The 60,948-nt window shown below is 37.8% G+C and overlaps 3 protein-coding genes across 9 annotated transcripts; 1 reads left to right on the top strand and 2 right to left on the bottom strand.

Annotated features, from left to right (window-relative positions):
- The first annotated feature begins 13,348 nt into the window (after positions 1-13,348).
- LOC121804560 (serine/threonine-protein kinase EDR1-like) lies at positions 13,349-30,457 on the top strand. 7 transcript variants are annotated; one of them, XM_042204161.1, is made up of 18 exons: positions 13,349-13,547; positions 13,656-13,720; positions 15,499-15,884; positions 16,332-16,535; positions 17,038-17,229; positions 17,372-17,631; positions 17,827-17,943; positions 18,064-18,153; positions 18,517-18,612; positions 18,997-19,083; positions 19,585-19,678; positions 20,933-21,224; positions 27,844-27,967; positions 28,050-28,069; positions 28,685-28,841; positions 29,472-29,760; positions 29,839-29,911; positions 29,993-30,457. In XM_042204161.1, exons 3-18 carry the CDS (start codon positions 15,630-15,632, stop codon positions 30,073-30,075), a joined length of 2,433 nt encoding a protein of 810 aa, XP_042060095.1. In that variant the 5' UTR covers positions 13,349-13,547; positions 13,656-13,720; positions 15,499-15,629; the 3' UTR covers positions 30,076-30,457. The 7 variants fall into 7 exon arrangements, with proteins under 7 accessions (XP_042060095.1, XP_042060092.1, XP_042060094.1 ...); XM_042204158.1 differs by having other exon boundaries at positions 13,656-13,997; XM_042204160.1 differs by having other exon boundaries at positions 13,653-13,720.
- A 4,177-nt stretch (positions 30,458-34,634) lies between these two features.
- LOC121805980 (protein LIGHT-DEPENDENT SHORT HYPOCOTYLS 10-like) lies at positions 34,635-41,017 on the bottom strand. Its single transcript, XM_042206041.1, has 3 exons — positions 40,878-41,017; positions 40,246-40,787; positions 34,635-34,885 (listed from the first exon to the last, which is right to left on the bottom strand). Exons 1-2 carry the CDS (start codon positions 40,898-40,900, stop codon positions 40,262-40,264), a joined length of 549 nt encoding a protein of 182 aa, XP_042061975.1. The 5' UTR covers positions 40,901-41,017; the 3' UTR covers positions 34,635-34,885; positions 40,246-40,261.
- Positions 41,018-51,093: 10,076 nt separating this feature from the next.
- Positions 51,094-51,939, bottom strand: LOC121804577 (the record flags this gene model as incomplete). Its single annotated transcript, XM_042204182.1, has 1 exon — positions 51,094-51,939. A coding segment is annotated over exon 1 (846 nt), but the record flags the coding sequence as incomplete, so codon positions are not given.
- Positions 51,940-60,948: the final 9,009 nt, after the last annotated feature.

The raw sequence follows: 60,948 nt of genomic DNA, 5'->3' as shown, positions 1-60,948 counted from the left end.
AGGGGAGAGTGCCGCTGCTATGTCTTGTAATTTAGGGGTTGGTAGATTTTGGGGAAATTGAAGAAGGGGAAAAGAGGGGAGACGCCGGCGAGGGCGAATTCGCCGGAAGAGAGGGAGGAGACTCACCGAGAGAGAAGAAAGGGGAAGAAGCCGCTGCCTCCTTCCTTCTAAATTAGGATTGTGAATTTTTGATTTGGGGAAGTCACGTACTGGAGAAGGAAAGGAAAGAAAAGAAAGAAAAAAAAAGGAAAAAGAAGAATAGGAAATGGGCTTCCATTTTTTTTTGGCCACTAATATTTTTGTTTTGAGCCTCTTGATTTAAATAGACAAAATGGGCCATCTTAAATGGAGGCTGGGCCGAAAATTAATTAGGAAGAATGGGTTGTCCTCAATTAAAAAGGTTTTGAGCCATGAGATTTTATTGGAATGGACTACTTAATTAATTTAGTGGACTTGGGAAAAGTTTATATTGTGGAGTGGAATTAATTTAAGAAATTGAGCTTGAAGCTTATTAATCCCCGAATAAATTATTGAGTTCCCGATGATGGGAAAATATTAAGGCGGAGAAGCGAGGGCCGACCGGCGTCGCCCTGCGACGCCATGGGCGGCCTTAAGAGGTCTTAAGAAGCCTTAAGAAAATTTCGAAAAAAAAGGGAATTTAAGGAGGGATTTTAAGAATCCATATTTTATTGAGGAAATAGAATTTCTCCAACGGAAGTAAAGAAAATAATTAAGTGCTGCAGAGCAGTAAAGCCAAGTTAGGATTTAAAGAGAAATCCTATAAGCCGAGACTAAGGGATAGATGCTATCCTATAGGATGCATGCATTTTTTTTTAGAGAAATGGTTCAAGTGCTAATTCGCGTGTTACGCTATTATTTTTCAAAGGAGAAAAATATTCAGGGGCAAGTGAGGCCCAGCGAGGAATTTAAGTGAAGATAAGCATAAGAGGTGGGCTTTCTCTTAATATTCAGCACTATAGTGTGGATATAAAGCAAATGTTTTGAAGTTATGAAATATCTTTTCTGAAAAATGAAGATGTGATCATCTCTTTTAAAGTTGTTGTCATGCCATAAAATATTTGTTTTGATGCCTGTCTGTGAGGGCTATATGCCGGGAGTTTGGCGATGCCAACAAAATTGATAACGAATTCGGGTCTGAGAGTGGGTAAAATCCCAACACAGACTTATACGCGCGAGCGCTGTGAGCCATCCTAGAGAGAGGTTGGCCGGCGAGGGTGTTCGTTGAAGGTGGCCACCTTCACGGCACTGGTTTCTCAGACAGGGAGGGAATACCAAGAACTTAGACTGATCAGTCGGACTTTTAATATCACAAAAGAATTTAGTATGCTCGGGCCTTTTAAGAAAACCCCCGTGTGATACTGTGGATGGATGACAACTTATGTATGTATGTTTTGTTTTTGGCACGTGTCCACTGAGTACTCCTGTACTCAGCCCTGCATGTATTTATAAATGTGCAGGTTGAACGTCAAGTTGAAGGAGGAATTGATCGGAGTCGATGCTATTAAATAAGCTTGTGGATTTCTCGGCGATTCGTGTCTTCATACACGAAGTCGTTTAGTAGGGACCTCTTTCCGCTGCATTTATTTCGTTAAGTGAGAAGCTTATTGTCTCACCTTCGAACTCTGATCTGGTTGTTGTGGTGAATGATTCTATTTGAGAACATGTAACCAAATATTCGGTTCCTTGTTTGCAGTGTTTATTTGACTAGTATTCCTTCCAGTTTCCCTTGATTTTCACCCCCCTTCTACCCCGCTTCTTTAATCCCCCATTAGTCGCGAATTACTCAATCTTGTTATCCTTAACGAGAATTGGGTTGTGACACCTATACTTCGGGTGCGTCCGCGTCTCCTGCCCAACGTTGAGGTACTTGAATGGCTTGTAGTTCATGGATTGGTAGGTGCTCATCGCGGCAGTGATGATGTCGACCTCGCTCCGGCCGCTCCCCGCCGACCGCTCTTCCTGGAGGAAATAGCCATTGAACTTGCCAATTTCTTCGTTGGCTCGGTAGATGGCGTTGCGCACCATACTCTCGTTGCGCTCGATTGTTCCCGGCGGCCAGTTTTCATTGTACCGGCGAGCGATGCGCCACCAAAAGTGATCGCCGGATTGGTTCGTGCCAACCACCGGATCTTCGGAGATTTCCAAGTACGCCGCGAACAATTTATCCATCTCCGTCGGAGTGTACGGTGTGCAGACACCGCGAGTAGGAGGAGTCGGAGTTTAAATCCTCTGGCAAGAGCACGGTTGTGGATGCTCTTACCATATCTTACCAAATTTAAATCCTATTCCTATTTGATTTGAGGATTTAAGTATTTTTTTTCCTTGATCTCTCCCATTCCACACGCCTACTTTCATTTTTAATTGTGGGATTTTATTTTATTCCCCCACAATTTAATTATTTTATTTAAGTGTGGGATTAAAGCTAGAGAATAAATAAGCCAAACCCTAACCCTAGCCCCATTATTCACGCCGCTCTCTTCCTCTCCTCTCTCCAACACGATTTTTTCTTCCCCTCTCATTCTCCACCAATTCTTCACCAATCCTTTGTTCTTGCATCAATTTGGAGTTGGAAATTCAAGATTCATCGAAGAATCGCATCAATTATCTTTCCTACCGATTATTTTTGAACAAGAAAGGTATATTTGAATTCTCTTTCTCATCCTTTTCATTGAACCCATGCTTCTTGATCCCCTCATGCACATAGTGAGTGTGGAAATCATAGATCTAAAAATTAATCGGTTGGGATTGATGTTTTGCATGAGAAAGTATGTGGATATGCGTTTATGTATGTGTATGTGTGAGGTTGTGGATGATTCGTTGGTGAATGATATGTGAATATATGAGAACTTGGTTGTGAGATCTTTTTGAAGCATGATTATGTGTTGGAAGCATGCATATATGTGTTTGGATTTATGATAGATAAACCCTAATTCGAATTTGTGAAGCATGAAAACTGTAGTGTTTGGACAGTAGATTCCGACGTGTGTTTGACTAACCAAGCGGTCTTATTTTGGAACGAATTTTTAACTGAGTAAAATTTGAGATGTCTTCGGTGTTGCATATAAATTTCAGCCTTTTTTGATGAAAGATGAATTTTTAAAGTTAATTGCGCAGTTCTGTCAGAATTTGTATTCTCGTCCAGTGAGTTTCATTTTTGATTTGACCGACCTAAAGATGTGATTTTGATGTGAAATTTTAACTAGATGATACTTGATATGTATGCTGTGTTGTGATAAAATTTCAGCCTCAACGGAGGTCGGATGGATTTTTAATTATTTTTACAAAATGACTGTGCAGTTCTGCCAGATTTCTGTCATGTTAAAATAATACTTGTTGTCAAGTTTTGAGTGAATAAATGATACATGTGCGAATAAGAAACGTATCCTATGATGTGGCTATGTGTTACACGTTGATGTATGCTTGAGTGTTCGTTTCGTTTTTGTTGATGAACGTTTGGGGATGGGCAATCTAAGAAAACGATGAAAGAGACGATAGGACATACATGATAAATTGTATTGATGGAAGGCTGATTGTGTCGTGGTGTTGACAAGGGTTGTTGTGCGTACGTGAGCACAAGGAACGAGGGTTGCTTTTGAGTTGTGTATTGTGTTGTCTAAGCAAGCGAGGTGGACTTTCTTTACTAAAACTCTTTTACGTTTCAAAATTATGATATTGGAGATATAAGGGTGGTTTAAAGTGTTATGTCATGCCATGTTTGTTTTGATGTTGAGATTGTTGCCTGATGCCTAGTTCGTTCGAGCTTGCTCCGTTAGGCTGTAGGGCTATGTTGAGATTGTGTTTGATGCCTAGTTTGTGAGTTCGCTCCATTACGCTATAGGGCTATGATAAACGAATTCGGGTCTGAGTAGGGCCGCAAACCCTATCAGACTGTGTACACAGAGGGGATCGTGAGTCGTCCTTGCTAGTCGGCCGGTCTCGTGGGCGAATAGTGTGGCCACACTTTCGTCGCACTATGGTAAGAGGATGTGAATGATTGATTGTTGAGAAAGTGGGGAGATTGTTTTGTCTGGCCAGGCTATGAAAATGTTTTGTGATACTCGATGATATTTCTTTTCTAAAATGTTAAAACTCGAGTTCACTATGGTATGGATGACATAATTTTTATCAAATATTTTGGCGCGTGTCCACTGAGTATATCAAGTACTCAGCCCTGCATATGTTTTCTTTATGTGCAGGTTGAGCGGGGTGTTGCGATGGATGTTGAGTCGGCTTAGGAAATTTGGATGCGTTGTGTCTTCATACATAGGCGTCATCCTATGACTCTCTTTGATAACTTATTTCCGCTGCTACTTTTTAAAACTGATGTCACAAGAGTTTACTTTGCTTCATATGACTTTATTGTGTCAAATACTTTGAGACTTTATTCCGCTGCTTACTTTTGATAAACTAAAATATTTTTGTAGACTAAAGTATTTTCCCTTTTGGAAGTTAATCAATTTTTTGCATTAAGTGTCAACTTTTATTGTGTCTCCCATTTCTTCCCCGCTCCTTAGTCCCTCCCCTCGTCACGTTTTCCCCGTCTTCACTATCCTTAGTAAGGGCGACCGTGACACCTAGGCTCGGGTGTCCACCCGTATTGCCCTTCGGGGGCATCTTGGTCGTCGATTGGGTATAGCCGGTAGCCACCCGGAACGCCCGAACTTTGGGTTTGAGGAGGGGCCGAATATTCCGTTTCCGGACTAGAAAACAGTTGTGAATAGAACCATTCAGGGTTCCAACCGTGGGAGCCCGGGGGGTTATTGCCTTGGCCGGACATTGTTATGTTGTAGGAGTGGAAGAAAGATTGAGAATGGATATGTGAGAATGAAGATGAGAATGGATATGTGAGAATGAAGATGAGAATTGTGTAGTGTGGTGTGAATTTTTTGGTGTGAAAGTGGGGGTATTTATAGATGAAAATGTGTATTTTTGGAGGAAAAAAATAAAAAAAATTAAAAAGTGGTAAAAAATGGTAAAAAACGGATATATTTTTTTTGGGAAGTGGAAAATATTTTTTTTCTTATTTTAATCATTTTTTTTTATTAAAAAAAATATTTCTAATTAAAAAAAAATCAAAGGCAACGGCTATGTCGTTGCCCAATCGCTGCGCGCCACGTCAGCTGCTCGCTGGCACGGACGTGCTCGATGCATCGAGCACATCCGAGGCAGCGACTCGAGCTCGTCCTTGCCAGCGGCACGGACGGACGGACGCCGTCCGTCCACCGTTGCAGATGCTCCAATAATTAGTATCCACATAAATGTAATTTACAATTAAACACTCTATACCTCATGCATTTTGTCTATTTAATTCTAGTTGCATGTTCAGCCCATCTTTAATTAGGGTTTAGTTTAATCAGATATCTAACACTGGTTTCAGTAGTTGCATCAAATAAAAAAAAAAAAAATTCAGCTATAAAATTCTTAGCCGCCCCTAACACTATTATTTGGTGCAAATAGTAGAAATGAAAACACTATGTCATTTTCTATTAAGTTAGGATTGAGAAATTTTGATTTGGAGGTGTGGTAGAATAATTACATATAATAACACAATAAATTCACATTTTGACAAGATGAGTGGTGCACAACCCCGTGCAGAGTTGCGTCACCCGTCGTGTCAAAGCATTTGGCAATGCATTGGGTTGCGCCGCAACGTGAGTCAATTTTTTCCCTCATTTTTGTATAAATATTTTATAATTATAAAATACTATAGTACTATAAACAAATTGGGGTAGATATGTACCCATATTATTAGTACATGGTTTATAAGCCACATTATTTTCAAGCAAACTATTCGCCCTATACAATATAATTCTGATTGTGAGATATGTTTTACACTAAGATAATGCATTTCTTTTCAAAAAATCTTATTTACTTTTCATGTGTTTTCTAATTCAAAAATTTCTATTTGTATTATTTGCAATCACGCAATTATTAGTTAAAATACCATATTAGCTGTCTTGGCATGACTAGTAGGAAAAAAATTAGTTTTGTTAGTAAAAAATAGACTAAATTTGCATAAGAATTTGAAAGTACGAGATAATATGATATATTGTAGTATGAGGTGGTCGGTATACAATTATTTCGGATAATGTAGCCCATTATTAAACACCTATTTTGAAATAAAAGAGGCTATTCTAACTTCTAAGACCATCCACAACGCGTCTCGCGCCGGGCTCGCGTCTCGTCTCGGAGAGACGAGACCCCCGCGAGACGCATTGCAGCGGCCGTCTCGTCTCCAGCTCGCGACCGGCTCGTCGCGTAGCTCGTCTCGGAGAGACACGAGACGAGCTGTCTCGCCACGCGCCCGAGACACGTGGCACGTCCCCATGCGTGCGTGACGCCCACTCGCTGGCCCGCGAGTGGGCGTCGTCACTGATGACGCAATAATCATTTTTTTTTTAAAAAAAATCGATTTTAATAAAAAAATTTTTTTTTTTTTTTTTTCAAACGGTAATATTACCGTTAAATATTTATTTTCATTTTTTAAATTTTTAATTTTTTACTCTATAAATAATTCTATTCCATACTCATTTCAAACACAAACACACATCTATTCCTCTCAAATCCTCTCTATCACTCCAATTTCCATCTTCAATCAACTCAAACAAATGGATCATTTTGAGCAAATGCGTCAATTAATGGAACAATCACTCGAAGAAGATCGACGACGAGAGGCGGAGGAAGCCGCACCACCCCCACGACGCTCCCGGAAGTACATCAATCGGAACCGGGAGGAAGCCGCCGCACGGTTAGTACGCGACTACTTCTGCGATAACCCGATTTGGGGAGATACCTATTTCCGTCGCCGTTTCCGCATGCGGAAACCGCTATTTCTCCACATAGCGAATACTTTGGCGGCCAGGGAGGAGTTCTTCCGAGAAGGGTTCGACGCGGTCGGTCGTCCCAGCCACACGACGCTGCAGAAATGTACTGCAGCCATCCGGCAGCTTGCGACTGGACAAACGGCCGACATATTCGACGAATACCTGCACATCGGAGACAGTACTGGGCGTGCATAATCTTGCACAACATGATTGTCCGAGACGAAGGACCCGATGCCGGAAATTGGTTCGACCCCGAATCCCCCGGAAGCTCAACTGCAAGTAGTCCGCCGCGAAGTGGAGCGCATCCATCTATACAAGAACGGTTGGCTATTCGGGCAAGGACACGCGACTCTAGCGCCCACACCCAACTCCAAGAGGATCTAATTGAGCACATTTGGGAAAACTTTGGCGGAGAATATTAAATTATGTCATTTTTATTTTTTTAGAATTTTAATTATGTCTTCGCTTTTTTAATGTTAAGTTGTAATATTGTTTTAATTTTAATAAAGTGTGTTTGTTTAAATTGAATTGGGTTTTAAAAAAATTATAAATTAAATTGAATGAATAGTAATTAAGAGACGGTATAGAGACGGTTAAGAGACGGAGCGTTGCAGCCTCCGTCTCTTAGTTAAGAGATGGAGGAAAAAAGGACAGTGGGGCCCTCAAATAGTGCTCAAATAGTAGTTAAGAGACGGTTTAAGAGACGGTATAGAGACAGCGTTGTGGATGGCCTAAGGTTTTACCAGTTAAACAGGCTTAAAACGTGGCATTTAGCATTATAATATTATCCCAAACTTGGGCTGCTTGCCCAAATTTGATTGGTGGGCTTACAGGCTGACATAACATTCTTTTTCTAATGTAAATGCCAAAATTTGAACCCCTTTTTATTATCAAGGGTTGACAAATTGTATTATACAAGTACAGACTACTAGTGTGACTCAAATCTGTAGTTGAATATTCTTAACGTACGTTTGGTAGGCTTGATAACTCATCTATAGATGGAATTCTATGAATAAAAATGTCATTTTTGTTCATAGAATTTCATTCCTGAATGAGTTATCAACCGTACCAAACATGTAGTTATTGTCTTAGTTCAAATTGAGTAGATGAAAATTTTAATTAGTCATCCTCTTCTGTTATAGCATAATCTTTAGAGTTAGATAATTGGATTAATAGCCATTTAAATCATGAAATTTGGTCAAATTTTTATATGTGTCATAGAAGTTTTAAAATGGAATATTAAATCATGAAATTTGCAAATTTTTTCAATTATCTCATTTATAAACCAAATGTAAATATTTAAAATGACGTGTTTCATGAAAAAAAAGTATATTTCTTTCCTTTTCTTTTTTTATTTCAATGAAAATATTTATTTGAACATCACCATAAGATGACATGTTGTATCTAGAGAGAAAAATTGAAAGTTCGTGATTTAATAATTTATTTTTAAACTTCATGGGACATACCAGAATTTAATCAAATTTTATAATTTAAACTGCTATTAACCCTAGAAAATTAACCAAACTTAATATTAAGATGTATTGAATGATTCCTTAGATTCATCTAGACATGCCCAAGGTTTTCGGTTCCGGCGATTAACCGCGGAACCGTAACCGCCGGTTCCGGTTCCGAACCGGAACCGTGACATTTTTTATGAACCGGAACCGCCATATTTTGAACCGCGGACCGGTTCCGATTCAAGATTTTACGAACCGAAACCATCACCGAACCGCCGGTTAACCGGCGATTTCACGGTTCCGGCGAGGTATTCGAGGCGTCAGCCGTTGGCAGCCAAGGAGCAGTTTTTTCAGACGGTTTTTTGACCGGAACCGGCGGTTAATCGCGAAAATCGACGGTTAACCGTGAAACCGGCAGTTTCCTGGTTCCGGTGCGGAACACAAGGCTGACACGTTGCAGCGCCGATTGGATGTTTCATACAGGTAAGCAAGGTAAGAGAACTACGTGGGCTTTGATTCCTCTATAAAATTGTGGATACGTAGGCAACTCAACTTAAATTTGAAAATTTTAACTTTGAAAGTTTAAGTTGAGCTCAAGCCCTTTTCAATTTTTTTCCTTTTTTCCCCCCATTTCATGTTTTTTTATTTATGTTCCGACGACACTTGTAAATTATATCACATTGTTGTATATGTATTGTAAATTGTAATGTATCGTTGTCCGTTACAACTCAAATTCAATAAAATTGATATGATTTTTCACTTTATTCGTCTTATTTCAATTTATATTATCCATTGTCTTGTTCCAATTTATTGTATAAGTCCAAAATTCCAAATTACATAGCAAAAAAAAACCGCCAAAACCACCAAACCGAACCGAAACCGCGAGGAACCGTCCGAAAACCGACGGTTCGGAATCGGAACTGGAACCGCCGGTTTTCGAACCGTGGGCATGTCTAGATTCATCAGGCTTAGTATGGTGCTATTCGTGTGTAAAAATCTAGGGGAAAAACTATCTTCAAATTTGAATATATCTGATATTCGTGGCAGCTGCTACTAACCATCTTGTCCAGTGTAATACCATGGCAATTCCACCTGGTTGAGTGAAAGGTGCTGGATGGATGGAGAAATTCCGCACGGTCCGTGCATCTTGGTGGTTGGCGCTAGCTGCCATATGCCACTGGAGAAGCTAGGAATTTGGATTTAAGGGTGCGATAAATAATTAGTGACTTGGAGTTGCAAATTTGACTGATCTTTTATCTTCTACTACATGTAAAACGTTTTCTCAATCATAATCTACATCTTGTTTTTAATTAAAATATTTTATTATTATATAAAAATGAGCTACTTATATATATTAACACTTGGATAGCTTTCACTATTAAAAATGAGTCTTCTTAGATTTATTTATTATAAATAATTTATTTCCAATTTTGCAAGTTTTTATTGTTTTAAAAATAACAAAGTAAAAAAATTGTAAATGTATTAAGAACCGAAAAGATAAAAAAAAAAAGAAATGTGTTAGAACAAAAACTTGAAAAATGATTTACAAGAAAAATAAAATTTATTGGAAATTAAAAAGCTAAAGAGATTAAATGTTAATAATTATAATGATTTAGAATCTATTAAAAGTATATGATTTAAATCTGGAAAAATGAAGAAAGTTTAATGTTTACTAATAAGACATACTACTCCAAAAGTTATTCAAATATGCGTCCTTACATTTACTAGAAGGCATTCAACCGTTGCGCCATTGTCTTGGATATGTTCTTATGACCATATTTATCACTGAGGGAGGTCGACCACTCGACATTTCTTTAAAAAAAAAAGGAAAATTCAAATGGAGGTCTCTCTCTCACCTCAACCTAGGTTCCTTTAAAGGCAACCGATGAGGTTGACAAGGTTATGCCAAATCGCACAATCTCACTAGTTGATAATATTTTATTTTATATTTAAATATATTTTATATATTATATTATATTATATATTTTTAATAATTATACTAAAATTCATAATTTTCATCCTCTATAAATAGAGACCCCATTTGCTATAGTTTTACTAAAAAAAATTCATCCTTTTCTCTTCGTATAATCTTTCAATTATATTTATAATTTTTAGTTTGTCAATTATTGTATTTTTTAATATATTTTACTGTCTAATAATAAAATATTTCAAGTAAAATAAATGTATAATGGTATGATTGAGTGGTCATTGATAAACCATAAAAAAAAGTATGGTTGGGTTTGATGAATATTGATGATGTGGAAGAGATAAAAACTAATTAAATATTAATAAAGTGGTTGGTTGGGTTGGATTGAGTGGTTGTTGATAAACATGGTCTAAGGGATCGTACTGTCTTGTGTATAAATCGGCTAACTCACTGAATGAGCGCATGGTTCATGCACTTTGTACGAGACCTTACATACTCATCTTTCTGCAACAGATTTTGCCATGACTATCGCTATTTCCACCACAGTTCGCGGCATAAGAGAATGAAAATAGCGCATTTGTAACTGTAAGGCCATCCGCAATGGCGCCTAGCCGAGCGTCGGCGCTAGGCAGTCCATTGCAACCGCCCAGCGGATTTCGGAATTCAAAACCGCCGAGCGCTCGGCGGTTTCGCGGCGCTAGGCGGTGCGCTGGGCGATCCGCTTGGTGCTATTGCAGCGCCCGGATCGCCTAGCGCACCGCCGAGAGGAATTTTTTTTTGAAACACTATATATACGCGGTTTGCACGTCATTTTCATTCGCACCACTTGTTTTAACGAGTACTCTCTCTATCTTAATTTCTGTACAAGATCAACACCGAGAAATGAGTAACGCCGGTGGTAGTAGTGGTGGTAGTGGTGGGGATGCTGAGGAGTACGATCGTATAATGAACGAAGCGCTAGAGGCCTATACGAACCATGAGATTGATCGATGGATGCAGCCGGCGGTACCTCGACCTCGCCCAGTGGTCCACCGCCGAGAAGTGATTGATCGTGATCACGTAGCTGCACATCAGCGCTTATGCGAAGACTACTTCGCACAGGAGCCGCGGTTCAACGCCAACCATTTCAGGCGCCGTTTTAGGATGAACATGGCCCTGTTTATGCGTATTGTTAATGCTTTGGAGCATCGATATCTGTATTTCCGCTTCAGGCACGATGCGGCTGGCAGACCCGGCCACACACCTATTCAAAAGTGCATTGCGGCAATCCGGCATTTGGCCTACGGCGGCGCGACAGACATGTGGGACGAGTACCTCCACATCGGTGAGTCGACTGCCCTTGAATGTATGAAGTATTTTTGTCTGGGCGTGATTGAAATATTCAGTGATCAGTACCTTCGAAGCCCTACCCCCGAAGACTGCCAGGATCTTTTGCGGATGCACGGGGAACAACATGGGTTCCCGGGGATGTTAGGCAGCATAGATTGTATGCATTGGGAGTGGAAGAACTGTCCCGCTTCCTGGAAGGGGTTCTACACGACCGGCTACAAGGGAAAGAATCCCACGATGATCTTCGAGGCCGTAGCTGATTACCGGCTGCGGATTTGGTATGCGTATTTTGGAATAGCCGGTTCGAACAACGACCTCAACGTCCTCAACTCGTCGCCACTTTTCAACGAGCAGTGCCAGGGTGTCGGTCCGACCATCAGTTTTGTCTCCAACGGCAACCGGCATGATATGGGCTACTACTTGGCGGATGAGATATACTCTAGGTGGCCCGTCTTTGTGAAGACGATCCGATGCGCATCAGATGAGAGGAAGGCCTACTTTGCGGCACGGTAGGAGTCAGCGCGCAAGGACGTGGAGCGCGCATTTGGTGTGCTCCAGTCTCGATGGGCGGCAGTTAGGGGTCCAACGCGTTTGTGGCATGTCGACTGCATTGCTCATATAATGTACGCCTGTATTATCATGCACAACATGATTGTCGAAGATGAAGGTGTCCAACTGACTAGTTGGACCAACGACGATAATGAAGCCGGTCCAAGCCACGGCGTGGCCGCCCCCAACGTACGGAGTGGGGTACCTCACGATGAAGCCGGCCGCCTCCAAGCACATGCCGACATGCGCCAAACGGAGGCTCATATTCGACTCCAAAAGGATTTAATTGAAGAGTTATGGGCGCGGAGGACTGCACGGCGTTAGTATTTTTTTAATTATGTAATTTTTTTAATAAATATACTTTTTTTTAATTATGTATTTTTTTTAATTAATGTACTTTTTAAATTTGTAATAATATTATTTAATTTTCTCGTATCTGTGTCATAAATTTAATTCCGTATTTTGTATGATTGTTAATAATTTGTTTTATATAATTTTGAGTGATGTGACTAGGCTATGGCTAGGCTATGACTGGGCTATTTGGTTGTTTTGATGATGTGGCAGGAGGATTTTTAATGTTGATGATGTGACAGGAGGAGTTTGTGGCTAGGCTATGGCTGGGCTATTGCTGGGCTATTCCTATTGTGGATTGCCTAAAATACACATTAAAAACATGTGAAACTTAAGAAGAAAATCAAAGTATTTGAGTCACCTCAAAGCAGCAGCGAGGCCCACTTCGAAGATGAAATAGGGTAGCGAAATTGATAACCCTCCCCATTTTGGCTACTCCATATCCTTTGTCAGTTGCCTACTATGGTGCTAAATGCTTCAAGTTTCCATTAATATAGTTGGTCTCATTTCATATCACCAATAAAAAAATACTACATAAATATACAATAAAAACATAAGTATGTTTTGCCGTAAATCATTATGAAAACAACTACTAACCTCGACTGACTGCTAATTTTATTTTCAAATTTCAATAATTTTGTTATTCAAACTTCACCGACTACCGATAGCATTGTTTTTAGTTCTAATTTATAATTTTATACCGTAATGACATCATCAAAGATATAAGTTATAACTCTAACCATAAGTTTTCAGTGTGATTAGCATGTCACACCTATATTCAACTTGGGGTCAAACAAACATCTATGCCAAATTAAAAGAGAAAACAGCCTGTGAAAAGGACTGCATAGAAGATTGTGCTTCCCGCATCACCGGTTGTACATTTATGAACACAGGCCCAAAAAGGGCAAAAAAGGAGCGGCCACCATCACTTTCCCATGACTTCGTAATACAGGCAATTAATTTCTCCGAAGAAAATCCGAATACCAAACCGACCCGAATAGAAAGTTACCGATTTTATTCGGTACAATAAAACCCCCGCCTCCCACCATATAATAACTTCATAGCACTGCTGCTATTAATTTACTCCATGTAATTGTTTTTGCAGCTCATTAATTCCGATTCAAAATTTGATTGCTGGTTCATTTTCGAATTTATTTATTTATTTTTTTTGTCCCATTCCTTAATTTTTGGAAGTAGGCACGCGTGGAAGAGTTGGTGGATTCAAATGTGAGCTGAGCTCCTGTTGCTAAGATCTGCTGGCGGTGAGCTGTTCGATCACGTGCTCCGCGTGTGGTTGGCGTGTTTTCTGTTTGGATTTGAATGTTTTTTGTCTGCTTGTTATTTGAATTTCTGGAGTTGTTGTCGGTGGATTTGTGTGTGGTTTGAACTGAAGTGGACTGATCGAAGCATTTTTTGAATGCTGTGGGAGGAAGTAAGGATGTGTTAGCGATTGTGTTTCTATTTGGCTTTGGGGACGCGGTGAGCGTGTTATTGGGGATCTAGAAGCTCGACTAGGAACAATTTGCGTTGTCATTTGCGGTGAGTTTTGAAATGGTGCTTGGTCATACAATATGATGATGCCTAGAAGTTTTGCAATGCGTGGTTGTTGCATTTGGTCATTTTGTTTGTCTGCGCTTTTAAATTTGATTGATAGGAGATGAATTGGAAGGTGAGCAACAGCAATGGGCTGATGCATTGGCTTTGTTATGTCCTGAATGTGATTGACATCAGATATTATGCTGCTGTTTATACGGGAAATGCGTGTAGGTTGGATAATGAGTTTGGTAGATGCATCATGGTCCATGGACGCTAATGTGATTGACAGCAGATATTATGCTGCTGTTTAAACGTGAAATGCGTGTAGGTTGGATAATGAGTTTGGTAGATGCATCATGGTCCATGGACGCTAATGCCAGTAGCCTTGGGAGTTTGGGAGTATATTTGGAGAACAATAAAGAAACTGTGTTTGTGATGGATTCAGTAAAGTATTATATCCATCTCTCTCAATTAGTTAAAAAATCGTTACAAATTCTGCTAGACTTTTATCTCTTGGAAATATGTTCTTGCTAAACTTGAACGCTCTCACCTTCCCTAAGGTGAATTAGGCCACACTAAGATATTCATGAATTACTTACGAATAATTTCAGGTGCTATGATAGAAATCAAGAATTGAGTGTATTGCACGAGCTGTTGATGTTCTTATAATTCATTCAGGAGTCGTTTTTTAGATACACAAAAGTTTGAAGTTGAAGTTCTATTGGTGTTTTTTGTGATTTTTGTTCAAGCACACCATTTGAAATAGATACCCTACAAATGATGATAATAATTCATATATCTCTTGTTTATTCTTAAATGAATCAGTTGCAAAGGTGCGTAAATCATAGGTGTAATATCAATATGTTTCTATGAACATGTGCTATATGCAATTTTGCCTAGTCAGTAGTCACTTTCTTTTGGATGATTACTTTACCTAGTTGGTAGCCGTATTGAATGCCTGATGACATTAGAGATATTATGGAGCTTCCTGTACTCTGGATCACTATTCAGTCTCACCACAAGATCTTTTGCCAAAAAATAATCACAAGTCTTAGTTCGTTTTGAGACTATCAGACTAACTCCAGTCACACTAAAGCATTGTATAATATTTCTCAATATTGCCCGTGTTATTTTAGGCTTAGCCTTCTATGCAGATACAGTCATTTGTCAGAGACAGTCTTTTACGTACTAGGTTTCTTTAAATTACTTTGCTTAACAGATGTGGTATTTGACTAGATTTTATTAAGTGAATCTGATCTATTTGTTTATTTTGTGTTCCGATATCATTTCAAGTTTAACTCTAGGATATATTTAATGGCTCAGCTATAACTCTGGGGTGTTCATTTTTCTTGTTAGGTTATTTCTTACATTCTTCCCTACTTTGTTTTGTGTAATTTAAAGATGTTTTCATCATTGAGTGATTTCTTCCTAAAGTCTTTTTAATCCCTTATATGTTTTTTCCCAGGGGATTCATACTAATTCAGTTGCTCTTGTCATTTTTCAGGTTGTATGGCCTAAAAATGTAGGACTTGCAATGGACGTTGATAAATGTTGCAGTCTTTACTGTAACTGTGCATAGTAGTTGTGTTTCTATGGGGTAAAAGTGGTACCAAGATGGTATAGCAGTTAAAAATTATGGACATGGAGGATATGCGAGATGATAATCAACCTTCAGAGCAGAATTCTCCTATTGGTTCATGGTGGCCTTCAGATTTTGCTGAGAGTTTTGGATCTATATCCTTAGAATCTAGAAATGAGAATCTAAGGAGAAAGGAATACAATAACAAAGAGAAGTATGCCAGATTGTCAGATAAAAGAGCATCACAAATCCTATGGAGCACAGGAATGCTTTCTGAACCAATTCCAAATGGTTTCTACTCTGCTGTACCAGTGAGTTTTGGATCTCAACTGTTTTTATCATTTTACTTTTGTCTACTGACTAAAATGAGGTTTTGAACTGTTTTTAAGTATGCTGTCAATAGGTCTTAATTATCCTTTTGAGTATGCAATTGGGATAAAGGTCTTATTTTAGTACTCCCTCCGTCCTCAAAAAATAGACAAGCTTGTAAATGACATGGGTTTTAATGTGCAATTGGTAAAGGAAGAGAGAGATAGAAAAAAGTAAGAGAGAGGGAAAAGGTAGTGGAAGTAGTTTTAGTGGATTGTGGGGTCCATATTATTAGTGGTGTGTAGTTGGTTAAAAACTTTCCATATTTAGACTTGGTCTAATTTTGGGGGACGGCTGAAAATGGTAAAACTAGTCTATTTTTTGAGGACGGAGGGAGTAGTATTTATTATTGTTGAAGTGATAAGTTGAAACGATGTTTTCACTGCCAGGATAAAAAGCTCAAGGAACTATATGAAGATATACCTACGTTGGAGGAGCTTAATGCTTTGGAGCATGAGGGTTTGAGGGCGGATGTTATCCTTGTAGATTCTGAGAAGGATAAGAAGCTTTCTATGCTAAAACAGTTGATTGTAGCTCTGGTTAAGGGTCTAAACTCGAATGCTGCAGCTGTAATAAAGAAAATTGCTGGACTGGTGGGTGCATTTTGGTCAAATTAAAATTTTGATCTTCAGTTGTACAACTTTGAAAAGTTTTTTACTTTACACTCTTCTTTCGCCTCAGTGTTATGGTTACAATAATTTTTTCCAATTATACGAACTTCTATTAAAGGATTAGCCTTCATCCCAGTCAGCACCATATTCTTTCCTGATGTGTCTGTGCATCATACATTTTCTTTCTCCTTTTGAAGATTGTCGACGTCCTGTTTCTGACTTAAGATTTGCAGTCTGTTTCTTAAGAAGACAATACAGGATTTTGTATGTATATTATGTGTTGCTGCAATGCACATAGTTCACTTGTGTAGACCTTGACTTGAAGTGTGTTATCTAATTATCTAGAAAACAGGCTGGATAGCATTTTGCATGCTTTATCTAGTTCATGTTCAGCTCATTCCTAATTTCCACTTCATTTTTAATGTTCATCTGTCTCTCTGGACAGTCTTGGTTTGTGATACTTACTTTCAGACTTCCTTTACAGGTATCTGATTTCTACAAGCGGTCAAATTCAGAGATAAGCCCCAAGAAAGCTGTCCAGGAAGATTCCTCACATCCATCTGAAAGTCGAGGTGTGCAACTACTGGGTCAAATCCGACACGCTACGTGCAGACCTCGAGCAATATTATTCAAAGTTCTTGCCGATGCTGTAGGACTGGAGAGTAGGCTGGTGGTGGTAAGCTTCATTTTTTTCCTGGACATTTTACTTGTCTCATTTTTCTAAAGCATTCTTGTTGCATTACGTTTGACTGGGACTTAATGGATTCAAAGTTCTTTTAAGTATTCTGATGTCATGCCATGTGGGTTTGTCCTGTTAGGGTTTACCCACTGAAGGAACTTCTGAGTGTGTGGACTCCCACAAACATATGTCTGTGTCAGTCGTTTTGAATTCTGTAGAATTGGTGGTTGATTTGATGCGGTTTCCTGGCCAACTGATACCTCGGTCAACCAAAGCTATCTTTATGTCTCACATATCTGCTGCCGGGGAGAGCGATTCTGCAGAAAATGATTCTTGTGATTCACCAATGGAACCGAACAGCCCCTTGTATGGGGTTTCAGAGCGACTTGATCCTGAAAGGTTAGCGTCTAATACCTTTTTACTTGCTAACCTAACTATTCTATGTGTAATGTAACTTTTTAGAATTTCATATTTCTTTGATGAGGGTGATTAATGTTCAGCTGCTTGTAAAAGAATGATTCGTCTTATAAATTCAAACATAGTTAAGTTTTATCTTCAAGGAAATATAAACTTAGTGAATGTAATTCTGTGCAGTGCTGAGAAAGATGATGGCCTGCTATATCAACGAAGGCTGGAAGCTTATTCAAATGCAGCAGGGCATTCATTAAGAAATATGATGCTGCGGTCAAATTCAGTTGATAGAAAACTGAGGTGCTGATTATGACATACCCTTTTTTGTCACATGATGTGTGAAACATACTTTGGTTTCATATTACTTCTCCTTAATGGATCAGGATAACTGCTATTATTGGATTCATGTTATTGTTTCAGCTTGTCGCGCAGTGAACCTAACATAGCCGCTACATTTTGGCGAAGGAGTAGGAGAAAGGTCATTGCTGAACAAAGAACTGCAAGTTCAAGGTTTACTCCAAAACCAGGCCTTCTGTTTGATCAATTGTGTTGAGCACCACATTATCCTCCTTAAACTTATAGGTGGTTTATAACTAGATATGATCCAGTACAGTGCAGATCTCATTGTAGCTTTTCCATGTGGAATTGGTAGTATTGCCATCACATGGGCTGTCACATTTAGAATCCGTGTATATATAACTGGAGCATTGTCTGTATCTGCTAGCATTTTCCAGTTTTTCTGTGGATAAAACCATAGTCAGGATTGGTTAACTGCTTCCAAGCCAATTCAAGAAGGATTCATACAAAAAAATTCTTTCTTTCGCTTGTTCCTTGAGACTGTTCTTGCACTTCTTAACGTCCAATGTTTTCCAGCCCAGAGCATCCTTCACTTCGTGCACGTGGTCGTTCCATGCTTAGTGGCGATAACAAGTCTTTCAGAGTGTACTCTGTTGATGATGGTACATCCAGGTACACTTGTGTTCTTTTTTGTTTTTTCTTTGCTCAGGTTTCAATAATTATCAGTGTGTTTGTTTTCAAAATCCAGTGTGAGTTAGCTAAAGACAACTTTGGGCTTTATATGGAAATCAAATCATTTTGTTACCAAAATATAGCTAATTTTAATGTGAATATCCTGAGGATAGTTAGATTTCTTCTCTGTGAACAACGATAAAGAATAATTTATGCTGAGAGTAAATAAATAAATGACATTGTTGTGCATTGAACCTTTCTGCTCAAATGTTATTTGAGATTGAACAGAATCTGGTAGAACCTTTTTCCCTTATCCGAACACGCTTAAGTGCAATTATTTTTTGTCTGCTCTTCTTGGGTTCGCTAAATCAAAGGTTGCTGCAGGTCAGAGGGGGCGTCATCATCAGACACACGTCGGCTTAGGAGAAGAAGCATTAGCATGACCCCTGAGATTGGTGACGACATTGTAAGGTTAATATCTTCTTGCAACTAAGATATGGCATAATTTTAGCACACTTGTTCATTATTATTTTTGACGTGCCCTCTAGTGGATGGTATTTTCTTAGTGGAATTTGATGAAAGTTTGCTTTTCTTAGAGTTATGATCTAAATATTTGAATGAAAAGAATAAGCATTCAGTTGTTAAATAAGCTCCCCCCATGTTTTTCTGGTATTGAACTGCAAAATTATGTAGCCAATTTTTGGTATTCCTTCATCAATATTCTAATGGACTTGCTCCATCATCGAAGCTACTGCCTCCCTTTTTGGGATACAATTTATTTTCTATCAAAAGCGTATAGCTAGTGTAATTGCCTTTGAGAAACTTCAGTCCAACATTGCATATTGATATCAACTTATAGCTGTTTTTTGTATGATCTTATAAAGCATGTTCAAATATGGTGTCACATAATTACTGTTCCTGGAATTGCATACTTGCTATGGCTAAGCTGCTTAACTCTTGTTCGTATGTAAGGGCTGTGAGAGCAATGAATGAATCACTAAAGCAAAATCGTCTTTTAAGAGAACAAGGTGGAATTGGCTCATCTAATTCAGGTCAACCAGAAGAGGTGTGTTTCCTTTAACCTTTGATAGCATCATTGCTATCTATTTCTCTCTCTCTGCACTAGCTTGCTACTAGTTATCTTTACCTGCTGACGTGCGACCTTATCTTATTGCTGACAGCATGATCTCTATACATTTCTGCAGATTGTTTAAATTAGTTTAGTCGATCATCAAGAAGATCGGAGTTATTAGCTACTCTTTCTTTTTAATACCTTGAGCCACCTCTTTATCAATGGTGAATCGTTGATCTGCCTCATTGAGAAACTCAGTATCATACAAGAATGGCTCCTTATGAATAATAGTTACTTGCCCTTTATATTTTAGGGGTATTGGTCCCTGAAATCACAAATTTCGCCCAAATTTAATATTTCCTATGAACTTTAAATTTGGTTGCAAAACTATGAATTTAGGTTTTGTAGTGAATTTTCCACGAAATCTGTTTTTTTCCCAACTCATGGTTCACTACAAGGGATAAGATAAGTTCATGATTTTTTAGACCAAATTTTAAGTTCATGGTAAATACCTAAGTAGGCTTATTTATGTTTTATTCTTGATCATTTTTCATACAAAATTTCTTAGTACTATTTTAAACTGTATTCATTTCATATTTAATTTTCTTGTTACGTCAAACGTGTGTTATCAAATATTTTATGAGTTTTACTATAATATTTTAGATTCAAGTGATCATATTTATTCATCTAATTATTATTACTTGCTAAGTAATATTTAGTATGTGAAGCAAATAATTTAAATAGGAGACATAGTAAAGTTAATTGGTCTTTAAATCACAAACTTTGGCATAATTTGGTATTTCCCATTAACTTAAAATTTGGTCATAAAAATCATGAACATATTCTTTGTAGTGATTTTCCAATAAGTTGAGAAAAAAACTGATTTTGTGAAAAATTCGCTACAAATCCTAAGTTGATTTTTGCGACCAACTTTAAAGTTTGTGGGAAATACTAAATTTCGGCCAAAGTTTGTGATTTTAGTGACCAATACCCTATGTATTATTGTCCAAGGATAATTTTATAGTACATGGTTTGGTCAATAACTTTGTTGGACAAATAGTTCGAAATTTTGTCTTTGTTATATGAACAGAATTTCTGTCTTGTTCCAGTCAAACTTTGACAAGTTTATTTAGTCTCTGTGGTAGGTAACCTGCAATCTGCATTTATTGGCAATACTTATATGGTGGTTTTCACAATTTCACTTCATTTTCCAATTATTACTATTAGTAATACTTGTACTGTATTCAGGTTAATGATCCTCAACTTGATGATTGTTCCAAATTGTCTGATAATAACTCAACTATATATGCCACTCAGGGGCAGCACAGTTCCCAGAAAGCAATGTCATTACCTTCATCTCCACATGAGTTCAGAAGTCAGACCCCAGAACGCAGTGGGATTCCCAGGGTAAATGAGGAAATGGTTTCAACATGGAACAGAGTTCTGGACTCACCAATGTTCCAGAATAAACCTCTGCTGCCATATGATGAGTGGAATATTGATTTCTCGGAGTTAACTGTAGGCACTCGAGTTGGAATTGGTTAGCTCTTGTACTTTAAATATTATTATTATTATTATTATTATTATTATTATTATTATTATTATTATTATTATTATTATTATTATTATTATATTGATAACGTGTTACGGACGTTCTCCGTAACGGCTCCGAGATCTTCCTTCTCGATGGGTGGCGAGCAGTTCCCACGACAACCTCGCGGAATTGCTCGAGAATTTGGCTGGATTTGTGGACGTCTTCCACGCGGCAGCCAAGAGAACGAAATAAATTACTTGCGGCACAAGATTTGTGTAGGGAAAATATTTCATTCATAAAATAATGTGTTGATGAAATACCCTATTTTATACTAGAAACCCTAGGGCGGTTCGACGTAACCTAATTCATCCGGGAAAGAACCGCAAAGAAAACCCGAACTGGGCTTATAAATCAGGCCCGACTCAACAGTAAGTAAATTAAAGTTTCCAAAAATAGTAAAACATAAAAGGAAGGAAATAATCAAAAAAGAACAAAGTGAATCGGCTAGTTCGTGAACTTGTTCGGCGCCTTGAGCTTGTCTCTCGGCCTCAAGGATCTTTTCGACACAACTAGTTCTTCACTTCGGTTACTCCCGCACTGCGGCGGGCTGCTCGGCTGCGTCGTGCTGCTCGGCTTCGGGAGCGCTGCGTCGTGCTGCTCGGCTGTCGTTGCCTCCAGCTCTGCATGCTCCCGCTCGGCATGCTCCAGCTCGGCATGCTCCAGCTCGGCATGCTCCAGCTCGGCATGCTCCAGCTCGGCCTGCCGCTCTGCCGTTGGTGGGGGTCCCGTATCAACCCCCCCTCCGTTACGAATCGCCTTGTCCTCAAGGCGAACCTCCGGGAATTGCCTCGCAATCGCCTCGATCGGTTCCCACGTTGGCGTGGATGCATCATCCTCCCACTGTACCAGGCACTGCTTTTCCGGTCGGCCCGCACGCCAACTTACGCGCTCTTCCAACACGGCCACCGGCCGGACCACTGGCCTATCGCCAACAAACTCCGGCGGGAGTTTCACCCCGTCGACATCACCGTCTCCCGCCACAAACTCTCGTAATAAGCTAACGTGAAACACATTGTGGACTCTACTTCCCTCTGGGAGGCGCAATTTGTAGGCCACGGGCCCAATCCGCTCCAACACCTCGAAGGGGCCATAGAACCGCGGGGCCAGCTTAGCCGATAGCGGCTTCGCTATTGAATGCTGCCGATAAGGTTGCAGCTTTAGCCAGACGACATCCCCGACTTCAAACTCGACGTGGCGACGGTGTCGGTTCGCCACATCCGCCATCCGCTGTTGTGCTCGCAAAAGGTTACGCCGAAGGGTTACCAATAATTCCCCTCGCTGCCTGATAATCTCTGCCACGTTGGGCGGTGTCTTCGCCGATGGCGGGGCCGCCACAAGTGAAGGAGGCTCTCTCCCGTACAAGGCACGATAAGGTGACGTGCCCAACGCGGAATGGTGAAAACAATTGAGAGCTAGCTCCGCCCACGGGAGAAAATTCGTCCATCTCGAGGGCTTATCCGATGCAAACGCGCGCAAATATTGCTCCAATCCCCGATTACGGACCTCCGTCTGTCCATCCGACTGCGGATGGTAAGCCGTAGAGAAGTGAAGTTTGGTTCCACTCAATCGCATCATTTCCTCCCAGGTTGCGTTTAGGAACACCGAATCTCTATCCGAGACCAATGTCTTAGGAAAACCATGGTGCCGAACCACCGTATTAACAAAAAGCTGCGCCACTCGAAGGGCGTCGAACTTGGTGGGGAGGGGGGCAAAGTGAGCATACTTTGAAAGCCTGTCCACCACCACCATGATGACCGTGTAACCGCGTGATTGTGGGAGCCCGGTGATGAAGTCCATCGAGACATCCTCCCACACCTGCCAGGGGACCGGGAGCGGTTGCAATAACCCCGCCGGTTTCCGCGTCGAGTACTTTGTGGACTGACACACCACACATTTATTCACAAATGTCACCACGTCTTTGCGCATGTTTGGCCAATAAAAACCTGCCGCCAAAAGGCGGAACGTACGTTCGTGGCCAGGGTGACCCGCGGACGGCGAACAGTGGTGTTCCTGTAGTAATGCTTTCTTGGTACTGGACTCCGCGCTCACGAGCACCCTGCGATGATAATATATGAGGCCATCTGCCCACGTCAAATGTGCTGGGGCGTCACCAGACTGAATTTTAGACGCTAATTCAATCAAATCCGGTAGTGAAGCGGTCTCCTCCCGTAGCACCCGCATTACCTCCGGCACTGGTCGGTCCACGGATACGAGCAGCTGGTCGTCGGTCCCTGGCATGGGGTCGTCGGTCTGCACCCCTGACGCGTCGTGTTGACGGGATAAGGCGTCTGCTGCCTTATTTGTGATTCCACGTTTATATTCGATCACAAATTTGTATCCCATAAGCTTCCGGACATAAAGCTGTTGGTCCGGAGTCTGGACCACCTGTTGCAACAAGTCCTTTAGGCTCCTCTGATCCGTGCGAATAATGAACTCGCGCCCCAATAAATATTGACGCCACTTTTGCACGGCCTCCACAATAGCGTATAATTCCTTATGATACGTCGATGCTACCCTCCGACGAGGACCCAATTTCTTACTGAAGAACGCAATCGGGTGATTACGCTGCATTAGCACAGCCCCGATTCCCACATCGCAGGCGTCCGTTTCCACACAGAACTGCACGCTAAAATCTGGGAGCTGTAACACCGGGGCCGAAGTCATTGCTGACTTAAGCTCTGTAAAAGCGGCCTCGGCCTCAGTGGACCATACGAATGCCTCCTTTTTTAACAAATCGGTGAGGGGAGCCGCGATCGTGGCATAGTGCTTGACGAACCGACGATAGTAACCTGTCAGCCCCAAGAAACCCCTCAACTGCTTCACTGTATTCGGCCTCGGCCAGGCTGTCATTGCCTCCAATTTCGCGGGGTCCGCTTTGAGCTGGCCCCCGGAAAGTATGTGGCCCAAGTATTCGACTGTCATACTGCAAAAGGAACACTTCGAAAGCTTGACAAAGAAACGATTCTCGCTAAGCAGCTTTAGAACCGCTGATAAGTGTTGCCCGTGCGACTCGAGTGTTGGGCTGTAGATTAGAATGTCATCGAAGAAAACGATGACACATTGTCGGAGCAACGGCTGGAAAATAGCATTCATGGCCGCTTGAAAGGTGGAAGGCGCGTTCGTGAGGCCGAATGGCATCACGAGGAACTCAAAGTGGCCATCATGAGTACGGAAGGCGGTTTTGAATATGTCGGCCTCACTCATACGGATTTGATGGTATCCTGAACGAAGATCCAGCTTTGTAAAATACTTGGCCTTGCCCAATTCGTCAAATAATTCATCTGCGGTCGGAATTGGAAAGTGATCCGGAACAGTAGCTTTATTGAGGGCCCGGTAATCGATACAGAAACGGAAACTTCCGTCTTTCTTTCGGATGAGAAGCACGGGAGACGAAAAAGGGCTGTGGCTATGCCGGATGATGCCTTGCTCCATCATATCGCGTACCTGTTTCTCGATTTCTGCCTTTTGAAAATATGGGTACCTATATGGTCTCACATTGACCGGCTTCGTGTTGGGCAGAAGATGAATCCGATGGTCAAAAACGCGCGGCGGGGGCATGCCGCGTGGCTGCTCAAAAACGGAACGGTGCTCATTCAACACCTCCACGATATCCCCTGGGAGGTCCGCGGGGAACTCCTCTTGCGTGCTGGGGTCGGCAGGGCCCACGTCACTGTGGAGAGGTACAATTTCATATAACTCGTGGCCGGCCCCCTGTGCCGTCAACATAGATAAGGAGTGTAAGGAAATCTGCTTAGGACTTGGCACCATGCCACGTAGGAACACCGCCTTTCCTTCTTGGGTAAACTCTAACGTCTTCTTGACAAAATCCGCAGAAACTTTCCCCAATGATTCTAACCACTTCATTCCCAAAATAACGTCCGGCCCATGGTGGGCGAGGATATGAAGATCCACCAAAAATAAGGTACCCTGCAGAGTCAATTTTGTAGAGCGGGCAATGTGGGTACAGAGTAGTGAAGCGCCGTTGCCGACTAGGACCCGGAATGGGCGAATCGGTGTCAACTCCAATTGGAGTCTCTCCGCAATCCGCGGATGGAGGAAGTCGAGAGTCGCTCCTGTGTCAATCAAAACTCGTACTGTAGTATCCCCCAACGTCCCCTGGACCATAAACGGTTTGGAGCTGCCCCGGCCATCCAAGGCGTGAAGGTGCGATAGGTCTGCTGTAATTAATTCCTCCCCGGGTACTTGGTCACCCGCATCTGCCTCTTGCGGGTCGTCCCCCTCGTCATCCATATAACAAAGCAACTTGACCTTACAAACGTGGCCTGCAACCCACTTTTCGGGGCAATGATAACAGAGACCTCGGCGTGCGCGCTCCGATTTTTCAGCATTCGACACCCGAACCGGGTATACCCGTGTCTTGTCCCCTTCTCGAACTAGCGAGTCCTGTTGGTGGGACCCGGCTGCTTGGGTCGCAACAGGGGCCGGAACGGCCCGCTGCTCCTTGCCAGGCCACGGACGGCGCTGGTATGATTGCGGCTGTTGCTGGCGTTCTTCGTGTGTTGCGGCCAAACGCAAGGCTAAAGCCATTGCCTCTGCCAACGACTCCGGGTACTGCAATTCTACTTTTTCTTGCAGAGGTTGTTTTAGTCCTTGAATAAAAATTGGAATCAAGGCTGATTCCGATAAATCAGTAACCCGATTAAGATATCGTTCGAACGTCGCGTGATAGTCAGCAACGGTAGTCGTCTGAACTAGCTTCGCGATCAACCCCGTGTAGTTCCTGAAGCTTTGGGGGTCAAATCGATGCCTGACGTCGGCCAAAAATTCTGGCCAAGTAACAACGCCATTCGTCTCCCGGTAATTAAATATCCACTCTGAAGCGGGCGGGTCGAAAAGCATTACTACATAATGCAAGCGCTCCGCCTCCGGAACTCGCTTGTGATCAAAATAGTACTGCACGCGAGAGATCCAATTTGGCGCGTCTGCCCCATTAAAGTGGGGCGCATCCATCTTTATGCCGGAAGAATAATCCGACCCCTGTCGGTTAAAACGTTCTCGACTTTGGGGCGGATCCCAGCAGGTTACCCCGCGCTCCTCGAACGTCTCATCATCCCAATCCTCGTGGCGTTGCGGTAGGTCCCAATTATCCCGACGGCGACCCGTTCTATTCCCCGCGTCGCCACGGTGCTGACCAGGGCGGCTTCCCCGGCCCGGGAGTAAGCCCTCCCCAAAACGATCCCCACGGCCACCCCGATAAGGGCGACCACGGCCCCGACCCAGATGACCGCTCCGACCATTCCCGCGGTACTCCTCCCACGCGTGGTCGGCGTCGTCCCAATCGGCCTCATGGCCCTCTGCCCGCGGCGGCGGTCGTCGCTCCACGCTATCGATCCGGCGATCCATCTTATCAAATCGTGCGTTCAACTGTGCAAACCCTAACGTGACCGGGTCGACGTGCGGCTGTCTCCCGTCGACGTCGCCAGGAATCCTCTGCCGCGCCGGGCCCAATTGCAGCCCCGACGAGGACTCTGCATGCGGAAATTCCGCCGACATTGATTGCGTAACCAAGTAGATTTTGAGTTTTCGGGATGAAAGCACCAGATGTTACGGACGTTCTCCGTAACGGCTCCGAGATCTTCCTTCTCGATGGGTGGCGAGCAGTTCCCACGACAACCTCGCGGAATTGCTCGAGAATTTGGCTGGATTTGTGGACGTCTTCCACGCGGCAGCCAAGAGAACGAAATAAATTACTTGCGGCACAAGATTTGTGTAGGGAAAATATTTCATTCATAAAATAATGTGTTGATGAAATACCCTATTTTATACTAGAAACCCTAGGGCGGTTCGACGTAACCTAATTCATCCGGGAAAGAACCGCAAAGAAAACCCGAACTGGGCTTATAAATCAGGCCCGACTCAACAGTAAGTAAATTAAAGTTTCCAAAAATAGTAAAACATAAAAGGAAGGAAATAATCAAAAAAGAACAAAGTGAATCGGCTAGTTCGTGAACTTGTTCGGCGCCTTGAGCTTGTCTCTCGGCCTCAAGGATCTTTTCGACACAACTAGTTCTTCACTTCGGTTACTCCCGCACTGCGGCGGGCTGCTCGGCTGCGTCGTGCTGCTCGGCTTCGGGAGCGCTGCGTCGTGCTGCTCGGCTGTCGTTGCCTCCAGCTCTGCATGCTCCCGCTCGGCATGCTCCAGCTCGGCATGCTCCAGCTCGGCATGCTCCAGCTCGGCATGCTCCAGCTCGGCCTGCCGCTCTGCCGTTGGTGGGGGTCCCGTATCATAACGCTAGAGATGTGTAAGTGAGATAAGTGAGTGCAACGCCAGGTGGCCAAGGCATTCCTGAATTTTGAAAGATGGAAAGCTGCCTACTATTTTACGGTTTTTTGAAAATGAAAAATTTGTCCCATGCGAGATTTGAATTGCTTTGAAATTAGAAATGGAGATATTTTGGCCATATTGTAACTGCTCTTCTATGCTTGTGAGTTATAATACTCTGCTCGAGTATATTATAATGCTGCCATCTACGTGTCTAATTCAGTTATAGCTTACAACTGATATTCCATGTTGACATGCCTTATTTTATACTATTGTGGTCAGGGTTCTTTGGAGAGGTTTTTCGTGGAGTTTGGAATGGAACTGAAGTTGCTATCAAAGTGTTTTTAGAGCAAGATCTCACTGCTGAAAACATGGAGGATTTCTGCAACGAGATATCCATACTCAGGTGCAGCCATTTTTTTTTGCTCTAGTGGCTGGTTTTCTTCTGTTATGTCTTTCTAATGTTGAAACTTTTGTCTTTCTTGCAGTCGCCTTCGGCACCCAAACGGTACTTTTCTGGACCCGCTTTGTAAAAATTATGATTTTCTGTTTATTCATATTGTCTGGCTACACGCATCATATATTTTAGTTATGTCCAATGATAAAAAAAGGTACATATTCCGTATTACATTTGAAAAGTAAGTACTTATTTCAATCATATCCATGTTTATTAGAGAGTTGAGATTCGTTTGCAACTTAGTATCAAATCTGAAATCTTTCTTTTGTGAGTTCAGAATGGTTGTCATCCGAGATCAAGCCTCCTAATCAATCATAGTTGAATTGAAATATATATGATACATATAAAATGTGAGGATTTATTATTATACGTGTTAGCTGTGGGACAGAGGTAGGGGTATTGATCTCTTGATGTGAACACAGCACATATTCGGTTGTCATCCGAGATCAAGCCTCCTGATCAATCATATTTGAATTGAAATATATATGATACATATAAAATGTGAGGATTTATTATTATAAGTGTTAGCTGTGGGACAGAGGTAGGGGTATTGATCTCTTGATGTGAACACAGCACATATTCAAACTCAGTATGTGAAAAAGTTACGAGAATTGTAAGTAGCTATATATATTGAGATCTAACATTGACTTCATGCTTTTCCTGCAGTAATCCTATTTCTTGGCGCCTGCACGAGACCTCCACGGTTATCGATGGTTACTGAGTACATGGAAATGGGGTCGTTATATTATTTGATTCATTTAAGCGGTCAGAAGAAGAAACTGAGTTGGCGGAGGAGAATCAAGATGCTACGTGACATATGCAGGTTGGAAAACTTTTTTCTGATTCATTTTTTTTCCACTCAATTATTGTTTTCCCTCAATCAAAACTCTAACTGCTATTATTATTTGAATTTGTGTAAACTAAAATCAATCACTCATAATAAATAATCTGAGGAGCATCATATCTTACACTCCTAGTGGAGACAGGAGACAGTAATAAATGACATCTTAAAATTCAAATTGGATAAATTTTTTACTTTCAACTTGATGAATATGATGATAGTTTGATTTTATCAATATTGCCAGACTCAGTGGCTAGAATTTTCAGTTGCTATGAATTCTAACTATCGCACAAGACACTTTAGTTTCGCTCAGTTGATAATTTCCGAGAAACAGTTAAGATGCTACTCCCTCCATCGCACCATAAGCTAGACGCTTCTTTTAAGCACTTGTTTTGGGAAAATGATATTTAATAGTTAAAGTGGAGCGAGAGTAAAGTAAGAGAGAATAATATAGAGAAGTTTCTCTCTTACGCTACCCTCTCTCCACTTTAACTTATTAAATCATTTCCCCAAAACGAGTGCTTAAAAAGAAGCGCCTTGCTTATTGTGGGCAGAGGGAGTATTTCTTTTTCCTGTAATTATTAACTTTTTCTCTTGCTGTTGGCTATCAAGAGGGCTGATGTGCTTACACCGCATGAAGATTATCCACCGTGATATCAAAAGTGCAAACTGCCTTGTTAACAAACATTGGACAGTTAAGATCTGCGACTTTGGGCTCTCAAGAATCTTTCTTGAAGTACCTGTTAAGGACTCCTCGTCAGCTGGCACACCAGAATGGATGGCTCCCGAGCTTATTCGAAACGAGCCATTCTCAGAGAAATGTGACATTTTCAGTCTCGGTGTTATAATGTGGGAGCTCTGCACTCTAAGTAAACCCTGGGAGGGGACTCCACCTGAGCGGGTAGGCCCAACTATTTCATATTCATATTTCATTGCATACAGCTTCTCCATCTTCATCATCAATTCCCGTGTTGTATAGGTTGTCTACACCGTTGCAAATGAGGGAGCACGTTTGGAGATACCTGAAGGGCCATTGGGCAGTTTGATTGCAGGTAGACAATCAGCATTGTTCGGTTTTGTGTTGAGATGATTTAAACATGCTACCAATTTCCTTATAAGTTCATTTACTGCAGATTGTTGGGCGGAACCCCACGAGCGACCGAGTTGCGAAGAAATTCTCAACCGTTTGCTTGATTGCGAGTTAGCGCTTTGCTAACTTGACCCGCTTGTTGTACAGAAAGATAAACCATCATTGTTGAGGTTTTCCATATTCTTCGGCTCTATTTTCTCACTTTAGTGTGGATTTTTTCATGAGATTGTCTTCGCCTTCGGTTTTTAAATGGAAGCATGATGATTATGTTTATGCAATTGAATGCTGAAATTTTCCACTCACGCTGGCCCTAATTTAAGCTGTCAGATGCAGACACAAATTGTGCTCGGAACTGTAATTTTCTCTCTTTCTCTGAAGGGGGAAATAGAACAATAAGTTTAGTGTCTATGTTTACAAATTTGGATGTCTATAAACTCTAGTTTCATTTAACAATTTAATTTTTTTGAAAAATACTTTAGTAATTCAATATCTGTATTTATAATGTTTAGATTCAAGGTGTATTCTTACTAACAGTACGGCTGACAATTTCGACATGACATGATAATCCGCACGAACACACACGAAGTTAATGGGTTGAGACCCGATAAGAACCCAATGATTTCGTATTTGGTTAGGGTTTGGTCTTATTGGATTTGGTCGATATTGGTGGAGAGTGGAGTCCACATCATTAGTACTAATGGTATAAGTTATAAATAAAATGATTAGAAATATGTTGGTTAAGTATTCCAAAATTAAGAAGTTCATACTTTTTAGGGACAGATTAATAAGAAAATAGTTAATACTTTTCGGGAATGGAGGAAGTATATTGTACTCCCTCCGTTCATGAATAGAAGTCCTATTTCTATCCAACACGAGTTTTAAGAAATGTTAAGAAAAGTGGGTGAAAGAAAGTTAGTGTAATATTGACCACACTTGTATATATTAGTTTTAAATGATATGTGAGTGGAATGACTTGGTGGAATGTGAGACCTTTTACCATTTATAGAAATAATGAACCGAGACTCCTATTTGCGGACAGACCAAAATGACAAAATGAGACTCCTATTTGCGGACGAAGGGACTATAAAACTTATTATTATTATTATTATTATTATTATTATTATTATTATTATTATTATTATTATTATTATTATTATTATTATTATTATTATTATTATAAATCTAGACTGCGTAGCAGAAGAGTCTTAATATATACTCACTCCGTCCCAAAAAAATAAGGACATTTGGGACGACGTGAGACTAGTGCATAATCGATAAAGTAAGAGATGCAAAAATGATAGTTAAAATAATTTTAGTGGATAGTGAGACTCACATTATTATTCGTGTTTAATGATAGACCATAGTAGTATAGGTTGAAAATAAATTGTTGTATATGGGTAATGAGTTAAGAGAATTTTCCATAAATGGAAATGAGATATTTTTATGGGACGGATACAAAAGTAAAGTGTCCTTATTTTTATGGGACGAAGGAAGTATAAGAGTAAACTACGCCCCTGAACTTTGCGTTTTGCACGCCAATAGTGCATAGACTTCAAAATAATCGTTGCTAGTTGGACTAGAGTGTAATCTCTTTCGTGGTACTTTTTACTATCTACCATATTTTTCAACGGAAAATGTCCCCCAAGGTACGGAGGACAATTTTGCCCATTCATAAAATTGGGGTAGCTATAAATTGGTTATGATATTTTCTCTTTCTCACTCTTTAGTATTGAATGATATGATATTTTCATATATTTTGGGTACCAGCAATGATATTTTTCACTATCATTTAATTGAAATTTAATGATATTTTTCACTATCATTTAATTGAAATTTATTTCTTTCATTTTAATATTTTATATTTATTTTTATCATTAACATATTAATATGTAGAGACTTTCATTTTCTCATATTTGTATACGTCAATTTTTTGAATAATTTTTTTTTCTTTATTGGACCTTTTTATTTACGTTCTTTATTATTTTTATATGGGTTTTTGTATAATTAAGGCATGGTACATGTTTTTTTTTATTTTTAACTATCATTTAAAGTCATTACACATTTAAAATTTGAATTTTTAATATGAAAAGAATAATTAAACCACAATCAAAATTACATTTAGCTACAAGTCTTTTTGATAATTAAATTTATAATTTTGTTTTTATAATAAATATAATTTAGAATTTATAGTATATTTATTATTTTCTAATTTTTTTTAAAACAAAAAAAAAGAAAAAGAGGAATTGATAAAGTGATTAAAAAATGAACTGAAAAATATCATTTGAGATACTCAAACTATAGAAAAATATTATACTCAATATTAAAGAGAAAAATAGAGAAAATATCATACTCCCCCGTCCCAAGGTATAGTTGAGTTGGTTCTTTTTTACATTCGTTTTAAAAAAATGATACTTCCTCTGTCCCTGAAAATATGTCACTTATTTCCTTTTTCGTCCGTCCCTAAAAATTTGTCACATTTCACTTTTTACCATTTTTGGTAGGGGACCCCACATTCCATTAACTCATTCTCACTCACATTTTTTAAAAACTTATATATAAAAGTAGGATCCACATGCCAATAACTTTTTCAACTCAATTTCTATTGCATTTCTTAAAACCCGTGCCGAGTCCAATGGTGCCAAATTATTAGGGACGGATGGAGTAATAAATAGTTAAATTTGAGAGATAATAAAGTAAGAGAGAGAATAATGTAGAGACGACTTTTTCAATTTTTTTCTCTGTCATACTTTATTCTTTCTCTACTTTAAATATTTATTAGTATTATTTTTTCAAAACGAGTGCAAAAAGGAAACGACTCATTTACCTTAGGGCCGAGGGAGTAGTACTCAGTACCAGATATCCTAATTTTATGAATGAACAAGACTGCCCTCCATGCCTTGAGGGGCATTTTCGATTGAAAAATAGGGTGAATAGTAAAAAAAAGTACTCCACCACGAATAAGATTACTCCTTAGTCCATGGACTATCCACGATATTTTTAAAATCCAATGACTATTAGCATGTCAAACTGAAAGTGTTGTGATAAAATAGAGTAATTGTGTAATCGACAAACGAAAGAACGTAAAGAAGACACAGAATTTACGTGGTTCGCCAATTGGCTACGTCCACGGGCAAGAACGGAGAAAAAATTGTATTATGACTGCTGTTACAGATTTCAGATCTAAGATCACGATCACAGAATTATGTGCTCTACTCACATATAAATAGGCACACATGAGATCCTATCATAATTAGGAAAATAAGCCTATCCCAATTAGGAAATATAATCCTATCCCAATTAGGAGACAAATTCAAGGAATACTAACAAATCTCCACCTTGACTTGAATCCTCCTTCCAAATGCATCATCATAATACCAAACAAACAAACTTCTTCATCCTTGCCCCAAATTTGCCTCCACGGGCAACTAACAGCTCATGACCTCAACATTACGCAAATCCAGCAAAATTTTGTTCAAATTTTCCAGATGATCCGAAGGGGCATACCTTCCTAATTGCGTAATCGAAACAAACGTTGCTTCAGGAGCAACCTGTTGGTTAGAGACTTCGTTATGTAAAGACTCTCCAACTTCGTCCAAAGGGCAGCAGCAGTCTCCTGCTCAGCAACTTCGATGATAACATCGTCAGACAGGCACAACATGATGGTCGAGTGGGCCTTTTCGTCTAAGGTTGTCCACTCCTCATCATCCTCCATTGCCTTCTTTGTTTTGAGCAGCGCCCACAGACTCTGCCGCTTCAGCAAGGATCGCATCTTGATCTGTCATAAGCTAAAATTATTTCTCCCAGTGAATTTGTCGACATTCACGTTCAAAGCAGACATTTTGATCGATTAACACAGAAACCCTAACAGATGCGGAATTCAAAACCCTAGTCCGAAAACCAGGCTCTGATACCAGTTTGTTGTGACAAAATAGAGTAATTGTGTAATCGACAAATGAAAGAACGTAAATAAGACACAGAATTTACGTGGTTCGCCAATTGCCTACGTCCACGGGCAAGAACAGAGAACAAATTGTATTATGACTGTTGTTACAGATTTCAGATCTAAGATCACGATCACAGAATTATGTGCTCTACTCCCATATAAATAGGCACACATGAGATCCTATCCTAATTAGGAAAATAAGCCTATCCCAATTAGGAAACATAATCCTATCCCAATTAGGAGATAAATTCAAGTCATACTAACAGAAAGTTCACAGATCATTTACATAGTTCACTCTATATATAAAATTGAATACGCCTACTATTAAGTAAAATTAATAATTTTATTAATATTAAGTTCCTAATCAAATGAATCACAAGTAATTTGACGGAAAACTCAATCTCCAATATGACATTCTGCACCATTTCCTTTCTCACCCACATTCTCCCACCGCTTCAACACCGGCTAAGCCCCTGGCCAAGCGGGGGCGCTTGGCCAATGCTGGTTCCGTCATTGTGGCTAGAGGGATGGGAAGAGTTACATTTCACACAATGTTTTTCTATAGGTACTCTTTGTACCAAAATAAGTTGAAAAGTAGTTACATTCACACAATGCCTTGATGTTTTGGTATATAAAATCAACTTTATAGTAGTAAAATATAACCGCCTGAAACTGAGAGAAGTTTGAAATGAGATGTTAAGATGTAGAGACCATTATGGAAATATGAGCTAGATTCGAGGTATTTACAAAATCACGTAGTCTCAACATGTATATGCATGTCCAAAAAACCATCGAGAATACAAAAAAGAATTAAAACGTACATAGAAACAAAAAGGCAACATAAAATTTACACGATGGAATTAAAGTAAAAATCTAAGTTTTTGATCATGAATCTTACAATAGCTTAATTAAGAAAACGCAGAGAGAGAGAGAGATAGCTAGTTATTTGATTTAAAGGCTGCATGCATTCAGATCGATCTCCTCTTGATGTTCCTATTAGAATAAAGAACCAACATCAATAGCCATCAAAATCTACACACACACAACTAGCATCATAATTAAGCATAATACCTAATTTTATAGTACCAAGTTAGAATATTAGAAACATGGAGTATTTATCATATTTGAAACATATGGAGACTTTATTCACGGGGTGCATTATAATGATAGCTTTTTTAAATTGCTAACTTGCTAACTCATCAATGCAACATATTAAAAATTTCAACACGATGACATTAGTATATTAACAAAAAGACATAAGTATGTCAACTAAATTTGTGTTGACATACTAATGTCATCGTGCTGACATTTTTAATATATTGCGTTGATGAGTTAACAAGTTAGCAATTTAAAAAAAGGTAGCAATTGATCACATCTCATTTATTCACATTATCAAATATAGATAAATGCTTAGATGATAATTGAATATGATTATGTAGAATAACATGTAGACATCTCATGCTATTAGCAAAATAATTAACAAATAAAACACCAAGGACACACCAGAACTTTCAAGGAAAACCTAGAAAAATCATGCACTTATAGTTAAGTCCACTTGACAAAGAAGGCAAGAGTCAATAAACTATTTTTGTGGGAAGAAAACCCACGTGCTAATCAGCAAAAGTTTTGATCAGAAGCAGACAAAAAAAACCATCAGTCAAACACATCAGTTTTGTATAGTACAATCTACACATCAATTTACTGTCAGAATTTTTTAACTATAGTAATTGGTTGAACTTCAATGCAAACCTAGCTACTGATCACAGTGATAAGGCATGCTTGATATTATTTATGATCACAGGTACATTGGCCCAAAAATTAAATTCTGATGAAACCATTCAACAAAAACTATATGAAACTCTTAGTTTTTTTCTTCTTTAAGAAAAATGCAAATGTATGAGTACGGGTGATAGAGAAAACTAGACAACTCAATAAGGTTTATGGTGTCGTGTCAAGATCAGTTTTTACAACTAAAATCTTGATTTAGTTCATTTCTTATATTTCTGCTATCCAGCCAGAAGACTTGTCAGCCTTTATGGAGTAAGTCATAAAACATGAGCCAGCTCAATAATTTTTACTACTATCCCTTTTTAGAAGATGAAAGACATTCTCTCCAAATTACATGTGAGCTTCTCATCCACTACTACCCCAATTCCTTTACACTGTCAAATGTAAATCTTTATACTTTATTTTACAAGCTTCTCCAACCACACATACGCTAATATTGTATTTTTATTACTACATTTTATAGATGTGATAAATATAAAATCATTAGTTATCTTGTTATATTAACTATAGAAACTAAGTCATATAATTAAAATAATATAAGACATTAAGACTAAACTAATATGAATATTCAGTATGCTTCCTAGAACTAACCAATAATACCACTAACTTTTAATTTGTAACAATTTCAACATCCTCAATGAAAACGGCATAGTTTACTGTACAATTTTGTTGTGAAAAAAAACAAGGATTCCTAAAATGCTACAAATCAAAATGTTATGGCATTATTGACACATTTTAGAACAAGAATAGAATTTGTAAAATTGATCAAATGCAATGATATGTTATGCACCTCGATATACTATAAAATAGAGGACTGTGGCAATGCACTTCATACTCAGAAACTAGAATTTTGGGATTGATCTAACAAAGTTTAAATAACTAACCTAAAAAGATCAAAGATTTATATTCAAGCTAAAAGCCTAAGCTAGATGTATACCCCAAGCTAGCTAGTGGGCTGATCAAAATCCTATGTCATCCATTAAGGGGGTGTTCGGTTTGCAAGATCGTGTCCCAAATTAAATATGTAATGTGTTTGATTCATGAGATTCAATCCCACAATTCAATCCTAGATGGATAATCATCAAATAATTAGTCATAGCTAACCCACTATGACTAAAATAATCTCACAACTCAATCCTAGATTGTATCTTGGTATTATTTTATCAAGGAAACCGAACACCACCTAAGTAACATACAATTCAATTGCTGCAATTTTTCATCGTATATCGATATCTATTTATATACTCCTATTAAACTCTATATAGGCACCTTCAAATAGAATCTCTCTCAAAAGCTTGATCATTTTAAAGAATACAACATGCTATAGAAGGATGAAAACACTATATAAGATCCCTAATCAAATTAAAAAATTACTTTTGAAACACATATAGTTTCATGGAGTGTATAAATATGCATAACTATAATCACATTTCTTATATACCAAAAATCTCAAAATAAGTCATGTTACAGAATCGGATTCTCTGAAAAAGATGGGAAGTAGAAGGAAAATAAATTGATTTGAGGAAGAATCGTACCAACTCATATTTTTAATATACTCTTTTTGGAAGCTAGATGTGCACATAATTGGGATCACCATTATATGATTTTTTTATTAAGGGTAGATAATCTATTTTATTTTAAATATGATAATAATAATCATTATTATTATTAACGATTAAACAATTAAGCCCATGTCCTTTTTTGCATTATTATCAATTTGGCATTGATGAATTTTAATGAAAAAAATTAATATAAACTAACCATTCGGACAAAATTGCATCATTGAGATGTCCCACAAAATCTTAGCAGACAGAAGGCGATCTAGTAAAGATAAATATGTAAAGGACATTTAATTATTTAAAAACATATTTTCTAGAGCGCCCCCACAACGATTTATTGATGCACTAATAAAAATAATGTAATTAGTGGGAAGCTAATGCTAATGGCGCTTTCATTAGCATACACCAAACATTTTTAAAAAACATTTCTACTTTATTGTATAATAATTACAAATGATTAGATATCACATCATATGCCAATTTATCCCACCACCAATATTACAAATTATAGAATTTTAATTGGTTTCAGAAGTCAAAGCCTCAAAATTATAACGAAATGAAATCAATCAGCAAAGTGCTAAGTATATTTGATCATTCAAATTCAGATATTCTAAGATGATATAAATATAATTAATTAATAGTAAATTAGTAATATTTAAAATGAGAATTGAAATCAATAGTATCAATTGAATTTATTGATTTACTAGTATAAAGCATGGCATGTTGCAATATTCTCTAGCTAAGTTAAATATAGAAATTAATATAATTATTGATTAAAAGCTAAAGTAGATATGATATATCCTAAAACTATGAAAGAAATTTTTTCATGCATATACTGATATTGTATGTCACATAAATTGATATACAAAACCGTCATGACATTTATTGATATTGTGTGTGACATAGATTTGATATTCATATTATATAAATATAATCTGATGTACTAATCTATACTTAATTTTAATTAACTGTCACTTGTATTTTTCATCTCATACTGATAATACCGTTGATTAGTACTTCCATCCATAACAGAATCCACACTACCACCATACATTTCATAATCTAATGATAAATATTACTAGTACTAGTATGATCTAAAGGGGTGTTCATAGGGGATATGACCCTATATTATATTGAAGAGTTTTGATTAAATCAAATTATTAAGAACATGGTGTTTACTTGTACTTGATCTACGTTTAAAGTAATTGGCTAATTTTATTTTAACTATGATGTTTTTAGAATATACATGCAATAAAACATTAAAATGTAAGATTCACTTTTAAAAGTTTTGGATTTGACCTTATAACATGTAACCATGGACAAAAGTATATTAGTAAAACTATAACGAGCAAATTATAACAAAAAATACGCTTCTTAAGAGAGCTAATAAACTTAATAACATTATATTTTTTGAGAAACAATTTTCTGTTGAATGATCTTCAAACACTTTGTACATACCTAATATAACTAAAACATCTTATAAATCGTTTTACATACACTATCTAAACTATAAAGGCTCTTTTAAACCAAATGCCCTTTAAATCAAATGCTATATATGAAGTACTCCCTATGAGTATTATGCAAATATTTTGGATTATGTATCCCATCTCATAGGTAGGATCAGTAGTACAAATCTTAATTATACTATCATTTATTGATTTATTCATATACGGAGTCTTAAATTATCTTTCAATTATTAATTGATTAACTAAATTACCAAAGAATCTGTATTCTTCTACTATATTTATTATATTGGCACATATATATATAGTTTAGTACATACTCATAATCAAACATAGTATTGATAGTTTATATAATGAGTGGGTCTTCGGTGCGCTCCACAATAGATGCACAAGAGATCATACATTTTAAGAGCCTAATTATTATTAATAACCCTATTTAATTAATCATCCCTAATCAATATTCTGATTAGTCTTGCGCTGGCTCCCACACATAATGACATAAGTATTCGTATTATATCACCGGCCCTAGTCATACTTCTTATGAAATGATGAAACCTTTGTAACATGCAATTCAAACATTTAATTTTGTAAAACACATTAAGAAAAGGTATTTGGATTGATTGAAAGTATACAGAACAAAGAGAGACACACTCATGATATGATTGAATTTTGATATTATAGAGAGAGAGGTGGAGCAAAATAATTGAATATTTTGTCGAATATAGGCATAAACAATCAAAAAAGCCATCCCCCACACTCCAGAACTCATATGAAATATCAATGGGGAATCCAAAAAAGATGATGCCCATCAGAATGGAAGGCTGACATGAAATAGAGTAGTACTCAGATTAATTGCTTGTTTTTTGTTTTTTTATAGAAAAAAAAAGAAAAGAAAAGATAGGTTCTCAAAACGGAAATATACTACCATCATTATACCTTAATTAACTAAAAAGGCGTACATTTTTGTAGACAAATTAAGAATATTTAATGTCACCATTTTTAGCAATGTTCACAACTGGTAATCACTAACGATGCTAAATGTTGGACTTGAAAGAGATATTCGAGATTCTTCTAATATATAGATGTGACAAATAGAGGCAGTAAATCTGAAATAGGTGAAGGAAAGGACAGTGGGAGTAGTTATGAAATTTTAATTTATGTACTTTAGTCTATAACACTGTAGATTCAATCTGGAAGTAAATTTTTGGATCAAAGTCAATATTTTTGAGTTCCCAATTTAGTGCTGGAAATTAGGGTTTATGAAGTGCAACGGATCCAATCCCAGAAAATTAGTCCTTTCGTTAAATCTCTATATTTGCAAAAACAGCATATAATAATCACTACTTAAATAATCTCTAATCTTCTTAATCTATTAACTATTTATCTACTGTTATTAACCAGATTCAAAAATCAGAAAAAATCCGAGCGAACAAAAAGCGTAACATGAAATCACAACATATAACATAAAAAAGAGGGTTTCTAATCCATGAAATAAATGTTGATATATGAATCAATAAACTAGAGAGAGAGAGAGAGAATTTACCCATTTAAATGAAGATTCAAGAAAACGGTATTGATGAAGAGGATGAAGAATTGGAATCATCGTCATTCTTGGTGGGCTTCTTCTTCTTCTTGTACGGAATCCCCCTGGCTTTAGCTTGACACTCTTTGACTTCCCTCAGGTAGATCCTGATTGCCCCCGAGGCGAACGGGTTGGTGTCAGGAGACCCTCCGTTCTCCTCGTAGGCCGCGCGTAGACGCCCAATCAGGGCGTCTAGGCTTCCCCACGCCTGCCTCAGCGGGCAGGTGCAGGGCGCGGGCGGCTCAGGCTGCCCGTAGAATATGCACCCTTGGAGGTGCACTTTCGTCTTCCCGAACTGATCGAGGTAACGGAGGAAATCGAGCACGTGGTTGCTGTTGCACTCGGGCAGCGCCACCGCTGGCCTCTGGTTGCGGAGGAACTGCCCAAATGTGTTCCAGTCGCGCCGCTTCTGCGACTCGTACCGGCTTGGAGTCGCAGAAGCGGCGGATGGATCTCCTCCGCCGCCGCCGCTCCAGGATGAACCGTCGCCGCCTCTGTCCATTCTAAATTGAGAAACAAAAAGAACACACCATTAAAAAAAATTGTTTGGGAGAATTGGTGTGACTAAATAAGGCAAGATTAGAGAAACTCACATCAGAGAGGGGTGAGTTGACATGCAATGGGCCACATGCAGTTGCTTGCTTTCTCTAGATCTCTATCTCTCCCTCTCTTTTTCTCTAAAATCCTTATCTTTACATTCAATAATTCTTAATTAGTCCTAATTTTTTTTATTAAGTCATTAAATATATTAAATGAGAGTCATATCCAACAATTTGCTAGCGTTTAATTTATTAGGGGAGTCAAATTGTAAGCAAAGTCACATATACTCTGTTTATCGAGTCACGACAAATGCTTTCTACGTATTACTACTATTTTTTTACTGACAGCTAAACCCTACTCCATAATCCATATAGCATTAATTTCCTCAAAATCCACATTTATGTATGAAGAGAAATTATAAATGAACTTTGTAAATCAAAATAAATGGAAAGAAAGAAAGAAAGATGCCCATATATATATCTACATACTCTAAATTAAAACCCAACTAAATAAAATTAAATGCGGCTTTTACTATTGGATCTACATAGTATATTTAATGTTTAAATTGCAATAATTGTTTGTAGAATAATATGTCAAAATTAGCAGCCCCATCTCCCCACTAGTGTACGATGGCTTTTAAAATATTGGAAAGTTTCTTATGTTGACAAAATGTAATCTCCATTAGTATCTCTAGGGCAGCGACTGCCAATAGCTTATAGTGTAAAAAATTTATGATATCGATGGATACCTTATACTATTAATTTGCATCTATCGTCACTGTTTTTTGTTATAGTATTTTTCCATGATGATTATAATTTATTTAAGATTATTCTGCAACATTTATACATGATGTGAGAAGACTTTAATTATAGTGTCGGAATAATATTATTGCTTACTAGTTTATCACCGGCTTTATTTTTTGGGACAAAATGAAATATTGCTTGGGAGTAACAATTTGTGTCGAGGTTGGATTTGTGGAGATAGTTATAAATAAATAAATAAACAAATAAATAAAGCACGGATACGGCAAATAAATTACTCCACAGAGTAAATGTAGAAAAAAAAGACAAAAAATGATTTATACTTAGTGGAGAAAAAGACCAAGTAACTGTATATTTTTGACAAAATATGTTTTGAGAGAAAAATGGGTTCAATACACATGTATGGCTATTGTCGTATTAAATCCAATTGTCCAATTCATTATAGAGAGATTGACTTTCCCAAATAAATTGTTACAGAATTCTCTCTCTAACTTGAATTTTTTCCATTACGTATTCAAGTAAAATTATTGAATTATTTTCGAAATATGTTTCAATCAATTAAATGTATTAGTATGTTATTTTTTCTATTTTTTGGTTTTATTTTTATTATAGTTATTGTCCTATAGTATGACATATTATCATTGATGTTGGCCTTTTGCGCATAGAGTGAGTTGTAGGCTTGTAGCACAATCACACTATTTGTGTTCATATAAATATAATTTCTCTTGAGAATTTATTGATTATTAAAATAAAAAAATGACATTCCATATAATTTATTTATGTGTATATACCGTTGATAAATTGTATCCTTATATCTTAGATACCAAATATTTGTTATTAACATAAATATGTCAATTTAAATGATTGTAATATTTATGCATTATGTGCATTTCTTACATTTGTCAAATATGCATATGATTATGGATTTTATGTTTTGAATGGATTAATGATTTTATATAGATATTTTGAATATTATTTTTTCTTAAAGAGTGATTTTTCTTTTTTACAGAGATCAGAAGGTGTGGTAATTAACATACTACATGTTTGTGTTGTTTTATAATATTTTTAAACTGATTTATTGTTATCCTTTTTGTTGTCTAAATCCTTAGTATATAGATTTCTTAATTTTATATTTTGTGTAATATTCTTTCTCATGTTAATTGGTTAATTGACAATGTAAAATTAGTATGAGAAAAAAAAATTGGCTCATGCATTGCACGGGGCATGAAAACTAGTTATAATTAAATAATTCTCTCATACTACCTATTATAATAACTCGATTTGGTACGTGCATATTTTTTTGCGAATAATGGTCATAGTTAATTTCATTTTGTTAATAGAAAATATAGTTTTGACATTTTGCACAACATTTTGCACGTTTCACAAACAAATGTATAGGATTTTATAATTATATATTGCACTAAGGTCATTGTATACAATGTATTTGTGTCATTAATCAACGTAACAAATTAAACTTCATTATATCCTAACTATCTCGAATTTGAGAACACACTTAAATGTAACATTTTTCGATATTATATTAAACTTTGGTCATTGTGTATATTAACTTAAGGCACAATACTAATGCAACGAAGCACATGTCATATTGTAGGTCGTTATACTTTTTTTCGTGCAAATTTATTCGTACGAAGATATGCAATTGAAATCTCATTAAAATCCTACTTCTTCCATTTTCTAAAAATAGAAACTCTTTCCTTTTTGGTTCGTTTCTAAACTTAGAAACTTTGCATTTTTGGAAATAGACTCCACACAATCCACTAATATTAATTTCACAACTTTTTCTCTTCATCGCTCTTATTTTAATCAGTTTTACTCTTCATCTTTCATACTTTACCAATTTTGCATTAAATGATCACCAACTGTCATTACATAACATTAAAGATTAAAATTTTTTACAGTATTATAACACAATATCGAGTTCGTTATCAATATTGTATTACAAATTTCCCTTTAATATATAAATTCATAGTACATATTAACTTTTACATCACAAAATGTATGAGAATGGTTGTATTTAATAAAAATAATTTAACATTATGACTGAAAGATATCAATTCCCAATTTCCCATCCACTTTGTAGTTAGTAAAGAGTTAAAGTAATAAAAAAAAGTAGTATCCGTTCCGGATCCTATCATTCTGCGCCAATAATTCAAAGTATAGGAAATATTTTACTACTAATTGTGTGTATCATGCACGCCAATCACATCACATAAACAATGATCTATTTTAAAATGTATTAGCTGATTGTAGGAAAATTTAATACTACAGTATTTCTGATTTGACTAGTTTGATAGTAAGAGCATCCGCAGCAGTGACACCGCGCCGTTCGTCTGTCCGTGCCAGCGGCGCGGCGCACCGCTGTTCCTCGCTGCGCTCTTGCCGCTGGCGCGGCGCTGCTCGATGCATAGAGCACGTCCGTGTCAGCGAGCAGCACACGTGTCAACGCCTTATTGGCAACGGCAATGCCGTTGGAATTTCTTTTTTTTAAAAAGAAAATCGGATTTTAATTAAAAAATCTGATTAAAAATAAAAAAAATATTTTCCCACTTCCAAAAGAATTATATCTGTTTTCTCCCCACTTTTAATTTATTTTTCAATTTTTTCCCCAAAAATTCACATTTTCATCTATAAATACCCCACTTCCACACAAAAAATTTCACACCACACTACACAATTCTCATCTAAATTCTCTAATTTCCATTCTTACAATTCTCAATCTTTCTTTCACTCTTACAACAAAAAATGTCCGATTCCGGCGATCACCCCTCCGACTCCCGCGGTTGGAACCACGAATGGTTCGGCTCGCAACCATTTCCTAGTCCGGAAATGGAATTTTCTGCCCCTCCTCAAACCCAAAGTTCGCAAGCTCCGGGTGGCTATAGGCCTAACCCGGTGAACGACCAAGATGCCCTCGATGGGCAATACGGGTGGGCACCCGAACCACCCGTACCTAGAGCGGGAGGGAGCGGTAGCTCTCAAACTCCTCATCTTCCTACTCGTGGTGTCCGCACCCCGTACACTCCGGGGGAGATGGATAAATTATTCAAAGCATTTTTGTCTATCTCCGAAGATCTGGAGATTGGCACGAACCAATCCGGGGACCATTTTTTGTGGCGCGTCTGTCGCCGGTACAATCAAAACCGGCCGGCTGGAACAATCGAGCGCAACGAGAGTATGGTGCGCAATGTCATATACAGAGCCAACGAAGAAATCCAAAAGTTCCAGGGTATTACCTCCAGGAAGAGCGGTCGGCGGGGAGCGGCAGAAGCGAGGTCGACATCATAAGTGCCGCGTTGGCGACCTACCAATCCCAACAATACAAACCGTTCAAGAACCTCAATGTTTGGCAGGAGGTGCATGTGCATCCGAAGTATAGGGGATGCGTATCATCCTCCTCTAGCTCCTCCAGCAAACGGTCGAGGTTGGTATCCCTATCCGATGCCGACTCCGATGAGGTGTCCATCCAGCTCGCCGGAGCTAACTTAGGTAGCCCCGACGCCGGCCGCAAGGAAGGAAGAAGTCGACGGCCAACCGCCATCGCGCTGCGACTCCATCTGCCCCCGATCCTCCTCCCGCTCCCTTTGTGCCACCTCAACCCCCCACCAACTCGTTGTGGGGGGTTTTGGCCCAACTCAATTTGGCCGATAGGTCAACTATGACCCCCGAGCAACTTCGATCGCATGTGGCAATGATACATGGTCTCCAAAGAATATTGGGGGTAGAGCCAGATGAATAGTCTTCCACGGGAGTATTTTTAGCCTTTAATTATGTAATTTTTATTTTTTAGGAGTTTAATTATGTAATTTTTATTTTTTAGGAGTTTAATTATGTAATTTTTAATTTTTAGAATTTTAATTATGTAATTTTTATTTTTTTTATAATTTGTAATAGTATTCCGGGTAATTTAAATGCATTTTAATATTGTGGAAATGTTTGTATTTAAATTGAATAATAGAATGGTGGGACCCTTGACCTTGCGGAAGAGCACGGATGTGGGTGTTGTGCTCTTGCCTAAGAACATGGAGTAAAAGTGGGTCCGAGCCCATATCCATGCTCGTTGGCAAGAGCACGGATGGGGATGCTCAAATGGAATTATGGATTCAAATATAAAGCTACTATACACATAGGGCTATTTAATACTATTATTTCTTCTTGCGATTATATTAAGCACTAATTTTTTTATAGTATTAGTGATGGGTGTCATTTTCATATGGAATTGGAATATCACACGGAATCAACATTTTGTGGGTATTGCCACATTAATAAGAGACTCTTGTCACGTCTTTGGAAGCATGAATAGTTGTGAATGAATTAATCTCCCATCGAAATTTTGCATACTTCCTCCGTCTCGAGATACATGATACACCTGAATGAGACATGAGATTTTAAGAAATGTTATTTTCTATGTTAAATGAAAAAAAGAAATCATATTTTTATATATTAATGTTAAAGAGAATTTTTATCAAAAAAATGTGATATTTTTTTAAGACCATATAAACTAAAAAGAAAATTATATTTAAAATATAGTCCAATATTAGTTTCATACATCTGCTCAAAAAAAGTTTTTGATTCTACAAATTAAGTGTTTTACTTTCTTTACATGTGAATTTGTTATTTTTTGAGTTAATTTTAATGTTGTAATAAGTTGTATCATTTTTTTTTCACTGTGTTTGACAATACATCTTTCAATCTTTAGTGAACTATAAAAATGGGCTATGGATTTTGCCGTTTGCACGAATGCGGTTCTTGAACTTTAAAAATATTATTTGCGGTCTCTGAAATTTTTTTATTTTTGCATGTTTTTTGTCTTTTTGCACTTTATTCATTTTTTGAGAATAAAATGCCCCTCAACTCACGGAGGACATTTTTATACTTTTCTTTATCAACTCATTTATGTTATGGCACATTTAATTTTCCTCTCTCTCATCCTCTCTTCCTCTCTCTCTATTTTGCATTTGAACAATTTTATTTTCTATTCATTTTTTTAAATTAACACATTATATTGATACGCTCAAAATTTTCAATTCATTTTCTATACTTTTCTTTATCACCTCAAAATATAGAAAATAAAACTATTCTTAAAGTGTGCCAACATGAATGAGTTGATAAAAAAAGTAGTACTATAAAAAATATAATCCATAGTTTGGAGGCATTTCAGTCCAAAAAAATAGAAAAGGTGCAAAATGATTAACGTACAAACATCAAAATCCAAGGACTGCAGATGATATTCTTAGAGTCCGGGGACCACATACGTGCAAAAGAAGAAGTTTAGGGGCCATTTTTATTTCACTCATAAATCTCTAAATACAAAAATTATGAGATTTACAATTTATACGATTTTAAATCATCAATAGAAATTAGGCAAAATTAAGACTGATAGTGGTGGGGAAAAAAGTACTGGTGGACTACCGCTTTGACAAACATACTAGTACGTAGTAGTTTAATTTTTTACCAAAAATAAAATGATGTAGTAAATTCAAAATTATGTTATCATGTTTTTACACTATGATTAATTTATTCTTTTGAATCTAAAATAGAAGATTATTAAGAATATTTGCAGCGCGAGTTATGTTTTCCATCTATTGAATAGCTAAAAGGCCGGATTTAAGAGTTTAGATGTGAAACTGGGCTTCAAATGAGAATTTTGGTCTACGAGTCCTTTAACTAGAGGGTTATAGAATTATAGTATCAAAAATTTACAACTTTGTATATAATTTGGTTAGTCATTCATTAACGACTAGTTAATGATAAATTACTCCTTGAGTTTTTACATGATTCTTTGTGAGTTTTCTGTAGTCGTGTAATAACTAATTAATTGTAGTGAATATCTAGGGATTTAATAAGGATACAAAAAAATTAGGTTTTTGAGTTATATAAGTGATTATAGGGGTGTGTTATATTGCTAACTTTTTAAGTTGCTAACTCATCAATGCAGTGTATTAAAAATGTCAATACGATGATATTAAAATGTCAACACATAATGTAAACACAATATATTGAAATGTCAACAAAAAACTATGTGTTGACATTTTAATGTTATCGTGTTGACATTTTTAATACAATGCGTTGATGAGTTGATAGAGTTAACAACTTAAGAAAGTTAGCAATTGATTACACTTCAGTGATTATATGTATAGCTTCTATAGTAATTGTGCCTGGATTAATTATTTGTAGGGTTATTTCATGAGTTACCAATTTTAAAAATTATTACTCTCTCCTAATAATATATAGATTTTCGGAATGATACAGTTTTTTAACGTGAATGTAAGTATGAGAAAAAAAGGAAAAGAAATAGTGAGACTCATCTTCTTATTAGTAATGTAATGTGTGATGAAAGGAAATTTTGGGCACTATATTTAATAAATTAATACAAAAAGATTAAGTGGATGCATAATTAAATGGGGAAGAGAAAAAAATAAAGTAGGAGAAGAAAAATAGAATAAAATATGAAATATAATAAAGTTATTGTCAAATAAAAATAATTCAAGAAATTTATAACAATTTGAAATGAAATACTATTACTGTATGACTCAATTAATTTGAGATAGATGGATGAGTATCAGCGAATATGATATGGACACAATAGTTTCTGACTTTTGAGTTAATTCATGTAATAAGTAATAACCCTTTTCAACACGTACTTTTTTTTACCAGTATTACTTTTTTCCTCCAAGTAACTCAATCTGCACTTCAAAATATTGTGATTACGATTATACAAATTACAACATATATCATCATCGAAAGTAAAATAGAAAGGACCACTCTACTAGTATTCGGGTCAATATATAACACAAGTTTAACACAATGTTAGCATGATAATTTGAAATATTGTACTACTAGTAGTATCTAGCAAGTACATCTTTAATTAATTGTAAAACTAATATTCAGAAATTTTTCTTGTCATTCAAGTGTTAGGCCACCCGCAACGCGTCTCGCGGGAGGCTCGTATCTCGTCCCGCCGAGACGAGACTATGGCGAGACGCGTTGCAGCGTCCCGTTTCGTCCCGGTCTCGCCGAGACGCCCATCCCACCGAGACACCTCGCGGGCTGTCTCGCAACGCGCTTGCGCGACGTGGCGCACTCCGGCGCCATGAGTGACGCCCACTCGCCGGCCCGCGAGTGAGCTTCGTCACGCTGACGCAATAAATTATTTTTTAAAAAATTCAAATTTAATTAAAAATATATATATATAAAAAATCGAAAACGGTAATATTACCGTTTTTCGTCCGTTTTCCTTTTTTTTACTCTATAAATACTCCTATTTCATCATCATTTCACATACAAGTACACATCAAATCCTCCAAAGCATCTCCATTTCCTCTCCAATTTTCATCTAACCTTTCATCACAAAATGTCCGGTGACGGAAACTCTGGCGGTGGCGGCTCCGGCGGGTTTGACATCAATGCGTTTGGCGACTGGGGGCATGTACAACGTGTTGGGTGGTTCCGGTTCCGGTTCGTCTACGCCGGGCATCCAGGGCTCGTCGACGCGGGGGGGGGGGTACCAACTACCTCATTTTGATGTGGATGCATACGCTCGTCCCTCCGCCCCGAGGTATTCGCAGGGATTATCCCAAATTTCGGGAGGATTATCCGGATGAACCCCATCCGGAAGGAGGACGAGGCGGTGGAAGCTCCAGGGCATTCGACGCCGTGGAGGAAGAGGCGGAGGCGGCGGAGGAGGATGAGGATGTAGGCCGTCATCCGTACAGCCGCAAGGACACGATGGCGGTGTACAACGCTTGGATCAGCGTCTCGTACGATCCCATCGTCGGGAATCAACAATCCCGGAAGTGCTTCTGGGAAAAGGTCACCGAGGCCTACAACGAGATCATGCCAAGAGGGTCCCGCCGCCGCACATTGAAGATGCTCTGCGCTCACTTTGACCGAGTCGACAGGGAGGTCAAAAAATTCTGCGGCATCTACAAGAACGAAGCGGCTCATTACCAAAGCGGAGCCACGGGAGCCGATATTCTGAGATCGGTTTTGCGAGTCTACTTCGACGACACCGGCAAAGAATTCAGACATGTCGATGTCTGGGAGGCCGTCAAAGACGAGGAAAGGTGGGCCGGCGGTGTGCGGTCCAGCTCGGGCTCGACCTCGAAGCGAATGAAGCACACGGCGGGTGGCCAATACTCGTCTAGTGGGGGCGGTTCGGGCAGCGCTGCACAAGAGGCTGCCTCGCAGGAGGTTGAGGGCACGACAGACGATGTCGGGGGGTTCTCCTGTGTGCGCCGTCGGCTGCAAGGGACCAAGGCGGCGAAGGCGGCTAGAGGGAGGAAGGGCCGAGGCGAATCAAGCCAGGCGGGCTCGGGCTCGAACACCCTATTGTCCATGTACTTGACCGCCATGATGACAGACACTTCCCGCATGACGCCTCCACAATACCAAGCCTATTTTACCGGAATTGAGTATATGGCAAGACAAATTGATATTCCGCCTCCAGGTAGCTTGAGTGCACCGCCACCGCCTTCGGGAGATGATTCCGCCTCCAGGTAGCTTGTATTTTAAATTATGTTTTTTTTTATTTATTTTGCCACGAATTTAATTATGTAATTTTATTTTTTGGATTTTAAGTTGTATTTTTATTTTATTTTATTTAATGAAGTGTGTTTTTTATTAATTTAATTTGTTGGAATAAAATAAAAAATGAAATTGAATGAATAGTAAGTTAAGAGATGGTTAAGGGATGGATAATAGATGGAGGGTTGCAGGTTCTGTCTCTTAGTTAAGAGATAGAATGAAAAGTACAGTGGGGCCCATGAATAGTTTCTAGATTAGACGGTTAATGGACGGATAAGAGACAGCATAGCGTCGTCATCCGTGAAAAGCGATTATACAGTATCCGTGTTTTTCTGGTTCGAGCTAGGTTAGCATTTATTGCAACAAACTGATGGCTGTTACAAGTCAAACTCAATAATAATAAAAATGGAGTAGTACATAAGAGCATCTCCAATGCTGACGGACGTCAAATAGCCGTCAAATAGCCTTCACACTGCCACATCATCAGCACTACAATTCTCCTGCCACATCAGCTTGCCACATCAACTGGACATCAAATAGCCATCAAATAGCCTTCACACTACCTATCCACATCACTAATAACAATTATATAATTTAATTTACACTTGTATCAACATACGGAATTTAAATTACGAGACAAATACGGAAAATTCGAATAATAATATTAAAATTTTTTTATTACATTAATATAAAAAAAAGTACAATAATTAAAAATATTACATTTAAAAAATTACATAAATTTGCATAAAAACTACCGCCTTGCAGTCCTCAGCGCCCACAACTCTTCAACTAAATCATTTTGCAGTCGAATATGAGCCTCCGTCTGACGCATGTCGGCATGTGCTTGGAGGAGGGCTTCTTCATCGTGCGGTACCCCACCTCGTACGTTGGCGGTGATGACGCCGTGGCTTGGACCTGCTTCATTATCGTCGGTGGCCCAATCAGTCAGTTGTACACCTTCATCTTCGACGATCATGTTGTGCATGATAATACAGGCATACATTATATCAGCAATGCAGTCGACATGCCACAAACGCGTTGGTCCCTTAACTGCAGCCCATCGAGCTTGAAGCACACCAAATGCGCGCTCCACGTCCTTTCGCGCCGACTCCTGCCGCGTCGCAAAGTAGGCCTTCTTCGGCTCTGATGCGCACCGGATCGTCTTCACAAAGACGGGCCACCTAGGGTATATCCCATCCGCCAAGTAGTAGCCCATATCATGCTGGTTGCCGTTGGCGACAAAACTGATGGCCGGACCGACGCCCTGGCACTGCTCGTTGAAAAGGGGCGACGAGTTGAGGACGTTTAGGTCGTTGTTCGAACCGGCTATCCCAAAATACGCATGCCAAATCCACAACCGGTAATCAGCCACGGCCTCGAGGATCATCGTGGGATTTTTTCCCTTGTAGCCGGTCGTGTAAAACCCCTTCCAGGCAGCGGGACAGTTCTTCCATTCCCAATGCATACAATCTATGCTGCCTAGCATTCCCGGGAACCCGTGCTGATCCCCGTGCATCCGCAGCAAATTCCGGCAATCTTCGGGGGTAGGCTTTCGGAGATACTGATCACCGAATACTTCGATCACGCCCTGGCAGAAATACTTCATACATTCGATGGCAGTCGTCTCACCGATGTGGAGGTATTCGTCCCACATGTCTGCCGCGGTGCCGTAGGCCAACTGCCTGATTGCCGCAGTGCACTTTTGAATAGGGGTGTGGCCGGGTCTGCCAACCGCATCGTGCCTGAAGCGGAAATACAGATATCGCTGCTCCAATTCGTTAACAATACGCATAAATAAGTCCCGCCTCATCCTAAAACGACGCCTGAAATGGTTGGCGTCAAAACGCGGCTCCTCTGCGAAGTAATCTGTGAACAGGCGCTGATGTGCAGCGTCATGATCACGATGCACCACTTGTCGACGGTGGACAACTGGTCGTGGGCGAGGTGCCGCCGGCTGCATATAACTCTGCATCCATCGATCAACCTCACGGCTCGTATAGGCATCAAGCTCTTCGTTCATCATACGCTCGTACTCATCCGCATCCCCACCACTACCACCGGCATTACTCATTTCTTAAATTGATCTTGTACAGAAAGTAAGGTAGAGAGAGAGTACTCGTTAAAACAAGTGGTGCGAATGAAAATGAGGTTCAACGCGCGTATATATAGTGTTTTGCGAAAAAAAAAAAAAAAATATTTAAATCCGACGCCGGTTTGGCGCCGATCCGGGAGCCACAATGGCGCCCGTGAGGATCGGCGTGGGAACCGGCGTCAGCGCGGGAATCGGCATGGCGACGCCGATTTTGACGCCGATTTCGCCCACGCCGGTTCCAATGGTTCGGCGTCAAACCGGCGTGGGCGAAAAATCGGCGCTCCGGTGGTGACGCCGACCATTGGAGATGCTCTAATAAATATAATCCATATTGGATTGTTTCAAAAACACAAAGCCCAAGTAATTACAGCAGGCGGTTGCAGACTGCACTTCACAAACACTGTAGTTTTGTTGACTAAATACGGATTTATATTGATTAATTGATAGGTGGTAATCGTACGAAGTAGAGTGAAATTGGATTGTGTATATTCGTTCAAACTTGTCCATTTTCCTTTTCTAATTACATGTTCGTGGTTTGGCATGAGTTATTATTTTTGTTGTAAAATAATATCTGCAATTGGGGAGTTTGGGGATGTTGCGTCGCACTCCAGGATTCCATGCATTGCGGGTGACGGTGAGGAGTGTTGAGCAGGGGCGGACGCAAAAAATAATATCGATATGGGATATAAAGTTATATTTTTTAATGATTTATATGATTGATAGAGGTTTTTCATAGTAATTACACTTAATTTGAGAATAAATATAGAAATCTTATGGAAAAATATTAAAAAATATTTTTAGTGAGGGCTTGAGCCCCCTTGTTGGCTACACTTGGGTCTGCCCATGGTGCAGGGACGGTGGAGGGGTGTGCGGACGGGTTTGTGTCCTAACATAGTCGCCCATTGTAGACCTAGCACTCGGGACTCTAAGGGGGTGGGGGTGGGGGTGGGGCGGGGTTGTTAAAAAAAATTTTTTTTAATAAAAATTCCTATACATAGAACCTCACTTTTCTTTCATTTTCATAATACAATATCCTACCAAAATATTACAACTATGTCTTTAAATAAAATATCATATAAATACAACATCATTTTTTTAAAGATTTGCATTTTTTTGGGAATTATAATGAAGTATTTTTACTTTTCTGAATTTGAACGACATTTAATGTTATTGAAGTAATTTGATTAATCATATTGTCATGAATTTTAATTTACACTTATTTCATGGGTAAACAATGAATTATGCAAATTAATTTGAGAGATATGACTAGAGGGTATACAATGAATAATGCGAATTAAAAGAACAGTTAGAGTATCTGCAATCAAATCCTAGAACTCTTTAAACAAAAATCTTAGTAATAACAATAAACATGAATAAACAATTAGATAAAATCCGGGGTTGAATTTCGTGTTCTTCAGTCTTTTTCTCAATAACTTAATTTTCTTGGATTTTTTATATAAATTAATTATTGATCTCTAGTTATTATTCTCTCCATCCTAGTTAAGATGATACATTTCTTAGTCGGCACGAAATTTTAAGAGTTGTTGGATAATGTGGTTAATTGGAGAGAGAAATAGTGAGTGTAAGTAGCAAATGAAGAGAGAAAGAGAGTTGAATATTTAATTTGAGAAAGAAAAAAAGTAGTTTAGTGTATTAATTGGAGAGAAAAAATTATCAAAAATAAATATGTATCATATTGGTTGGAATAAATTAAAAAGGAAAGTGTGGAGTAGTTGATTATGAATTATGGTTAAATGGGGTTTATATATGGCTAAGAGTCGTATGGACTTGGGATGTGCTTAGATTGTAGAGAATAATATACCAGTTTCCAATAAGATAATTGCAGTCTTTTACAATAGATTGGTCAGATCTATTTGGACTATAAACTTTCTTATTTTACAAAGAATTGACCGGTGATCTTCTATGATCATGGATCCATCGCATAATCCATAATGTAGAAGAAGAACTTGTTTGCATAAAATATAATGCTCATTTCGTCTCGTTCAAGATATCCATGTTGTATTTTCAGTTTATATTAATCAAGATGTTTTCTTATCATATTTAGAATAAGATTTGTTTCTTCAATATTCTTATTAAAATATTTAATTATTTTTTTCTATTTTATTTCTCAATAATTATTTTTTTTTCTATTTTATTACTCAATAATTTCACTTAATATCTCATATCATTTCAAAAAAGTGGTCATCCAAATTACTACACTAAATAAGACGGAGGATGTTAAAAAAACATACTATAAAAATAATACTATTTCATTCTTAAAATAAGTCCTAAAACAAGATTAACGTATACAATTAATATCCCCAATAGTTTTATTTTCTTGTTGATTGAGTGATAATGCTATATTTTCTTATAAACCAAATTTTCTTTAAATAGATGTATCAACGTTGCTTAGTATAAAACTAAACTTATCTGATATAATTTGTATGTATAATTTCATGTTGATGTGCGATGAACTTTCTTTTTGTGTAAAAAGTGTATCGATTTGCCTATATTGACCTGTTTGGTAAAAAGTTACTACTAGTAAATATGAACACCGTTAATATTATATATTTTGAGCTAAAATCGAAATAGAAGTAGCTCTTCTTTTCAGTTACTATAACTTATGGAGTAACAATCATATCTGTACACACAGGAGCTAAAGTACAAATTATATAAGTGTAAGTATTATTTTATTGCATGGGAAATGTTTTAGCAATTAAACTGTATTTTTTAATCCAAATGAAAAGTACTAGTTTATGTTAGTAACCAAAGTTACCAAACTACACCTTCTTTAGCCAAATAATTTTTTATGAAAATTAAATTAAGCTAAATGGGGAAGAAACATGAAGATAGTAAAAATGAAAGGGGTAATGTCCCACGTCTTTGTCGTTTAGTTTGCCGACTGGAGAAGGGACAGCTACCCTTTCCCAACCCAAAAAACAAATGGATTTTGGCCCCCTCTTATTTAACCCAACTCTATGTAGATATCTAGGGTTTAATTAAACTAATTTCATAAATTAAAATTAGATAAAAAATAAAACGAACTCAATGCAAAGTGCAAACTAATCCCAGATCTAAAGTTTATGTGTCACATACGTTAATTTAATTATATATGCTTAACTGATATCGTTTCTACTTTTACTCAAGAGATAATTATTTACAACTACCTGTTGATTTTCTTTATATACAGGGAAAGTTATGCAATCAATGTACTTCAGGATAAATTACGCATCAATTTTAGCTTGACGCATTTCTAATATTAAAGTGATGTGATATTAGTGTCTCTAATAAAACAGTAACAAAACAGGTAGAGACATTATATCTCAAGAATTGACACACGATCTACTACATATTTTTAAAATATTATTATATTAGCCATTCATAATTATTGGACATGGTGCACATGGGTAGCTTCATCTTGCACCCTAAACAATTATTTAACCATTAGATTCCATCAAGAGTGCAAGGAAGCTACATTTGATTTTTTTCTCTTTCAATAAAACACAAAAGATAACTTATAGCATGTATATAATTAGATACACAAAAACACACTTATATGGATGGCACATAAAGAAGGGACCAAAAATAAAATGATTGTAGTTGGTGAGAAAAGTTTGTTAGTACTTTTGTAGTTGGCATTTGCGTTTGCTAGTGAATGCAAGTTGAACTTGGTGTGAAGTGAATGCAATCATCAAGACATAAAAAATTATAGCCACAGTTCATATATCTTCAATAAATTTTGCAAAATCAGAGTTACAAATCAAAAGTTATTTTTAGTTTGAGATCTTTTAATGATATCTAGAACGAGATATCACATGTATTAAGTTCATCATGATTGTGGCTATCAGAAATAGAATCCAAAGTATAATTATGACCTAAGACTAGAGTAAACATAATTGGCTTCGTGTTACAAGTTTTATTACTTTTTAAACTAAGCACGTCATATTCTTTTTATTGACGCCCCCCCTAAAGTCATTTTTTATGGAGTATAAAATATAACGGAATTGTCTTTCTTACTTTATTCTTTTAGATACTTTATTCTTTCTCTACTTAACTCTCTAAAAAACATCATTTCTTTAATCTTATATAAAAAAAATGTCTCACCTATGATGGGACAATTGAAGTATTAACTATGATCATCATGTTAAACAAAAGTAATCATAGGGTCTCCTATATATACTTTCGATATATGGTTCTCTTGAAATTCGAATCTTTCCAAAATAAATCATTTTATTCCATTATACAGATCATAAATTCAATCAACCCACATGTTATGTACACTAAATTAGCATGATGGTTCAACATACTATATATGCTACCATACAAGGAAAAAAGAGGCACAAATATATGAATTCGATATCATAACTGAATTCTCGATCATACCCTTTAATTTTATTTTTTTAAAGTAAGTATTCATATTTCATATATGTGTGGGACGATGCCAACAAACATAACAAAATCATACCATAATCCTAAAAGCATCAAATTTGTCACTTTTTGATGAGTGGGCTCTATAATTCTTACAAAAACTATTTGTTTATTTGTCCATTTATAAGAATATTTCACCCCTCCCCCCCTTTTGAAATGGTAACTCAAACTTCCCACCAACTTTTTCTCTTGAACAATTTTGTGATTAACCATTTATTGAAAAATTGCCACCAGAATATGAAAATATTTCTTTACAATGACATGATTAATGGGGCCTCAAGAATCTTTTATTACTTGAAGAGATATAAGTTGTTGAGGGCAATGCAATGTGCATTTCAAGCATAGTTTCAAACCAATCATGTACATGTGAATGTACGTTTTGTGTGTATCATTCATGAACATTTTGAATAAAGTAGTTAGTAATCTTTGGTGCTTTAATTATTTCAGGGTGTTTTAGTGGGTGGTCGGTTCCTTTCTTCTATCGATATTGCACTTGATAGAGTACTGTACCCAACGATAGTGATCAATAAACTGATGAAAGGACACCACTCCACATAGATTAATTAATGATCTTGATTTTACTAAATTAATGTCGGCAAGCAATTACATTAGTTTGAGTCCATTTTTAGAGGCGTTTACTACTGAGATTAGTGAATAGCTAGGTAAATACAAAATGCTCCATGCAAACTCATCGTCAATGAAAAATAGTTTAATTTGTAAATGACATGAATTTTAACGCGCAACTAATAAAAAAAATAAGAGATATGCAGGGAGCATTTCCAAAGTTAAATTAAAACTTTTAGAATTTCCATTCTTTAAAAATTTCAACAATTCGAATTAACTTGCTTAATTCATATATCTTACAAGTTACAAGATAGAAAGAAATGTTGACAGTGTGAATAAAAATATCCAATCGTATATGGTATCGGTACTAAATAGTAAAAGTGTACTTTACCAAAAATAATGCAAAGGTGCCTAAGGGTTAAGATAATTTTCAGAAATTACAACGAAAAAACTCTAATGTTAAAATGTTTAATGGTGGCATTTTTTCGTCAGTGTAGGCTCGCGAAATAAATAATTATTCCAAAAAATATAAATTATTATTATTTAATAGCGTAGTATACGATTAATCATCTTTAGAAATTTTGAAATAATAAAGCCAAATTTTAAATATCCTTAAGACCTACGTATTATTAGTCTGAATAAAAGGCCCAATCCACAAATGCAAATAAATATGGAGCTTAAAAATGACAAGGCCTATTAAATTAAATCAAATGGACCTCTTCATTGACTAAGCCCATCTAAAAGCTAGGTCCATATACACTTGCAATTTTTTTTTTTGCAAAAAAGGAAAAACATATAATGAACGAAATTGCGAAAATAGCATTTATGTAATTTGCCACACCTTTTCAACGGCCATGCAGAAAATACCTAAACAAATTAACACTATGATTTCAATTGTTTTCGAATTTAATTTCACCAGATTTGATTGTACTCGTCTTCAGGCAGATCTATGTGGAGTGAAAATTGGTGAATTGTCCTGGCTTCTTCAAGTTTTACGTGCCTTGGCTTGGTGAAGAAAGTCAGGTAAATTTTGTTAATAATTTAGTTCTTTAGTCTCGATTATATCTTTTTTTACTTTAAAAAATCAATATGTATAAATATACAAATATGTTTATCACGTTGTGCTATCAGATGAAGTTTTTGTTGTTATATTCGCTGATTTCAATATTTATGTTTCTGTAGGTTTAGCATGACGAGTATTGATAAATTTATTGAAACTTAGAGATTTATGGTAGTACTTAATATTTATGTCCATGTTTTGTGTGGCATTTCCATGTTAAGAGTTGGAATGCTCGATATTATGTCCTTCGATAGCTACTTGATTATTAACTATTGCCTTCAATTTGAATCAGATGATAACGACGATTATGATTCCACGTCTGGAGAAGATAATCCATGGGATGATCATGATCATATTCAAGGGGAGCGAGTCAGGGATGCTAAAGCTGTCCATATTTTTATTTCTTGATATCTTATAGCTTTTCCAATATTTTTAATGCAAAGCCAACTTCCATGAATATGTTTTCAAATGTAAAACAAAGTCAGCCACATCTGAACCCAATGTTTAATTTCATCCGAAATGTGATGTTCAATGTAGTCGCTTGCACTAAATGTCGCACAAAAAAAATATTTGAAACATTTTATTCTGTTTTATAATTTCAATTATCAATATGCACATTGGACAGACTTACTGAATTGGTGATTTATCTGTCATTAAATAGTAAATGCATCGTAATAGATAATAACCATATAGTATTAATAAAAGATAACTGCACATTAAATCCCAATCTTTGAACATTACTGCAAATTGAATCAAACTTTTAAATTGCCTCAGTTGAATTTGAAACTCTATTTGCAAAACAGTTGCACTAATTTGTATAGAAAATGAGGATAATGTGCATCTTGAAATCCTCTTTCAACCCTCTAGGAGAGTCCAAAATATGCACTTCTAGCGGCATCCCAGTCGACCAATTTGCAAGAAAATCGACATGAGTAAGCATGTCTCTTTATGACATGCTTCACACTCACCTCTCATTGTCGATCCATGAATGCACATGTGTCTCACTAAGATATAGTTACTGCCCCCCAATCTGTCATCGTACCTGAGAGACCAAGTCGCCGCTCCAACAGGGGCTTATCGTGACGGACCAGAGATCACGTGGGGGATTGGTCGGCGGTGTCGGACTAGAAATCACACGAGCGTTCTCGCACAGAGGTTGGAGCCGTTTTAATTTAAGAGAAATAGGGTGAGATGTTAATGATGACAAAGTATCTCTGCACTTTATTTTAATAGTGGAGTACTAGTTATTTGAGCTTTTTGTTATTAGTTGAACCCTTTACCATTTATACGATTTGACTATTTTAAGTTTTCAACTAACTCTTCATAAAATATGTGAGAGTAACACTAGTTCCATTCTTTTTAAACAAATGCCTCAATTTTTTTTTGGTTATGATGTTGTTAGCAGCTAAAAAAAAGACCATGTCCTAAACAAAAAGATACATTGACCCCAATAGTGATATTGTCCTAGTTGGTGGGTTAACCTATGCATAAAGCTTGAACTTGGAGTAACATATTGCATTTTGTGTAAAATAAGGACTTTAGGAGTACTATAGTGATATGTCAAAGGGTTCAGGAGTTATTTCCAAGTTAGTATGAGTATTTTAATGAGTCTAAAGTTGTGTTAATGATGCGTTGAGGTTGTGTTAATGATGCGAGACTCTCAAGAGACAATTCTAGCCTATATAAGGCTTGTAAGCATATTATTTTTAAAACATATTTGATGATAATCGAAAATTGATATTGTCTTCGTGAATTAAATTCTCTTTAAAGAGTGTTTCACTTGTTTATAATTTACCAATATACTTTGAGTAAGGTCTTTCGGCGTTCAATCATACACAGGTTCTTGGCTGATCATACAGTAGGCCGATGCTTCCATGCTCTTGAAATGATGAAACTAGATATTCGGTCCTAGAGAGGCCACTGCAAATTCTTGTACATGCATGTGTGATACGATATTGATTGTATCGAGACAAGGATCGACGGCGAGGGAGCTCGGCGATCAAATTCAGGCTGCACGCGGAGGTCTCCTCCGTCGGACAGTTCGTCAGTTTTGAGAGAAAATAAAGAGAAAGCAGCAAATTTGGGAAATATCTTATCATTCATAATAAATGTGTTGACAAGTTCCCTTTTTATATCTACACCCTAGGGCGGTTGATAAGGCTAATTTCATGCATGGGTCTAGGGACTTAATTCGTGATTTTATTGGGGCTAACGCACGTTTTAAGCCAGGTGTGTGAAGGAATTCGCCAGATCCAGGAAAGAAGACCAAAAAATCACAGGGTCGAGGAAATGGCGATTTAGTGAACGATTATGAAGAGAATTGCTCGACGGAGGAAGCTCTAGAGTTGAAGGGTAGAATAGGGATTTCTACGAAGACTCGAGGGCTATGTCCGCATCTATAAAAGGCAGAAGCATGCAAGCTGGAGGGATCTTCTCGGTGGAGACCTCACCACAGCCTGTTGCTTAGTTCATTTTTCCATACACACACTTGGTACTAATTTGCGGAGATTTCAGTTCACACGTCCGGGGTTTCATCTTAGCTTTCGATAGTGTGTAACACCGCTCTTATTTGGGGCGAAGAAACAATTTCTCTTTCGTTTTCCGGATTTTACTTACTCTGCCGAGCTTCGTTGTTCGAAGCTCGGTTCGCTGTTTTTACCGAAGAATCTCTGGTT

Source organism: Salvia splendens, chromosome 5, assembly GCF_004379255.2.
Source record: "Salvia splendens isolate huo1 chromosome 5, SspV2, whole genome shotgun sequence".
In the NCBI taxonomy this organism is placed as follows: Eukaryota; Viridiplantae; Streptophyta; class Magnoliopsida; order Lamiales; family Lamiaceae; genus Salvia; species Salvia splendens.
This window is presented reverse-complemented; position numbering and strand designations above follow the sequence as displayed.

Excerpts from the sequence above, each read along its gene's own strand:
- LOC121805980 (XM_042206041.1), bottom strand. The coding sequence starts at position 40,900 with ATGTCAACTCACCCCTCTCTGAT. Across the intron at positions 40,788-40,877 it reads TCAACTCACCCCTCTCTGAT|AATGGACAGAGGCGGCGACG; the intron begins GTGAGTTTCTCT and ends TTCTCAATTTAG.
- LOC121804560 (XM_042204161.1), top strand. The coding sequence starts at position 15,630 with ATGGACATGGAGGATATGCGAGATGATAATCAACCTTCAGAGCAGAAT. Across the intron at positions 16,536-17,037 it reads TAAAGAAAATTGCTGGACTG|GTATCTGATTTCTACAAGCG; the intron begins GTGGGTGCATTT and ends CTTCCTTTACAG. Across the intron at positions 19,679-20,932 it reads ATTCAGGTCAACCAGAAGAG|GTTAATGATCCTCAACTTGA; the intron begins GTGTGTTTCCTT and ends TACTGTATTCAG.